Source organism: Meles meles, chromosome 8 (genome assembly GCF_922984935.1).
Source record: "Meles meles chromosome 8, mMelMel3.1 paternal haplotype, whole genome shotgun sequence".
Lineage (NCBI taxonomy): Eukaryota > Metazoa > Chordata > Mammalia > Carnivora > Mustelidae > Meles > Meles meles.
Window position 1 is genome coordinate 57,319,311 of NC_060073.1, and position 70,761 is coordinate 57,390,071.

At 40.0% G+C, this 70,761-nt stretch overlaps 6 protein-coding genes across 6 annotated transcripts; all 6 read left to right on the forward strand.

The window, feature by feature from the left end:
* The first annotated feature begins 14,427 nt into the window (after positions 1–14,427).
* HBE1 (hemoglobin subunit epsilon 1) lies at positions 14,428–15,846 on the forward strand. Its single transcript, XM_046015651.1, has 3 exons — positions 14,428–14,519; positions 14,628–14,850; positions 15,718–15,846. Exons 1-3 carry the CDS (start codon positions 14,428–14,430, stop codon positions 15,844–15,846), a joined length of 444 nt encoding a protein of 147 aa, XP_045871607.1.
* Positions 15,847–31,597: 15,751 nt separating this feature from the next.
* On the forward strand, positions 31,598–33,010 carry LOC123948482 (hemoglobin subunit epsilon-2). Its single transcript, XM_046015658.1, has 3 exons — positions 31,598–31,689; positions 31,801–32,023; positions 32,882–33,010. Exons 1-3 carry the CDS (start codon positions 31,598–31,600, stop codon positions 33,008–33,010), a joined length of 444 nt encoding a protein of 147 aa, XP_045871614.1.
* A 4,051-nt stretch (positions 33,011–37,061) lies between these two features.
* LOC123949975 (hemoglobin subunit beta) lies at positions 37,062–38,677 on the forward strand. Its single transcript, XM_046017762.1, has 3 exons — positions 37,062–37,209; positions 37,339–37,561; positions 38,423–38,677. Exons 1-3 carry the CDS (start codon positions 37,118–37,120, stop codon positions 38,549–38,551), a joined length of 444 nt encoding a protein of 147 aa, XP_045873718.1. The 5' UTR covers positions 37,062–37,117; the 3' UTR covers positions 38,552–38,677.
* Positions 38,678–43,628: 4,951 nt separating this feature from the next.
* LOC123949263 (hemoglobin subunit beta) lies at positions 43,629–45,243 on the forward strand. The gene is made up of 3 exons (XM_046016642.1): positions 43,629–43,775; positions 43,905–44,127; positions 44,989–45,243. The coding sequence occupies exons 1-3, from the start codon at positions 43,684–43,686 to the stop codon at positions 45,115–45,117; spliced, it is 444 nt and encodes a 147-aa protein (XP_045872598.1). The 5' UTR covers positions 43,629–43,683; the 3' UTR covers positions 45,118–45,243.
* Positions 45,244–46,674: 1,431 nt separating this feature from the next.
* On the forward strand, positions 46,675–47,863 carry LOC123949264 (hemoglobin subunit beta-like). Its single transcript, XM_046016643.1, has 3 exons — positions 46,675–46,774; positions 46,904–47,126; positions 47,735–47,863. The coding sequence occupies exons 1-3, from the start codon at positions 46,683–46,685 to the stop codon at positions 47,861–47,863; spliced, it is 444 nt and encodes a 147-aa protein (XP_045872599.1). The 5' UTR covers positions 46,675–46,682.
* An 11,564-nt stretch (positions 47,864–59,427) lies between these two features.
* LOC123949847 (olfactory receptor 51V1) lies at positions 59,428–60,375 on the forward strand. Its single transcript, XM_046017518.1, has one exon. The coding sequence runs from the start codon at positions 59,431–59,433 to the stop codon at positions 60,373–60,375; it is 945 nt and encodes a 314-aa protein (XP_045873474.1). The 5' UTR covers positions 59,428–59,430.
* The last annotated feature ends 10,386 nt before the right edge of the window (positions 60,376–70,761 follow it).

The window sequence follows — 70,761 nt, forward strand, 5'->3', positions numbered from 1 at the left end:
CATAAAAAGTCCACTAAGACTCTGACCAGAAGTTGAGCAGGAAATAGGTTAATTAAGGGACCAAAAACCAGAGGAGAGACACATAAAAAATATAGAGGACATGTAGACTATAGCAAAATGAAAAGAGAATGGGAATTAATACTTCCCTGAAATCTTTCTCTATGACAGATGCCTTTCTAGGACATTTAAATAGTCTCACTTAGTATGATAGTTATGCAAAATATAGAAAACATATTACAATTCATGTTAATGATAGGTAATATTTCTTGAGCATTTAGTGTATATTAAGATATAATTGAAGTGCCTGATATAGATTAATTTAGTTTATCTTTACACCAATACTCAGAATTGAATTAATGTCTCAGTTAAAAGGCACAGAAAATGTAAGAAAATGTCTTGAAGGTGCTTAGTTAATAAATAAGTAGCCAGTTTGTGATTTGAACCCAGGTGGTTGGCCCTTTTCTACTGTCTACATTACACTGCCTCTCTCTGGTGTGGGGGATTGACAGACAAAGAGATAAAATAATTGTCCCAACTCACAGAGCCAGTAAGAGATGAGGCTAGCTGTAGGCCCAGTTCTGCTGCTGTGGAAGACAGTGCCCCTTCCACAGCAGAATACTTACACAGACATCCACTATGGACTCAAGAAATACAAAAGAGTACTCCTGACCCCTGCTTCCCACTTCCACACCTCGGAGGTTAGAGAAGAGGGTTTAAGCCACGGCTGCATACCATACGTCCTCAACATGGTTGCATCTCCTTTGGAAAGTTTGAAAGAGAAAAGTAAAGAAAAATTTAGAAACAAGTTGAGAATAAAAAGAGGACCTTCAACGGATGAATGGATAAGGAAGATGTGGTCCATATACACAATGGAGTATTATGCCTCCATCAGAAAGGATGAATACCCAACTTTTGTAACAACATGGACGGGACTGGAAGAAATTATGCTGAGCGAAATAAGTCAAGCAGAGAGAGTCAAGTATCATATGGTCTCACTTATTTGTGGAGCATAACAAATAACATGGAGGACATGGGGAGATGGAGAGGAGAGGGAGTTGAGGGAAACTGGAAGGGGAGATGAACCATGAGAGACTATGGACTCTGAAAAACAACCAGAGGGTTTTGAAGGGGCAGGGGGGTGGGAGGTTGAGGAACCAGGTGGTGGGTAATAGGGAGGGCACGTACTGCATGGAGCACTGGGTGTGATGCCAAAACAATGAACACTGTTATGCTGTAAATAAACAAATAAAAAAAAAGAGGACCTAGTTTGGATTGGAGATTGTCAGATTATAGGTTATAGGTAGATCCCGAGAAAGCTGGACCGTATCTGCCCAAATGACTCCTTGACCCCTTGGCTGAGCTGCAAGTTTGTTAAGAAAGACAGCGTTCATGTATTATATTCTTCCATTTCTTCTCAGGCCTAACCCACCGCTTCTCTCTGTGCCCTGCAGTAACCTGGAACCTTACTGCTCCAAACAATTCTGTGACATACTAACTAGAGCCGAGCATTGAGGACACTAAACCATGCTAGGGGCAGTGCTATGGTGATGAGTTAGGAATACAATGAGACCTTCTGCAGAGTCTGATAAGCATCTTCCCAAATGTTACCAGAGCAAGACCCTGTTCTCTATGTTAACTTCTCCAAAATCAGTTTGGACTTCACATTTTTTTTCTCATCTGCAAGCAGGAGAGGAGAGCTTTAGTTCTTTAGTCAGCATTAGTTCTTTAGAAGTCCCTATAGCATCTGTGTTGGAATAAGCCATTCTGCTTTTTCTCTCTCTCTCAAAAATCAGCCATCAGTGTTTTGTCACTTAAGGTCTTCCATTATCTGGGGAGACACTCACTGATCCAAGAAGGAGTGTGATGGGGACAGAAAGTAAAGGGAATGGGTGAATGGGAGGGTCAGAGAGGGAGAAGGTAGACCAGAAGTTACAACATGATGACCTATTGTCTAAATATCCCAACAGAATTGTTTGGGGGAGGTCGAAGAGTGTTTCAAAATAAACCAAATCTGTTGCCAACATCGAAAATCAAGAAATGCCAGAGATAAAGGAAAAAATTACATGATCTCACTTATATGTAGAATCTAAAAACAGTTGAATATATAGAGGTAGAGGGTAGAATAGTGGTTACTGGGCTGGAGGAGGGAAGGGAGACGGTGAAATGTTGGACAAAGGGTACAAAGTTGCAGTTACATAAGATGAAGACGGCTGGAGATCTAATGTTAAGCATGCTGTATACAGTTAGTGATATAATATTGTATACATTTAGCTATACAGTATTGAATACTGGCAGTTTGCTCAGAGTAGATTTCAGGTGTTCTCATCACCCCCCCCAAAAAAGGTAACTCTGAGGAAAAGATGTTAATTAGCTTCACTGTAGTAATCATTCATTTTAATAAGTACATGTGTATCAAATCATCTTATATTTACACAATTTTATAATAAATATACACAATTTTTTAAATATGCACAATTTTATTTAAAAAAATAAAAAGTAAAAGAAAAGAAGAAGGGAAGAAAGAAAAAAGAAAGAAAGAAAATAGCTTCATAATATCTGTATTTCCAATCATCCTTTGAAAGTAAGATGTGACCTTAATGGTTTAATGTGTATGTTTTTTTATAACATTATAACAATAGAAAATACTAACTGAGCATCTAGTATGTTCCTATCTCTACACCATGAACTCAATTAATTCTCATAACAGCCTTATGAGCTAAGTCGTATTATCATCTTATAGTTCAGAGACATGGAGACATTAAGCAAATTGCCCAAGGTTATCTAAGAAGCAGGAGGTATTGATGTCACTGAGTTCTTCTCAATTCTTCATGGCAACACCTAGCTAAAACATTAACAGTCCTGTTTCTATTAGGTATGTAGACACCACCTGACACCTGGTTCCTTTATGTGATTTCCTGACCCAAGTAAACTTAAGCCTATGATACAGAACAGAGGAGGAAGGGAGAGCCATTACGGTGAGTGATGAAGTCTTTTTTCCTGACCATGCATCACTGGGACTCCTCTCTAAGATGAAATTACTCTGTCTCATTATATTTTAGTTAGTTCCAGGCACTTTGCCTAAAGGGAGATGGGGCAGGTATTCACCATCAAAAAAAAAAAAAAAAAAATCCATGTTCATCTCTCAAGGCCCATTTTACATTTCCTTAGTTTTATAAAATCTTTTAATCCATTACTTATTCCCTGAAAGGAACCACACCAAGAGGGTCATAACCCCCACATATATAACTCCATTAAGCATAGAAAATAGTGTAGTATTATATTATGTTTAACTATTGTGTCCAACTAGGACTCTTAAAAGGCAAGATGCATGTCTTATTTATAATTAAAGGACTGAAATCAATATCTAGCACATAGCAGGTACTCCAAAAACATTTACTGGATGGTTGTACTTTCTATAAACCCAGCCTCCTCCAACCCCTCCTTCCTCCTTGTCTTTCATTAAATAAACTTCAATTTTTCATTAATTCATATTCCATTTTTGTCTTAGCCTCCACTGCTGCCTTTCCATAGTGCAAACATATACATTTCTGCCAGGGCCCCAGTCTGAGTCAATGCCTTGGTCCCTATCTTCTTGGTCTGCATAGCCTTCTAGAGTAGGATCTGGCCCCAGGTCAGCCATGCTGAGTCATGCTGAGTCAAATCGATTCTTAGGGTGTGTAGACAGATGTTTTCAGCCTTGAGTGATGACTGCTATCTGGACCCCCAGCAGGAGGCTTACAGGACAGATGGTAAGAAAAGGAGAAGTTGCTGAGTGACTGCAACTCCACCCCAACCAGCATCATGAAGAAGAAGGGATCCCTGAGGAAGAGTGTGACACCTCCTAAAATATTTTCCCTTCTGATTTAAAATATTATTTCTGGTTGTCGCAATAGATACCATAGAATAAGCAGTCATTGGCCAGCAAATATTAATCTTGCATATTGTCCTTCAAACCTAGAAGTAGGAAAAAATCCCTTATTAGTACATGCATATGGATTTTTAGTTCATAAAATAAATAGCCATTAATCTAATTCCATCAGAGTGATTTGAAGCACTGGACCTTTGTTAACAGTATGGTCAAGTAGACGGATGTTGAAGAATGGTGTTTCAGAAATGCGGAATGAATGTGTCAGACTTAAGGGATTACACAATTGGGAAAAAAATTTAAAATGAGAGACAGATCAGTTAATTCCACTGACCCATCAAGAATTTTCAGATGAACATTTGATTCATTTATGACACTGAACTTCTTGAGGTCCCAAGCTGTGTTGGTTCTAGACATCCAGGGTGCATTACCAGCCCTGGTACATACTTGGCATAGTTTTTGGTCTTTGTTGGTAAATGAGTGACCCCTTGTCAGTCTACTTGGCTCTGATAGGAGCACCCAGAAAGATTCAGTGATGCTTTGTTAAAATTTTCTTCTTGATTCAAGTACAGAAGTAGAGACAGGCAACATGACACATATCTAATGTAAGTGCAGTCATTAAGAAAGGAAATCTACCTAAAGAATGTGTATGGAGGCAGTAGAACACAGGGATTTATGTGTGCAGTAACTGAGAGAGGGGCTGAAATATGAACCACTTGAGTCAAAACTCATTAAAAAAGTGACAGAACTATGGTGAGTGCTGTGAAGTGTGTAAACCTGGTGATTCACAGACCTGTACCCCTGGGGATAAAAATACATTATATGTTTATAAAAAAAAATTGGAAGGGGAGGCGAACCATAAGAGACTATGGACTCTGAAAAACAACCTGAGGGGTTTGAAGGGTCGGGGGTGGGAGGTTGGGGGAACAGGTGGTGGGTAATAGGGAGGGCACGTATTGCATGGAGTACTGGGTGTTGTGCAAAAACAATGAATACTGTTACGCTGAAAAAAAATAAATTAAAAAAAAGAGAGTAAAAAAAACTACTATAAAAAAAGTGACAGAAAAAATTGGGGCATGGGATTGGAGAGAATAGTATAGTTTGGATTGAGAGACATGCTTAAAAAAGTGGTATTGGACTGAAATTGAAAGTTAGCTAAAGAATCAGAGATTCATTCATTCTTCACAGTATGAATAAGAAGATGCTGCTTGGTGGTTGGGGACAAAGAGTTTAGGAGTCAGGCATTCTTGATTTATGTTCTTGGGAAAATTAAAGCATCACTTAACATCTTTTATCATACATAACATGGGAGTAGTAATTATACTTAGGTCATCTGTTTCTTTTGATGGCTATGGAATAATACATATAATAAACTACTTAAAAATGTCTGAAACAGGGGCACCTGGGTGGCTCAGTTGGTTAAGCCTTAAACTCTTGGTTTTGACACAGGTCATGATCTCAGAGTTGTGAGATTGAGCCCCACTTTGAGCTCTGTGCTCAGCCAGAATCAGAATCTGCTTGAGATTCTCTCTCTCCCTCTCCTTCTGCCCCTCCCTCCTGCTCATGTATGTGCCCTCTCTCCCTCTAAAATAAATAGGTAAATCTCTTTAAAAAATGCCAGAAGCAGATCACATACTGAAGAAATGAACACTATTATTGCTATCATTATTGCTCTCATTGCTGCTCTGTGCCAGACAATACAGTAGGATATAGTGATGCAGAAAGAAATAGCACAGGACCAGAAACTGTGCATATCCCCTTATGGTAATCAGGTGAGTTATGTGAGTAGACTCAGTAGGAAAGAGTCTGCAGATGGATCAGAGCTAATATGAGAAGATATTTTCATTCCACACCAAGGTATTTCAGTATTACCCTACAGGTGAAGAGTGAGGACATGAGGATTAGAGATTTGAGCCAAAGAATCGGATCACGTCTGTGGAAATGGAAGATAATTTGGGTCACAAAATGAGAGTTGGACAAGAGTCATTCATTTATTCATTCAGCAGACATTTCCAGAGTGTTTCTCTACAACAGGCTCTGAGTTAGACTCTAGTTTACAAATGTGATTAAATGTAGATAAAGCAATGTCCCTGGGCTCAAGGAATTCATCTTTTCTGGTGTGGACCGATAATCATTCAGATAAACACATAATTTTTACTGCAAAATAGCAGATGCTGTGATGGAAAAGGAGGCACAGAAGCAAGTCATTCTTCCAATATTTATTGAGGTTAAGAGAGGAGGTTAGTAGGTGATTATAATTACAGCTGTTAGAAATGATGGGGTTCTGATACAGAACCAGGAGAAAGAATGAGGCCCTATTTCATCAAGGCCCAAGGAGGGTCTAGTATAGTCTAGTGGAAAATTGGATGAGAATATAGGAACTGGGGGAACCAGCTAGAATTCAGTCTTAGGCAGAAAGTTCAGAGCTCTTGGAAATTCAAGACTTAGAGAAAGAAGGAAGTCCTCAAGACTGAGGATTCTGAGTCAGGCAAAGCTAGTCTTTCTCACAGAAATTATTCAACCTGTGTGGACTTCAGGCTCTAAAATTTATAAAGAAGTTACTCAACCTGTATGTAACTTAGATCCTAAAATTTATTCACCTTAGAATAAATTAATTTCATATTTCCCAAGGAACCAGTGGTACCCCACCCCCACTCCCCACCCCCCCAACCACACATGTTTTTGGGTTCCTTTCGGTAAAGAAGAACTCACAGCATTTTTGTATTTGTTTGTTTATGTTTTATCTGTTTATCTGCCTGTGGATCCCCACACCCCTGAAGAGTGGTTCAATGTAGGTGGTGAGATGATTGGTACAGAGGACTTACTATCAGAGAAGGACTCTGAAGGATATGGCTTTGGCCAGTCGTGGCAGAAACTACACCACAGTCTGAGGAAATACAGTCCTCATTTATTCTCTTAGTAAAAGATAAAGATGGAAGGACTTTCTGAGAACTCAACCCCACCACCTTTGTTCTGTGCTCACCACAGGTTTTGACTTGCCCTCTTCTTTTGGTATAGATCACTGTCTGTAGCTGAACCACCAGGTCAAAGTTCTGATCAGTCTTGACCCTTCTACCATCTTGACCATCTTTCTCAGGGCAGCCCCAGAACAGCTGGATTTTTAACGAAAGGCTCAGATCAAAGTTCTATACAATTCCCTAGGAGACCTTATTATAGTTCTTTAGAATCATCAGAGGAATGTGGTTTACAGCAGTGTCTGCAGAGTTGACATTTATTTAGGATATAAACATGAAAGTATAGTAAACCAGAAGAAGAGATCACATGCTTTTTAGGGGCCTGAAAAAGGGAAGATTCCCAAAGATAAAGCGATGGGGAAATAAATGTAATTGTTCCTGATTCTTCCCTGTCTTAGGGAATGTTTTTGGATCTGGACCCAGCCCATCAGAGGAACCATTTGCCCAAACTTCCAATAGAGATCTCCCTTTGTGCCTCTGAAAAGTGTTCCTCCTTCCCCAGGCCACCTGTCCAACCCCAGGCCTCTGAGCTCCTTCATACTCTACAATTTCCTCACTGAACAGCAGCAACTGTCTCCCGACTATTATTCCTACCTACATTGGTCTGTCCCTACCAACACCAGAATTAACTTTCTGACATGGTCCTGCAATATCTTTCTGGGGCACCAAGGGGAATCAAAATTTCCCTACTGCCTTCAAGGAAATGTCTAAGTTTATCAATCTGAACTATCAGTGTGAAACCTTGTAAGTATATCAGCTTTACTAAGATATAATTCACATACTGATTCATTTGAAATATACAGTTTTGTGATTTTAGTATACTCACAGTTGTATTGCCATCAATACAATCAGTTTTAGAACATTTATTCATTCCCCAAAGAAACTTCATATCCCTCTGAGGTCACATAACTTTTATTATGTGTATTGTTATAATTGTCCTATTTTATTATTAAATAGAGTTATTGTTGTTAAACTCTTAAAATGACTAATTTATAAACTTTATCATTAAGTATCTACATATAGGGAAAAACAGAGTACACATAGGGGTCAGGACTACCTGCAGTTTTAGACATCCACTGAGGGCCTTGGAACACATCCCCTGTAAATAAGGGGGGGGCGCACACATACACACACATATGTATACATATGTAGATATATATATGTATCATATATGCATATGTAGATATATATGTAGATATAATTATAACGAGTGCATTAATCATATGCATATGTGTGTGTGTGTGTGTGTGTGTGTGTGTGTGTGTGTGTGTGTATTTATACAGTTGCCCGTCCCCCTTATTGACAGGGGATATACATTCCCTGTCAATAAGAAAAAGAATAAATGAAGTGTATATATATACATATATATATATGTATATACATATATATATATATACACATATATATACACTTCATTTATTCTTTTTCTTACAACTCTGATACAGGAATTATTATTGTTGCAAATTCTATAGACTAGCCTATGACCTCTCCCTTACTTCATCTGTGCCTACATTGGACTTATTTTCATTCCCTGAAAATCCTAAGCATCCTCCCACTTTAGAATCTTTCTATTTGCAATTACCAATGCCTTAAACATTTCACGATGGTTCTGTATGAATTGCTCCCTCATCATCTGTTGTTATCTTCTCACGTGTCCTTTTATATAAGAACATTCCTGACATACTAGTTAAAATAGCAATCGCATTCCACCCCTGTTCCCATCACACTCTGCCCTTCAATCCAGTCTTCTCTTCCTCTGTTCGCTGAGCATCACTGGCATATTCCCTGTGTTCTACTTGTTCAATTACTTTTGTCTAATTCCTCCCACTATGCCCTCCATGAAAACCAGGGATTCTGCTTTTCTCACCTCTGTGTTCTTAGCACTTTTGCAGTGTTGAATGAATGGTCACACACACACACACACACACACAACTAGAAGCACAAAGCGTATAGACACATACCCACTGCTGTATGTACAAAGCAACTGGCGGAGCAGTGCTGGAAGTAGGAAGGACAGCCAAAGCTAGTCAGACCCCAGCAGCCAAGACCTTGATCTGATTCTTGGGTTCCAAGATGTGGCCCAGTTGTAGGTCGAGATAGACTCTGGGAGGCTTATTCTGGCCAAAATAAAAGGCACACAGACCAATATAGAAACCAAGGCGCTTGTTTATTATTCTGCATTGAGATTTACAACTAGAATACTCATATCTATTGAATAATAAGTCCTTTCCTTACAATAATCAGATAAAAGGAGAGGGAACAAATTGTGCAAAGGCAGGTAGCTGGATGCAATTGTGCCAAGTAGCTCTCTTGCCAATGGATCAGATGTGGCTTATTCATCCATTGCCATAGCCAGTCTAGCCATGGTGTGGACATAAATGTTATGTGAGGTTCAGAACATCTCTAGACTCTAAGCCAACAAAAGAGATCTTCCTTTTCCTACTCTTTCCTTATTGGTCAACTCTGTAATGATTGGCATCTTTTCTTTATACATCAGGATATTTCATAAGATTATAAATAAGAGCTTCTGGCCTGAAAGCCATTCTCTCTCTTTCAAATGATGTTGAATCTCTCTTTTTGTCACTAAATTTATCTTTCTAATCTCAGTTGAATTTAGAGAATGTGATTTATTCTCCTGGCTTCCTAGGTCTTGCACATTATCTAGTTACTGCGGCCTTTATGTTCTGACAATACTCACATGTTTGTGACAACATACACACACACACACACACACACACATTTTACCCAGAACATATTTATCAGGCATTTCTGAGCAGTTAACCTTGCAGGACCTTCAAACACTAGTTTACAATCTCTTGCATTTATGACTTGTGTAGGAAGCAAGGATGGGGTCTTTGAAGACAATACTCTGACAAATTCTGGCTTCTACAGTCTTTAGTGTCTTAGGTCCCTCCCTTGCCACAGCTCTCTGTAGTCTTAAGCTCTTATCTATGCCCACAGGTTCTGACCCCACCCAGGTATCACCAGCTCAAGTCACTAGAAGAGAAAAGCAGGGGATCTGCCTGCCTCTGTTGATTAAAAAAGAAAACAAAATGAAATAAAAGCCCCTCAAATTCCAGAAGACAAATGAATTAATAAACTTGAAGAAGAAGAAGAAGAAGAAGAAGAAGAAGAAGAAGAAGAAGAAAAGGAGGAGCAGGAAGAAGAGGAGCAGGAAGAAGGAGAAAGAGGAGGGGGAGGAGGGAACGGGGGATGAAGAAAAACAAAAATAAAAACAAAACAAAACACAAAAAAAATCAATCAATCAGTCAAACAGGGACAGGAAAAGATTGGTGACTTTAGGGCCTGAATCGGCTAGAGTACAGAGAAGTGCTACATTAGCTCATTGGTCTTAGGAATCTAGGAGAAATTCCTTACCTTCACAGATGCCTCAAACTCAGTAAAATAGGGGTCCTGGGAACTTGGTTTCAGAAAGAACCCCCCTGGGTCTAGAATTAGCAAAGGCTACAAAGTCTTTAGGGGAGGAGCAATTATGAGCTACCCCAACTCGGACTACAAAACAAAGGGTGCTAGTTGCTCATAATTCCTATTGGTGGATGATCTTGTTAATGGATAGGGTCCAACCATAACCATTACTGCTTCCAGTTAAGCCCTGCTTATTTACCAAACCTCAAATTTATCCTTTTCCAGAGAGACGTAAATTTTCTATTCCAGAAACATGCTATACCATAGCTTCAATACTGAATACCCAAAGTGCTGAAGATAGCATGCCTACGTTAAAAAAAAAATCATTAAATGTTTTGTAGAAGAAGTCACCAAGTCGAAGACTTCCCAGTCTTTGAAAGGCAGACATGGAAGCTTAGCCTTAAACTGGATATTTTCCCATTACTTCTGTATACAAGATTCTAAGCCCTGTATATACCTAGAAGAGTCCCATTTGAATCAACCCTAGGAAGAAACCTAAATATTGGGTTTATGAATGCCTCAGAGGTACCCTACTTGAACATAGTTTATTAAAACTCAGGTCAAAGCCATGGGATATGGACCAATAACCCATGGTAGTGCAGTAAACTAAAGGGAAGGAAGATTAGAAAACACTGGCTCTAATAATAGAGTCACTCCTTCACAGTATTTTTTCTTTGTCTTTCTTAGTTCATAGAGTATATTGGCCAATATTACTTGCAATAAACAGGGAAAAAGAACCCAGGAATTCCCTGTTTTTGAAAACAAATCACAAAAATAGATGAAGACAACTTAAGGTGATAAAGCATCAAGGAAAGCAAGAAAATAGAGCTACATTTCAGAGGGAATGAGAAATTTACTACTGTCTAAGCTGCCAGATTCAAGTTGTAACCTTCCAGGTCCATCACATAGAAGAGTGTCCAGTAACTAGCTGGTTCTGGCTCTCCAATTCCTCTCCCTCTTGCTTAATTAGCATTCACACACATTTCTGGCTATACTTTAGCCACAGTGATCCCAGAGTCCAGTCAAACACTGATGTCCATGTCATGAGCTGTCAACTGGGAGAAATCACTCTGAGAACAAAACCCAGCTCTGGTTGACTAACCTACAGTCTTTGTGAGAGATGGTGCCGAGGAGGGGGCATAAAACTTTGAAAGCAGCCATATTGCCTGACACCAGTATGGTCTGTTCTCTCATTCCTTCCGTGAACAGATGTTCATCTGGCTTCCTGCATGGCAGCCACAAGAATCTCCTTCTCCTCATGGTAACCAATTTATTCTAGGTGGATACAACACCTCGTGGAACATTGATAGATACCATCTTTTTCTGTAATGAGACTTTAAATTCAGATGCGTAATGGAAACAGACAGCCTCCCTAATAATTCAGTCGTTTATAAACCCTGTCTATGGTTTTCCACTTTTAAAATTAAAAAATTAAAAGAAAAAACTCATTCGTGGTAAAGAATAATTTTTGGAGCAATTTTTCTTAGATAATGCTATGAAAACCATGTAGTGGGGCCAAAGACCTAGTTTACCTACCAACAGTGTAACTTATATAATTCATAAGAAAAGCACCTAAAGATATAATATTTGATTCACAGGATTTATACATGTTGTAAGTTAACTAGCAAGATTTAACATTTTATTTTTCCCTGCTGAAAAGAAGCATCTTAAATTTCATAAAATCCTTCAGAGAGCTTACAAAGGTGCAAAGACGACAGAACACCTGAAAGGCAGGTATTAATGTTTATCAAAATTTAGAATTTCTTTGTAAAAATCCTTTTAATTTAAATACCTTAAGACATAACATGTTTTTTAACTTGTTAATTTTTAATTTTATTATTATTATTTTTTATGCTTACGGTTAATTGTAAAGGATGCAACTCAGAAACAGCCGAAGGGAAGGGATGCATAGGACAAGATATAGGGATAGGAATGGCACAGAGCTTCTATGCACCGTCCGGGTGCACCACCTTCCTAGCAGATTGATCCATGCACCAACTTGGAAGTGCTCCCAACCTGTCTTTTAGTGTTTTTTTTAATTTTTAAATTTTTTTAATTGTGTTATGTTAGTCACCATACAATACATCATTAGTTTTAGTTCCAAAATTCATTGTTTATGTATCACACCCAGTGCTCCATGCAATCCATGCCATTCTTAATACCCACCACCATGCTTACCCATCCCCCCACCTCCCTCCCCTCTAAAATCCTCAATTTGTTTCTCACAGTCCACAGTCTCTCATGGTTCATCTCCCCCTCCGATTTCCACCCCCTTCGCTTTTCCTTTCTTTCTCCTAATGTCCTCCACATTATTTCTTACATTCCACGAGTAAGTGAAACCATATGATAATTGACTTTCTCTGCTTGACTTACTTCACGCAGCATAATCTCCTTAAGTCCCTTCTATGTTGATCCAAAAGTTGAGTATTCATCCTTTTTTTTTTAATTTCTTTTCAGTGTTCCAGAATTCATTGTTTATGCACCACACCCAGTATTCATCCTTTCTGATGGGTGAGTAATATTCCATTGTGTATATGAACTACATCTTTATCCATTCGTCTGTTGAAGGGCATCCTGGCTCTTTCCACAGTTTGGCTATATGTAATAAATACTCATACTGTTTGTTTTTTCTGATGATTTAATCTTTCTGATCTATCTGGATAACCATTTCACTTATCCCTAAACTTTGGGTTTTTCATCCAGGAAAGGGAGATAATAATGATATTTCATAGGAGAAATAAGTAAAATACTTCAAAATGAGCAGCTAAGATAATTTAGCTTGACTCAACAAGCACCTAAGCAGTTAGAGACTACATTAAACCAACCTGACTGACCTCAGAATCAGAATTCATAAGCCTCACACTGAGCCACAGATGTTCTGTCTTTCAATCTGTAATATATACAGTCTAGCCCAGGGAGGTTTTCCTGACTTTCTTAAGAGGAGAAAAGCTAACAAACGCTGTGAAAGTCACAGCGCATTAAAGACTGGAACTTAATTATACAATTACAGAATTACAGAATGCTTCTCCTCCTTCGACATTCCTTACCACCATACCAACAGGACTCCAGACTAACAACAGGGGATTACAATTGAAAAAGTTGAAAGATGCAGACTCTAATTCATGCTGAGTTTTTTAGGGAAGCCCAAAGACAAGAGTGGCATCAACAAACAAACGACAAAAGGACACTAGAGGCATTTGAAGCCTCTGGCACCTATGGCTGCAACAAACATTAAAAATACTCCAACCTCTAGCCTAGTTAACCTGCCAGTTCATTTATTTTTCAGCTTGATCACAAGTCCTGGTTTTAAATAACTGCAGAGTCCTGAGCTGTCTCGCTGATTAAAGAAGTATTAGTGGGGCAGAAAATCAACAAGAGCTCAGGGAAATCTCCCCAAAGTAGCCAGTTTCCCTTGAAGTAAGAGAGAAATGGACAGAGAGAAGGTTCTGGGGAAGCACAGGACGTAAGTTTATTCTTTCTGTTCTTTCTGTGAAATTGCCCTCAGGAATTGTGCTTTGGGATTGAGGTCTTAGTCCTATTGTAAATCCTTTGTTACCCTGTTCAGCTTTCTGAAATAACAACACATGTGTTTTGTCTCCTTTGGAAAACTAAAAACCAGAGGCTTGGTTGTAATCCACTCAAGTGAGTTAAAGCTGGCTGAGATGCTGTGTCAACAACTGTATTTTTTTCTTCTTGACTCTGTTCTTGTCCCTGACACCATCTTTAACTCAAATATTAAAACTGTTTTGACTGAAACTCTTTCCCTGTCTTGGGCTTAGCTCCTCTCTACGGGTCTTCCTTGGACAAGAAGAAAGGGAGAGATGGATGTTACCTTGGAGGATCAAATCAGGGGGAAAGAGGGTGAAAAGGAAAATGGAAGCAAAATTGTGTTGAGGGCAGAGGAGGAGCCAACAATGGAAGGCTGTCTCAGGAACCAAGACACGTTATCACAAGTTCAGTGTACATTCCTCATTGATGACCCTTTCCTAACCTGACTCCACCCCTGAGGGACACAGCTCAGCCTTGACCAATGACTTCAAAGAACTAGGAGGGACAAGGGGCCAGAAGGTCAGCCGTAAAGAATAAAACGTGACAGCTTCCAGTAGCAGCACATACCTGCTTCTCTCTCTGACCACCTGTTCGCTCCAGAGACCTGCCATCATGGTGCATTTTAGTGCTGAGGAGAAGGCTGCTATCACTGGCCTGTGGGGCAAAGTGCATGTGGAAGAGGCTGGAGGCGAGGCCCTGGGCAGGTAGGCACTGGGTTTCAAGGCATGGGAAAGGGTGGTGAATATGAGCCTGGCCAATTGACTGGGAAATTCTTCAAGATTTTTGAAAGTCTCTAATTTCCCATCACATAGGCTCCTGGTTGTTTACCCCTGGACCCAGAGGTTCTTTGACAACTTCGGCAACCTGTCCTCCGCCTCTGCCATCATGGGTAACCCCAAGGTCAAGGCCCATGGCAAGAAGGTGCTGACTTCTTTTGGAGATGCTATTAAGAACATGGACAATCTCAAGGGCACCTTTGCTAAGCTGAGTGAGCTGCACTGTGACAAGCTACACGTGGATCCTGAGAACTTTAGGGTGAGTCAGGAAGTGTTCATGTGCTCTTGTATTACTTTTCACTTTGATATAGTAAAGCAAGTCAAGTCTTTGATTGGAATGACTAATAAAAATTTCAGAAATTATGAGTCCAACTTGGTGGTAGAAGGACTAACCTCCAATGGGAATAACCAGGACCATCTTGATTCAAGACTAGTGACAATAAAGGGCTATTAGCAGCCAGAGTTAGCTTAAAACTTTTCAAGAACTTTTGTCTGAACTGGAAGTGTTCATCCTAGAGAATAACATCAGAGAATAGCAGACTTGTTCAAGGAGGAATGGAATTTGGTGTTTGGTAGATAAAGGCCCCATCTCAATAAAGGAGAAATGTCTTATTTTATGTCGGTTCTGATGATGAAAGTTTAGGGAAAGATTTCGGGGGGGGAATTTTTAGACAGACTGTCTCAAAGAAATATACAACAACTTCTCTAAAATATACTAAATTACCTGTCAATATTGTTACCAAATGGAGGCTTGTTCCTGCAATGATTGGAGACTTTAAATAAACTCGGTCTGGGAACCCATGCAGCCCTAAAGTCCCATTATTATAGGAATTAGCCAATTGGTAGATAAGAGAGGGAGGGAGAGAGAGATATAAATAAAAATGGTGGTGTGGGAGAGAGGATGGGAATCTAGGTAGGCAAGGAGTTGAATGGAAAGCTCACAATTGTTACATTGAATTTAGGGACTAGCTTATCTGGGCTTTTTATGCACTAAAATGCACACCCCTTGGAGCAGTTTAAGGTGTGGGGTTGGCAGGGAGTGTAGATATTGAGCCACTTTTTATGCAATTGTTTTTGAGAACTTCTACTCAACATGCCTATTTGTCATTTGTCTTTCACTTAACAGCTCCTGGGCAACGTACTGGTGATCATTCTGGCTTCTCATTTTGGCAAGGAGTTCACCCCTGAGGTGCAGGCCGCTTGGCAGAAGCTCGTGGCTGGTGTTGCCACTGCTCTGGCCCACAAGTACCATTGAGTCCGCTTTCCAGTTCAACAGTACCCTTCTGTGCCCCCCGTGTTCTCCTTCTGCATATGGGGATTCGGGTTTGCCCTTGAAAGCACAGCTTCTGTTTAATAAAGTTCATTCTATTCCATAATCAGAAATTAATGTTATGTCTTCTCTGTGTTTCACTCTTATGTTAAAGGAGAGAAATGTCATTGGCTGAGGGGTGGGAGAAGACAGAAGAAATAAGAGCTTCTTTGGGAAGACAGATATTATGGGAGGATTCTAGAGGATCTGGGTGAATGCTAGAATGCAGAAGTTTTCTGGGTTGGGGAGATGGTTAGTCAAATGTCAGGGACTTACAGGGAAGTGTGGCAAAAAGTTACTGCAGATGGGGAAGGAAGGAGGTGTTAAGCATTGCCTCAGATTTGTGGTACATGTCTCAGTTTTAAAACCATTTCAGGGACCTAAGGTCTAGGCTAGAGATACTTTTCAATTTGCTTTAATGTACATATTGCATGAGCTAACTTATCATATATCTTGTGAGGCTGAATTGGGCATAGCAGGATGAGTTGAGGGATGGCTAGGAGCTTTCCGGAAAATTTCCATGAACCAACAACAACCTCTTATTTCCCAAAGGATTCCATGGTCTCAATGGGGATCCAAGGCTAAGACACATGAAATCATTGCATGTTATTTTATAATCAAATGTTGGAGTTAGAATATTGTATGAATTTGAGGTAGGGGAGAATGACCAAGACTTCACATAGCAGATGAGATTCTAATAAAACCTCCTAATTTAAAACCAGTAAGTTAGGTCTTGGTGACTTACAGGAAAATGGCTTTCTGGAAATAAAGGCAACAGTGAGATATAGATAGAGCATTAGGAAAGACAAGATAATGTTAGGCCATGAATATAAAAATAAAAACTATTATTATGCTTTTGGCAAGAGTAAACAATAAATATCCTTAGAACTATAACGACTCAAGGAATGGTAGGTGGTGGTGGGGGGAAATAATCAACTTAATTCACACAAAATGAATTTAAAATTGCAGAGACTAAATCAGAGCAACAGACATAATGGCCTAAACACAAGAAAAGCAGTGACAGCTGCAAAAAATGTGAAGGGCGACCAGAAGTAGAGTGAGAAAAAGATGACATCCGACTGTGGATGACAAGGAAGGAAGGAGCTGGTAGTCGATGACAGAAATCTCTCAGCCTGGGGGCGGAAGGGGAGGGGCAAAATCTAACAAGAGCCACTGCACTGACTTGGGGACACTTGTGAGGAAATGCATGAACTGAATTACTTTTGAGGGAGTCATTGTTAGGTTGCTTAGGGAATCCTGACCTCGAGGCCTTGAGTCAAATTTTCACATCAAGGCTCGAGACCTTCATATTTTACAAGTTAGTGTGACATATCTTGGCAAATTAAGTTCTCTGGCATTTCATTGCCCCCATGCATTGATCAGAATTTGTCCTGTGAACTACCTTCTGATTTGGGCTCTTGTCTCCACAACAGTGATGATAGGCAAATGATTACTTAGTTGCAGGTTGTCAACAGCACTGGTCCCTGAGCCCTGTAGCCTCTCTTTATGCCCCTCAGCAAAGGAAACAGAAGCTGTTCCTGGTGCTACACCTTTTACCCAGTCTGTGAGTCAGTCAGTGTCTCAGTCAATAACAAACATGCATTTTTTAATTGATCAGTCTCATTTCCTCTTTCTTGCTTTTAACTCTTACTCTATCTGTCACACCCGTCAAGGATGGTGATGATGGAGTGGTGGTGGATAAAGATATGTTCTTTATCCCTTAAGGGTCTAGATTTCAATTTCAATGTTAACAGTTTAAGACCATTTAAATGCTAACAACTTCATAATTAACACACACACCTGCATATGCACACCCAGATACAGGTCTGGATGACTCAGATTAATTTTTTTTTTTAAGATTTATATGTTTATTTTAGAGACAGAGTGAGCACAGGAGGGAGGGGTAGAAGGAGAGGGAAAGAGAGTTCTAAGCAGACTCCCCACTGAGTGCAGAGCTCTACACAGGGCTCAGTCTCAAGATCCTGAGATCATGACCTGAGTTGAAACCAAGAGTCAGATGTTTAACTAGCTGAGCCATCTAGGAGCTCCTCAGACTTTAAATAGATGAAAAAAAGACTTATCTATTATTGATAGACAATAAGAACCATGTAAGCAAAATAATATCATGATGACCAGGACATTCTTGGAGATTTAGAGTTGATGTCGTTACCAGGGTGAAAACCTTACAGTGTTTTTTCACTCTCTACCATTGAAGACAAATCCCAAGTTTATTAGGTTTCTGCTTCCTGCAGCAACATTTCCTGCCTATCCATTTCCCATGTGGAATTCTCAAAGAAGATGGCTTCAGCCTGATTAGAAATGAAGAGAAGTGAAACAGCAGGGGAGGATAGATCTAACTTATGCCAGAGACAACTCCCTGAATCTGAAGCCCATGCCATGGAATCTTCTGCTACTCTGTGCACAGAACACATGATAGCAACACCCCCCACAACCTCCCAAACACCTGTATTTCTTGAGACAAATTGGTAGATATATGAAATCTGCCAGACAGTTGTCTGTTGACTCGGAGAGAATACCTTTTGCTTCAATAAGTGTGCTGACTATTAAATGGATTAAAAAACAGTGGAGGAACATCCAACCCTGCCCTAATTTACTTATTTTCCTTCCTTGTGATGTTGGATAGAGGCATTATTACTATTTTAAGAAATCTTAAATTGTTTGTCCAATGTAATCCTTTTTTTAATTTTAAAATTTATTTTTTAATTTAAATTCAATTAGTCAATATACAGTACAATCTTAAATGAATTGAGAACAAAGAAGGGCTGTGGCTTCCTCCCTATAAAACTGGTTGAACAACAGAATGATACATTGTCACAAACTCCTCACTCAAAGACTATGACATTTACAATTCATCCTTTTTTAGTTGCTTTTTAAATTATTATTTTGTTATGTTAGTCACCGTACAGTACATCATTAGTTTTTTTTTAAGATTTTATTTATTTATTTGACAGACAGATCACAAGTAGGCAGAGAGGCAGGTAGAGAGAGAGAGAGGAGGAAGCAGGCTCCCTGCTGAGCAGAGAGCCAGACATGGGGCTCGATCGCAGAACCCTGAGATCATGACCTGAGCTGAAGGCAGAGGTTTAACCCACTGAGCCACCCAGGTGCCCCACATCATTAGTTTTTGATGTAGTGTTCCAGGATTCATTGTGTATAACACCCAGTGCTTCATGCAATACATACTCTCCTTAATACACATCACTGGGCTAACCTATCCCCCCACCCCCTCCCATCTAAAACCCTCAGTTTATTTCTTGGAGTCCATAGTCTCTCATGATTTGTATCCCGATCTGATTTCTCCCAATTCACTTTTCCTTTCCTTCTCCTAATGTCTTGCATGTTATCCCTTATGTTCCACAAGTAAGTGAAACATTATGATAGTTGACTTTCTCTGCTTGAATTATTTCACTCAGCATAATCTCCAGTCCCTTCCATGTTGATGCAAAAACTGGGTATTCATCCTTTCTGATGGCTGAGTAATATTCCACTGTGTATACGGACCACATCTTCTTTACCCATTTGCCTGCTGAAGGGCTCTCGGCTCTTTCCACACTTTGGTTATTGTGGGCATTGCTGCTATGAACATTGGAGTGCACATGGCCCTTCTTTTCACTACATCTGTATCTTTGATGTAAATACTTAGTAGTGCAATTGCTGGATCATAAGATAGCTCTAATTTTAATTTTTTGAGGAACCTCCACACTGTTTTCTAAAGTGGCCGCACCAACTTGCATTCCCTTTTCTCCACAGTCTCTCCAACATTTGTTGTTTCCTACCTTGTCAATTTTTGGCATTCTAACTGGTGTAACGTGGTAACTCAATGTGGTTTTGATTTGAATCTCCCTGATGGCTAGTGATGAACATTTTTTCATGTGTCTGTTAGCCGTTTGTATGTCTTCTTTGAAGACGTGTCTGTTCATGTCTTCTACCCATTTTTTTGATTTGAATATTTGTTTTTTGGGTGTTGAATTTGAGAGGTTCTTTATACATCTTGGATATCAACCCTTTGTCTGTAGTGTCATTTGTGAATATCTTCTCCCATTCCGTGGGTTGCCTCTTTGTTTTGTTGACTGTTTCCTTTGCTGTGCAGAAGCTTTTTAACTTGATGAAGTCCCAAAAGTTCATTTTTGTTTTTGTTTCCCTTGCCTTTGGAGACATATCTTGAAAGAAGTTGTTGTGGCCCATGTCGAAGAGGTTACTGACTATGTTCTCCTTTAGGATTTTGATGGATTTCTGTCTCACATTGAGGTTTTTCATCCATTTTAGTTTATCTTTGTGTATGGTGTAAGCAAATGGTTGAGTTTCATTCTTTTGTATATAGCTGTCCAAATTTCCCGGTATCATTTTTTAAAGAGACTGTATTTTTTCCATTGCATATTTTTTCCTGCTTTGTCAAAGATTATTTGACCATAGAGTTGGGAGTCCATATCTGGGCTCTCTATTCTGTTTCACTGATCTGTCTGTTTTTGCCAGTACTATGCTGTCTTGATGATCACAGCTTTGTGATATAGCTTGAAATCAGGCAATGTGATGCCCCCAGCTTTGTTTTCTTTTTCAACATTTCCTTGGTGATTCAGGGTCTTTTATGGTTCCATACAAATTTTAGGATGGTTTGTTCCAGCTCTTGAAAAATGTCATTGGTATTTTGATTGGGATGTCATTGAAAGTATAGATTGCCTGGCCTGCACAGCCATTTTAACAATGTTTATTCTTCTGATCCATGAGCATGAAATATTTTTTCCATCTTTTTGTGTCTTCTTCAATCTCTTTCATAAGTGTTCTGTAGTTTCTAGAGTATAGATCCTTTACCTCTTTGGTTAGGTTTATTCCAAGGTAACTTATGGCTTTTTGTGCTATTGTAAGTGGAATTGATTCCCTAATTTCTCCTTCTACAGTTTCATTGTTAGTGTATATAAAAACAACTGATTTCTGTGCATCGATTTTGCTTCCTGCCACATTACTGAATTGCTGTATGAGTTCTAGTGTTTTGGGGGTGGAGTCTTTTGGATTTTCCACATAAAGTATCATGTCATCTGCTAAGAGAGAGAGTTTGACTCTTCTTTGTCAATTTGAATACCTTATATTTCTTTTTGTTGTCTGAATGCTGATGCTGGGACTTCTAGTAGTATGTTGAATAATAGTGGCAAAAGTAATATTTCTCACTAGTCTATACAAGCCACTTGAGCAAAATGTTTTGGTAATGAACAAGATATTCTTGCAATATTAACCTAGACAAGAGTACAAATGGATTAGAAATGATATCCTTATCACGATTAAAATTCTTTAATGGCTTCTCACTCAAGATAATGAAGATAATCCTGAAGAGATTAAAGCAGGTGCTACTTCTGACATCCTCTCTGACCATTCTCACCTTACTATTTCCATATCAACCCCACTGACCCAGTGTTTGTCTATATTCTAACTAGGTATATGTGTAGGTTGTGCATGTGTGTGAGTGTGTGTGTTTCCCTTGGAACTTTAAATTTGCTATGCCAACTGCCAGAACTTTTCTTTCTTAGTGTCTTTCCATGGCAACATCTTCATGTCATTATGGCCACAGATCAAATAGTGCCCCCCTTAAGAGATCATTGCTAACATAATTGTATCCTACTCACACCAATATGAATTTTCCTCATAGCAAATAATAATATATGAAATGATTTTGCTGATTGATTAATTTACTCATTCTATCTATGTTTCCCTTTATAGAATATAGTTCCAAGAAAGCAGTTTTTCTCTCTGAACTATTTATCTTAAATCACCAGTACGTAGAACAATCAATGATGCATAGAAGTTCAATGTATTTGTCAAAAGATTATTTGAAAAACACCCATGGGGGCTTTTGTGAAGAACCAGTTTCATAGGTGAGAATTTAGGCAATGTCAGAAGGAGTGACACAGGGGGCACCTGGGTGGCTCAGTCAGGGCAGCATGTGCCTCTTGATATCAGAGTTGTGAGTTCAAGTCTTATGTAGGGTGTAGAGATTACTTAAAAAATAGAATCTCTAAAAACAACAACAACAAAAGAAAGAAATGGAAGGATGGAAGTGTGGAATGGCTGTGGGCATGAAGGAGAGTCAGCATACCTTGGAAAGAGGTTTTCCTGAAAGCAAAGAAGGAAGCGGTGGTTACAGATGACTGTGTTTCTGGGAGCACAGGGAGGCTGTTCCCAGAAATGAGGGATCACAGAAGTGCAATAGCCTGAAGAAGAGTGATTAATAATCACATCTTAATCTTGTTAAGGCTTTCAGAGGCTTGCACACCAGCCTTTGTTTTTTTTTTTTTTTTTTTTTTTTTTTTTTTCCCTTTTTATTAATTTTTTCAGCGTAACAGTATTCATTCTTTTTGCACAACACCCAGTGCTCCATGCAAAACGTGCCCTCCCCATCACCCACCACCTGTTCCCCCAACCTCCCACCCCTGACCCTTCAAAACCCTCAGGTTGTTTTTCAGAGTCCATAGTCTCTTATGGTTCGCCTCCCCTCCCCAATGTCCATAGCCCGCTCCCCCTCTCCCAATCCCACCTCCCCCCAGCAACCCCCAGTTTGTTTTGTGAGATTAAGAGTCATTTATGGTTTGTCTCCCTCCCAATCCCATCTTGTTTCATTTATTCTTCTCCTATCCCCCTACCCCCCCATGTTGCTTCTCCATGTCCTCATATCAGGGAGATCATATGATAGTTGTCTTTCTCCGATTGACTTATTTCACTAAGCATGATACGCTCTCGTTCCATCCACGTCGTCGCAAATGGCAAGATTTCATTTCTTTTGATGGCTGCATAGTATTCCATTGTGTATATATACCACATCTTCTTGATCCATTCATCTGTTGATGGACATCTAGGTTCTTTCCATAGTCTGGCTATTGTAGACATTGCTGCTATAAACATTCGGGTACACGTGCCCCTTCGGATCACTATGTTTGTATCTTTAGGGTAAATACCCAGTAGTGCAATTGCTGGGTCATAGGGTAGTTCTATTTTCAACATTTTGAGGAACCTCCATGCTGTTTTCCAGAGTGGTTGGACCAGCTTGCATTCCCACCAACAGTGGAGGAGGGTTCCCCTTTCTCCACATCCTCTCCAGCATCTGTCATTTCCTGACTTGTTAATTTTAGCCATTCTGACTGGTGTGAGGTGATATCTCATTGTGGTTTTGATTTGTATTTCCCTGATGCCGAGTGACGTGGAGCACTTTTTCATGTGTCTGTTGGCCATCTGGATGTCTTCTTTGCAGAAATGTCTGTTCATGTCCTCTGCCCATTTCTTGATTGGATTGTTTGTTCTTTGGGTGTTGAGTTTGCTAAGTTCCTTATAGATTTTGGATACTAGCCCTTTATCTGATATGTCATTTGCAAATATCTTCTCCCATTCTGTCAGCTGTCTTTTGGTTTTGTTAACTGTTTCCTTTGCTGTGCAAAAGCTTTTGATCTTGATGAAATCCCAATAGTTCATTTTCGCCCTTGCTTCCCTTGCCTTTGCCGTTGTTCCTAGGAAGATGTTGCTGCGGCTGAGGTCGAAGAGGTTGCTGCCTGCGTTCTCCTCAAGGATTTTGATGGATTCCTTTCTCACATTGAGGTCCTTCATCCATTTGGAGTCTATTTTCGTGTGTGGTGTAAGGAAGTGGTCCAATTTCATTTTTCTGCATGTGGCTGCCCAATTTTCCCAGCACCATTTATTGAAGAGGCTGTCTTTTTTCCATTGGACATTCTTTCCTGCTTTGTCAAAGATTAGTTGACCATAGAGTTGAGGGTCGATTTCTGGGCTCTCTATTCTGTTCCACTGGTCTATGTGTCTGTTTTTGTGCCAGTACCATGCTGTCTTGATGATGACAGCTTTGTAATAGAGCTTGAAGTCCGGAATTGTGATGCCACCAACTTTGGCTTTGTTCTTCAATATTCCTTTGGCTATTCGAGGTCTTTTCTGGTTCCATATAAATTTTAGGATTATTTGTTCCATTTCTTTGAAAAAAATGGATGGTATTTTGATAGGGATTGCATTCAATGTGTAGATTGCTTTAGGTAGCATAGACATTTTCACAATATTTATTCTTCCAATCCAGGAGCATGGAACATTTTTCCATTTTTTTGTGTCTTCCTCAATTTGCAAACACCAAACCAGCTCTCCAGGAAATATTGAAAGGGGTCCTCTAAGCAAAGAGAGAGCCTAAAAGTAGTAGATCAGAAAGGTACAGAGACAATATACAGTAACAGTCACCTTACAGGCTACTAATGGCACTAAATTCATATCTCTCAATAGTTACCCTGAATGTTAATGGGCTAAATGCCCCAATCAAAAGACACAGGGTATCAGAATGGATAAAAAAACAAAACCCATCAGTATGTTGCCTACAAGAAACTCATTTTAGACGCGAAGACACCTCCAGATTTAAAGTGAGGGGGTGGAAAACAATTTACCATGCTAATGGGCATCAGAAGAAAGCTGGGGTGGCAATCCTTATATCAGATCAATTAGATTTTAAGCCAAAGACTATAATAAGAGATGAGGAAGGACACTATATCCTACTCAAAGGGTCTGTCCAACAAGAAGATCTAACAATTTTAAATATCTATGCCCCTAACGTGGGAGCAGCCAACTATATCAACCAATTAATAACAAAATCAAAGAAACACATCAATAATAATACAATAATAGTAGGGGACTTTAACACTCCCCTCACTGAAATGGACAGATCATCCAAGCAAAAGATCAACAAGGAAATAAAGGCCTTAAATGACACACTGGACCAGATGGACATCACAGATATATTCAGAACATTTCATCCCAAAGCAACAGAATACACATTCTTCTCTAGTGCACATGGAACCTTCTCCAGAATAGATCACATCCTGGGTCACAAATCAGGTCTCAACCGGTATCAAAAGATTAGGATTATTCCCTGCATATTTTCAGACCACAATGCTCTGAAGCTAGAACTCAATCACAAGACGAAAGCTGGAAAGAACCCAAATACATGGAGACTAAACAGCATCCTTCTAAAGAATGAATGGGTCAACCAGGAAATTAAAGAAGAATTGAAAAAATTCATGGAAACAAATGATAATGAAAACACAACAGTTCAAAATCTGTGGCACACCAGCCTTTGAACGGTGCTTCTAAGAGAGGCTCTGCACTGAATACATCAGATGTGATCAAAGGTCTACACTCAACCCACAAAGCTCCACACTTGAAGAGACTCTAATCTGAGTTTCCCTTAGACTCTGTGCCCTATGCATTAATTCCAATAAAAATGTTCCCATCTCATCATTAGGGTGTGAGAATTCACAAATTTTTGTTAACAACCCTAAAATAGCTATTGAATTGTTGACACATTTCATTTTTCTGGCCTTTAAACTTTTCCTGAGTCCCCATCAGTCAACAGACATAGGCTTCACATGAGAACATCAGGACTGAAAAGATTTCACAATTTTATAATAATACAATTTCATATAATCTGTTATGTTAGGAGAAAAATCATTTGAAGATAGAGATTCCCTTGAATCAAATTCACAGGTAACTTCTTGATCTGCATTTTTATTCGACCAGCAGTTCTCTAGTCTCAGGGGCAAATAATCAAACCAGATTTATGAAGTTTCAAGACTTCTGATCAGATAGCATCTGAGATCATGCGTCACTTTCAAAGGAAAGCAATTAGTATGAACACTGATTCTGTCATACTGGAAGTGTGTCCTGTCAAAAACTGTAGTGAATTGAAGATAAAATGATCTAAAGTGCAGTGATGGCACCGCTACGACTATAGAGACTATTGGTCATTGAAAAAAGAATCTTTTCCCCTTGAGAGTTTGTTTGTTTGACACAGAGAGAGAGCAAGAGAGCATGAGCAGGGGACCTGCAGAGGGAGATGCAGACTCCTTGCTGAGCAGGGAGCCCGATGGAGGGTTTGATCCCAGGACCCTTGGATCATGACCCAAGCCAAAGACAGATGCTTAGCTGACTGAGCCACCCAGGTGCCCCTAGAGCTGTTTTACAACACATGAGTGAAAGCAAAGGAAGTGCTTCCTGATGTAATTCTCCGCCTAAGACCAGCAGAAAAGTGGACCCAGCATTTATGAGAATTGGCTCTTTTAAAATCAACATGACTTGCCAGTGAATCTTCTACCATCATTTTCACTGAGATGGAAGAGCTACACCAAACCAAAACCCTGCGCCCCCAGCCAGAACACACTCTTGTGCTGTGGAAAATATACATAGTCAGTTGTAGACACAAATACAGAGGTAAACCATTTTTCCTAGACAAACAGACATGTTTTACTTTAAATGGGCACTTACATAATAAGATGTATATCTCTATATTTTATTACCTAACCCTACTCTATTCTTGCAACCAAACTGGTGCTTTATGGGAACCATTTCTCTCTGACGATGTGGACAATATGGGCCAGATCTGACCCACAGATCTACTCAAGTTCAATAGATCACTGCCTGTGGCAGTCACTGCTAACTGAGGGAGACTTACACTGAAACCATCACAGCTCCTGTTCTGGTAACCAAAGAAATCCTAAATCTCTGAACTTTGCAGATTCTTACGCATGCTTCAGCTTTCATCGAAGGACATGTCTGGGAGAGTGACAAGAATTTCAGGGAAGACTGGTGAAGAGCACTGAAATTTTCCTTTGTGGGGTGGACAAAGAGTAGCTAAAAGAAAAAGTGACTAGAGAAATTTGGCATAACTGAGTTGAACAGGGAAAGAACAGGGAAACATACAAGGCCAAGGAGAAATATCTATGCAGGCGTATGTTGGCTCTATATAAAGAAGGAACCTAGGGTTCATGAATATATTGCTAAGGTTTTCATATACTGGCTGGATATTTGTACAAAATTGTTCCCAGAGACCCATTTCAACCTTACATCCTATAAATCCTGAAGTGGCACAGAGTGTTCCTGAGAGAGGGAAATGGCAAGAATATGGGGCTTAGAGTGTACATGGAAAGAAAGCTGTGAATTTTTGTTTTTTTAGCCCACAAAATATGTGAAAAGTTGTTGGTGGTGAGAAGAAAGAAAAAGTGAAATCATGGCTACATATTAGTCTTGCAAAAACACACTTGTGTTTAGTGACCAAGCAAGATGTCAGGCATGAGGGAAACTGACATTGGCCATGGTTCTGAATGGGAGTTGGGTAGCCAGGAACCTAGAGACCCACCTGGAACTCTATTCATTGTATGTATCTATTACCTCTTGCCGCCTCCACAGCTCCTGGGAAATATGCTCTTGAATACTTTGCCAGACCATTTTGGAGAGGAATTCATCCCCTCGGGTATAGGCTGCCTGGCAGGAGATGGTGGCTGAAGCAGCTAAGGCCCTGGCCCACTGAGATCTGGTAGCGTAAAGTCACCAGGAACAGCTTTTATTTTCAAACAATAGCAATGGCAGCGGTGGTATTAATAATAGTAGCAACAAGAATAAGGGTAATAATAGTATTCTGCTAAAGAATTCTTCAGTAATTGCCTTCAGTTCTACTTTTCTATTGCTTCTATACTTGTGAGAGTCCCAGGAATTATATGTTGAACTGTTCATGTACGTGTGTGTGTACACAATTTCCCCATTCAATTTTTGTATGAAGTAAAGATTTTGGCAAGAAAATAAAAAAACAGCAGGACAATGAAAGGCGTGTGTACCTGGGACATATGTCTGGAGAGAACATACACTGTGGGCTTTTCAGGTTAAAGCTGAAGACATCGGGGGTGATGTCAAGAGAGAGGATGGTGTCATGGGACAAGAAGTCCTCCAAACCAGATGATTTTATGGGCCTTGGTGAAGAATCCAGTGAAGGACTAGGATCTGGATGGAAGTCGAGTACGAGTGTGGGGATTCTTCAGAAGAAAATTAACCCAAGTCTTAAAAAGGCAAGGTCTAGGCAAGGACTGTAATTCTATTCTTCTGATAAGAGGGAAGAATTTTCTAAAAGCTGCTTATTTGTCACAAGCCCTTGTGAGGATAGATTAGGGGTGGGAGGGGTTGGAGGTCCAAGCGAGGGATGACTCTTTTTGAAATCAACTCCAAAGAACTAGCCTTGGGCTTTATGGAAGAATTTTATGGTTTAAGTGGTCAGAGCTGCTGAGGAATGCTTACATGCCATCAGGAGAGACCATGTCCCAGAGGGCAGATTTGCTGCAGTATTTAGAGAAGGAGCATCCCTATAAAGTGCTCAGAGAGGAGGGGATTTAGGTGGGGAAGATGAACAAGAGGAGGCTGAGAAGGCAGCTCAGAGCAGCAGATGAACGCTACAAGATCAAGAGGAAAATGAAAGAAATTGCATAGAGCAGTTGCGAGGATAGATCACAGGAATATTGGTCAGGCTGGAAGTTAACTCGGGAATCTAAGCAAGGCTGTAATGTGTTGAACAGGGCAGTTAGGAGATTAGCCTGGCTGTGGGTGTTGAGTAGATTAGTGATCATGCTGATGCCACATTTACAAATCTCTACTGGTTGCCTATGCCTTAGTGTAAAATACCCACTCTACCCTCATGTGCCCAAACAGTGAGGCCCCAGGCCAATCTCTCCAACTCTGTTCCCTCCTGCTCTTCTCCTTAGCACCTCTCTTGGACCATGTCACGGCTTTCTCTAAAGGAAATGTCAGATTCGTTTTTACTTTCTTTCTTTTTCCTTTTCTCTCCAGCCTCTGGTTTTGCACCTGCCCATCCCTGCTTCTGGGAACTTGTTTCATCAAATGACTTATGCCTGGCTCCATCTTGTTATTAAGGTCTCTCTTCATATATAACTTCCTTTAGGAGCTCTATCCTTATTTTTTTTTCCTCTAGTCACTTGCTACCATGTCATCAGATGCATTTTTTTCTTGTCATGTAACACCCATCTGAGATTCTCTTCCTCATTGATTTAATTGTTAGTGTTGTTCACCCCAGCCCCTAGAATGTGAGCATGACAACAATATATATGCTGTTTTGTTTTTCTAAGATTCCCAGTTTTTAGAACAATGCATGGCATGATTAACCTCAGTAAATATTCATTTTCTTATTTTTTTACCCTTTTTTGTTTTTTGTTTTTGAGAGGGAGAGAGAGTGCATGAGCCTGGGAGGAGAGGCAGCGGAAGAGGGAGAAGCAGGCTCCCAGCTGAGCAGGAAGCCTGACACAAGGCTCAGTCCCAGGACCCTGGGATCATGACCTGAGCCGAAGGCAGACACTTAGCCAACGGAGCCACCCAGGTGCCCCGATAGGTGTTTTTTAAATATGTGATGAATGACTGGTAAACTGTTAGATGACCATGATGATGAGCTAGCACTGATGTGATAAGTCTCCAGACAACTGGGAACTGGGAACAGTGAGCACGGCGGTCAAGTGAAAGTGTGGAACAGCCATGAAGGAGAGCAATCAAAAGTCTTGGAAAGTAATTGTCTAGAGAAGATGAGAGAAAGGCAGGGTGGAGGTAATTGTCACAATCACTATCTGGTTTTCTGGGAAGATGGAAGGCTGTTTGCCAACATTCAAGTTGCAAATGTCCCTGACTCTGAGGGGTTGCAGTGTGAACACACCAGGGAGACAAGCACCAGGGCCGTCAGAGAGTATGGACCCTGAGCCGTTCCCTCAGACCATGCCCACAGCTGAAAGGAAGTGGGATTGCTGGCTGTGGTCAAAGTTTCCTCGCTTTTCTTTTCCTTTCATTGACTTATTCTCTTGAAGAAATCTTTTGGGGATTGATTCACACTTTTTTTTTTTTAGATTTTATTTATTTATTGGACAGACAGAGATCACAAGTAGGCAGAGAAGCAGGCAGAGAGAGAGGAGGAAGCAGGCTCCCTACTGAGCAAAGAGCCTGATGTGGGGCTCCATCCCAGGACCCTGAGACCATGACCTGACCCGAAGGCAGAGGCTTTAACCCACTGAGCTACCCAGGCACCCCCCCCTTTTCTTTTTCTTTTTTTATATTAATATACCAAGTGTTCACATCATCACAGCTTGGGTCTGAGAGCTCACTGATCATCAAGTCTGTCATGGTAAACTAGATTCTGGCACCTTAGCAATTCTTGTCCATATTTTATTTTTTTGTTTTGTTTTGTTTTTTCTCCATTTTATTCTTTTGATCATTCTGCTACTTTTAAAAGATATTTTTCTTTTTTTTTAAGATTTTATTTATTTATTTGACAGACAGAGATCACAAGTAGGCAGAGAGGCAGGCAGAGAGAGAGGAGGAAGCAGGCTCCCTGCATAGCAGAGAGCCTGATGTGGGGCTCGATCCCAGGACCCTGAGATCATGACCTGAGCCGAAGGCAGAGGCTTTAACCCACGGAGCCACCCAGGCGTCCCTAAAAGATATTTTTCAAAGACATTTCTCCAAATGCTGTAATTCAATTAGCTTTTTATGAATGACAGAGGTTGTGATAATAAAAATTCTTCATCTTAGGGGCACCGCAGTAAACTACCAAGCATAGTAATGACAGAACAATCCACATTTTAAATGTAAATTTTTTCCAAGATGAATTGATAAAAACTTTCACTATCTCAAAGGATTTCTTTTCTAATAGCAGAAATTCAACATTAATTTATTGAGTTGAACTCTTTAAATTTTAATGTACCTTTGTAAATATGCAGGGAGATTATTTCTTAAACTGTTTTTTTTTCTTTTTCTTTTCTTTTTTTTTTTTTTTGTGAGATTGGTGAGAAACAAATCAACCAGTTTCCTAGAGCTCAAAATATGAGAGTAATAAACTCTGAAAGAAAAAAATAAGATAAAGTAAGTCATTCCCTCTCTCCCCAGAAGTGTGCCTTGTTTAGACCAATGAATGCTTGTTTGAGCTGCACAAGAGCAAAGTACCTTAAGTGACAGGGACAGTCGTGTGTGGAATTCTATCAGTGAATATTGCCTCTGCCTCATTACATATGAGGAATAGTTAAGCACAACAAGGCAGTGGATCCAGCAAATGCCAAAGACAGCTGCCTTAATCAATCGCTATTGCCACAGAGCCTAATATTCACTCCATTGAACACACAATTTTTCCCAATACTCAATTGTGCATTTTCTGCCACAAGGAGGGGATATGTGGTATTGGCCAGTGCTATATAGTCAGAGTGGAAAAAAAGGTCCTCAAACAAGTACATGTATTTTAATAGAACTTAGCCATAATTATATAATACTAGTTCTCTAAATTACCCAGTTTTTACTTGCCCTGTTTCTGAACTGATGCCAGATTAGAGTCTTTTCTTCTTACAAGGACTATAAAAGCATGAGCCCCATCTAAGTTTTAGAAAAAAAAATGGTGACCAGGAAAAGCTGTGGCTTCTTTTATATCCAAGATGAATGACTGAATGATATCTCGTAAACATCTGACACAATGCCCAACAGATTTATAATTCTTACCCCTCTTAATTCTAGTCATGCCTCATGGTCAGCCCACAAGGTCACCTCAGAGATAATGGGGTAGGGAGCTTGAGATAGGAGATGCCTAGTAGATGGTGGGGAAAGGACAGCAGAATCCCCCTGATAGAGCCTTCTAATGCTATCAGAGACCCAGATGTCCATCCTGCTGACCCTCCCTTGTCCAAACCACACCCCTGGTGGTGACAACCCACTGTTGACCAATGGTTTCATTTCATTGGGAGAAGTAAGGGCTTGGAAACTAGAAATGAGGAATAAAAGGCACACAGAGAAGTAGCAACACAGACTCACTTCTGGCACATTACTTGTCACCAGCAAGCTCCCAGACACCATGGTGCACTTTACTGCTGAGGAGAAGGCTGCAGTTATTAGCCTGTGGGCCAGGGTGAATGTGGAGTTGGTTGGAGGCGAGGTGCTGGGAAGGTAGGCCCTGGAGGGGGAAAGAAAGGAAGAAAGTATTCCTGGAGGGGTACTGGTCAGTTTTCTTACCTACTCTGACTTCCCATCTCGTTTGTGACTGTGAACATCCCATAGGCTCCTGGTTGTTTATCCATGGACCCAGAGGTTCTTCGACAGTTTTGGCAACTTGTCCTCTGAGTCTGCAATAATGGGCAACCCCAAGGTCAAGGCCCATGGCAAGAAGGTGCTGACCTCCTTTGGAAATGCTGTTAAACATATGGATGACCTCAAGGACACCTTTGCTGAGCTGAGTGAGCTGCACTGTGACAAGCTACATGTGGATCCTGAGAACTTCAAGGTGAGGTCTGGGCATGCCTGTGCTTTGTTCTTTCATTCTCGATATTTACAGTGTAGGTATGTTAGAAAACACACGTAGTTAAGTCTGATCCCATAAAAGCATTTCTTTGGGACATTATATTTCAAGGAAAGGCTTGATTTTGGTAGTTAGATTGTTCCAAAGGTCATAGGTAAGGCCAAGCAGGGTAATTACTGTGACCAGTGGAGTCCACCGGTCATCTTACATTTCTAAAAAAATACATGTGTGAAGAACACTGGCTGAAATTGAGTTAAATGTTTTTGGCTGGGAGAATACAATTACAGCAAGAATATCTTACTTTTGGTAACTGAAATTTTCTCTAAAAATGATGAATACATTTCTGAATGATTCTTGAGTTTAGAACCAGGACTAAGCAAGACAAAATAAGATTAATCTTTTCAATGAACAATTCTGTCCCCTGCCCCTTTTAGCAGTGACGAAATGCTCTTGTATACATGGTTCAAGATTCTTTGTCATGGGAGGGTCCAAACAATTTGAATGAATACATTATCTGGGGACTAAGACTATCTATAGTAAGGCCCCTTGAAGTCCTCTAATCCTACTTTTAAAAAAGACAGAGTTTCTAGAAAACAGAAGCCATCCATGGCAATGTTTTGGGCTCAGAAGTTGATAGGGCAAATAAGAGAAAGATAGAGCATGATGGGTGGTACAGGGCTGGGAGTCATATTGATGCCAATGTCCGGCATATCATGGTATACATTTGTGGGATCAAGGTCCTGAAAGTTGCTGAGTCTCTTATCAGGAAGGAAATCAATGTGGCCAGCTTGAAGCTTTCTGTTCTCTAGGCACTATTTTCTTTTTATCCTACTCTTTCCCCAGCTTCTAGGCAACATGATATTGATTGTCTTGGCAACCCACTTCAGCAAGGAGTTTACCCCCCAGATGCAGGCTGCTTGGCAGAAACTGACAACAGCTGTGGCTAACGCTCTTGCCCACAAGTACCACTGAAGCGCCGATCCAACTACTTAAGTGCCTACTGGAGGGCCTGAGTTCCAAGAGTCCTTCTCCCAAAGACAGGCACAGTGCCCTGCCTCCAGACTTACCTGCTATATGATAAAAATAAAATAAAAATTGTGCTCTGTAATGAATTTCTTTGTCTTCTCTCTCTGTCTTTACCTTTTATGTTGATTCAACTAAAAGCACTTCTTTAGGGAAGGGGGTTATTTGGGGAAATAGAAGATTCTGCAGTATTTGAGTGGCTTCAAGGGGCAGTTACTTCTAGGAAGGGAAAGTAGACTTGAGCTGAATAGTGTCTTCAGAACAAGGGAGTGCGTGGAGGTACTCTCGGGAAACGCAAGAAGATGGTTGACATAGTGAGTAGGGGAACATTAGAACTTCAAGTAGGGGACCTGTCTATGCTTCTATTTTTATAATCTCAGAGTTTTTGATGCTGTATTTCACTTATATTAAGTAATATATGAAACACATTTTTATTAGCTGTAAGAGAGTGGTGAGGGAGCTTGTCCCAGGCAAGGACCATGCTCTATACTTTCCCTAGTGTCTTCAGTGGTATTAATGGAGGAACTATCCCTAAAGCATAGGAACTAATTGCCTTGGTTTGAATCTGTACCTTATCTACTAGCTCTGTGACCTGGAACATATTTCCAATTCCATTAAGCCTTTGGTGGAGATAAAAGGTCATTTATGTGGAAAATGACAAATTTAGGAATTAGCATGCTGGGTCAAAGTGACAGAAGAGAAATTAGGCCCTTAAAAGCCATGCAGTGGGGATGCCTGGGTGGCTCAGTCTGTCAAGCATCTGCCTTCAGCTCAGGTCAGGATACCAGGGTCCTGACATCGAGTCCTGCATTGGCTCCTTGCTCATCAGGAAGCCTGCCCCCCACCCCCCCGATTGTGCTCTCTCTCTCTCTGACAAATAAATAAAGCTTTAAAAAAATAAAAGCAATGCAGTGGTATAGAATTAGGGACACCACTGCCTGGAAAAGCAGGAAAAGAAGCTATTATAAGCAAAGTACCAAAGTGAAATTTCTTGCACACAAGAGTAATATAGGGAATAGCGAATTTTAGGGGAACTGATCCACATGTGGATATAGAACTGACAAGGCAGGATCTAGCTTGGATCTAGCCACAGGAATGTACTGAGATTCTAATGAGGTCAAAGGACTAAACTTCGCAGAAGCACTGATACTAAGAATAACTCAAATAAGGGGCCATTGTGACCAAGATACCACTGGACTTGGAACCGAGTGCAGTAGAGAGTGGAGAGGTCACTGATGAGAGCCGGGCTTCCTGTCTCATGAATGAGAAGAGGAAAGTCTATTCTCAGGACAGAAAACACCTAGAGGTCTCTTGTGTGGAGCTGGCAACTATGCACGTCCACTTTTGTGGCCATCACTTCAAAGTCTGCGCCCTAGTCCCTGGCATAGAAGTGAAAAGTCAGGGCTTTGGGATTAGCAGTAAAAGATGAAACCAGCCCCAATCACCTTGAAAAGTTTGGTTAACATTTTCCAGAATGAATTTCTTGTTTGTAAAATGGAATAAAAATCCCTACCTCACAAGTATATTCCAAGGTTTTAAGGAGATCACTGTAAAGTGCTTTGTCTGTCATTATCGAGAAGTAATGGTAGCAGTTTATATAATACATTCTGATCTGTTCCTCTGTGCTCTGTTCCACTGCGTATTCTAGACCTGACTATATTCCTTATGAGCTCAAGACCCATATTTCTAACTATGTGATGTCCATATCTGATTGCTCAAGAGTGCATCAAATACAGTATGTCCAAAAAACCTTCAGCTCTTTCCTAATCTATCCCTGCTAATCTGTTTCCCGGCTAGGGAATAACACATCCTCCATTGCTTGAGCCTGAAAATAGAAATGGTTTTTAACCATCCCACCCTGATTATAATATCATCTTATTTGTCTCCCATTTATTTTACCCCTTAAATCTATTAATATATGGAGGCCATAATAATTTTTTTAAATACAAATCAAATCATGTCACCCACATCCTTGCAGTTTTCTATAGTTTTTCTTGGCTTTCAGGTTAAAGACAGATAATCTATAACAGTTTTTTTTTTTTTAAAGATTTTTTTTATTTGACAGATAGAGATCACAAGTAGGGAGAGAGGCAGGCAGAGAGAGAGGAGGAGGAAGCAGGCTCCCTGCCAAGCAGAGAGCCCGATGCGGGGCTCGATCCCAGGACCCTGGGATCATGACCTGAGCTGAAGGCAGAGGCTTTAACCCACTGAGCCACCCAGGCGCCCCAATCTATAACAGTTTTAAGTTGATTCATGGCTCCTCTGCACCTTTCTATCATATAACACTCCTCCTTGTGAGCTGAATTACAGTTACATTTCCTGATTTTTGCATATAAATCATATACACTGAATCATTGTCTCTGGTTACCTTTTTTGTTGTTGTTGTTTAAAGAGAGAGTGAGACAGTGTGCCTGTGCCTGCAGCAGGAGGGGGGCTGAGGGGAGGTAGAGAGAGAATCCCAAGGAGGCTCCATGCTCAGCACGGAGCCCACCATGGGGCTTGATCTTACAACCATCATGAGCTGAGCCAAAACCAAGAGTTGAACACTTAACTGACTGAGCAATCCAGGAACCCCTGTGATTACTTTTAACTGATGTTATGTTGCACAATTCATCTGTATTTCTGCAAGTGAAGCAGTAGTTGATTCTTTTTATTGTGTAATATTTCATTCTTTTTCTATATCATAATTTATCTGTTCCACTGAATGAAGACCATTTAAGTTGCTGGAAGCTTGGGATCCTCATGCATACTGTTGTTACAGTTTTTGGACTCACACAAGCATGCATTTCTGAATTTCTAGAAGAATAATCACTAGCTTTTTGGTTTTGCATATATTCTGCTTTACTAGCTACTACCAAATATTTTCTAAAGCAGTTATACCATTTTACACTGTCGCCAGCAAAGCCTGAGAGTTTTCTTGGTCTATATCCTCATAAATTTTGAAATTGCTTATCTTTCCCCTCCTGTTCTTTATATTTTTTGCCTTCTGACTTTCATTCCATTTCATTCTCTTCCATTCTGTTGGTGAGTCCCTCCCATCCTTCCTCACTTCCTTTTTTCCTCTCTCCCTCCCTCTCTACCTCCCTCCTTTTATCTAGCTGTGCTAGAGAGCATGTATCTGTAGATCAATTAATATTATTTTGAATTCAAAAAAGACAAAAAATTCCCTCTGAATCTTCACTTCTAGATCTAACTCTACTTTTTTCCTGACGACACAGTTGGAAATTTCTGCACGTGCATTTTCCCAGAAACCCTGTCTGGCTTAATCTGGTTGTTAATGATAAAGCTTCATTGCAAATCCTCTGCATTCTTTCTTTAGTCATATCACGGTTTTAAATAATCATGTTATAGGTTTCTGATATTTTTTTTCTTTCTCTCTCATTAAATTGTTTCAGCTAAATCCATGCTTCCCCGATTTATTTCAGTAGATGGTAGAGAAAAACATTCATTAATTTTTCATTCTTTCAATGGACATTTATTTCAGTGAAGGAATGAAAAGGAAAAATTTTGTTACTAGAAGTATTTATCCAAAGAAGGAAAAAGAAACCAAGTTAAAAGTATGGCAAAACATTTATTCATTCCAACCACTTATAAATATCCCTAGAGACAAAGTGAAGACCCACACAGAGTATACTTGAGAACATTTCTGTTCTCTAGGCCTTAGTTTTCTTATCTATGAAGTGGAAGAACTAGATGAGTTAAATGCTGAGACACATCCCACTATATCAGACTATAGCATTTGCACATGAATGAGAGTGGTAGTATATTTATGGAAGCCACTGCTGAAGGGGGATGAACTGGGGAGAGAAAGCAGGGATTCTGAGTCAAGACAGGACACCTAGAACGCCACCCTCAGGGCAACTGAAGGGAACTGAGGAATGAGGATGTAACCTACGTTCTCACAAACCAATAAGCTTCTGCTCTGTCATGGGCCAATCTGCTCATAGCAGCAGGGAGGGCAGATCAGGGCTGGATATAAAAGGAAGAACAGGGCCAGCTGCTCCTTATACTTGCTTCTGACACAACCGTGTTCACTAGCAACCGCAAGGAGACACCATGGTGCACCTGACTGCTGAGGAGAAGTCTGCCGTCACCTCCCTGTGGGGCAAGGTGAACGTGGATGAAGTTGGTGGTGAGGCCCTGGGCAGGTTGGTATCCAAGTGGCAAAGCAGGCTGACAGAGAGTGAATGGAAGCTGGGCTGGCAGAAATGGCTCGGTCCCCTGGGTTTCTGACAGGCTCTGACTCCTCTGCCCCCTGTGCTGTTGTCACCCCCCAGGCTGCTGGTCGTCTACCCCTGGACTCAGAGGTTTTTTGACTCCTTTGGGGACCTGTCCACTCCTGATGCTGTTATGGGCAACCCCAAGGTCAAGGCCCATGGCAAGAAGGTGCTGAACTCCTTTAGCGAGGGCCTGAAGAATCTGGACAACCTCAAGGGCACCTTTGCTAAGCTCAGTGAGCTGCACTGCGACAAGCTGCACGTGGATCCCGAGAACTTCAAGGTGAGTCCAGGATATGCTCCGTTTTCTTCCTTTGCGCTTTCTAGTCTTTCACTCTGCTTCTTTTGCCTACCTTTTGCCTACCTCTTCTCCCCCCACCTTCCTTTAGTAGGTATCATCATGGAATGCTTGTCAAAATTTACATACTGTCATGTTTCTTTCAGTATTCCATAGTGTTTCCTTTCTCCCAAACTTTTATTTCATCAAGCTCTTCACTTAATTACTAAACTGTTGCCCCTCTCTTTCCCCCCTAACTTGCTTCCCCTACTCAATACCCAAATTATGCACACTAGCTCTCATCTTCTCCTTCCATGCTTGGAAAGTTCTTTCTGTCTCTCCATGTGGGGATTGGAAGGGCTCCTCCAAGTAGAGGCTACAAGTCGTCTCAAAATTAAAGGGTAATTGGGCATGTGATGTGATGAGCATAGGATGTTATATGCAACTAATGCGTCACTGAAAATTACATAAAAATGAATGATGTATTATATGTTAGCTAATTGAATTTAAAGAAGAAAAAAGAAAAAGTGCATTTTTAGAGAGTCAAGATTCAATGGAAAGGGAAGGAAAGGAAATGTCTGAGGATGATGGACCAGAAGTAGAGAAGTAGTGCAGTGAGTAGTTTCTAAAAGACATCCCAGCACCATACTAATTAATCAATTAATTATTAAGTATATGTATAATAAAAATATTATATATATATATTTATATACTCATTTATTCTGATGGCGATAACCTGAAGATCGGTTTGGGTTGGAGTGTGGAGTGTGGGCAGAAAATAAAATGACGGTTGGCTCAGTTTCTCAGAAGCCCAGCTTGATTTCTCTCTTAATCATGCATCAATATCTATGTCTGTCTTCCCCACAGCTCCTGGGCAACGTGCTGGTGTGTGTGCTGGCTCACCACTTCGGCAAGGAATTCACCCCTCAGGTGCAGGCTGCCTATCAGAAGGTGGTGGCCGGCGTGGCCAATGCCCTGGCTCACAAGTACCATTGAGACCCTGGCCTGCTTCCTGGTGACCACTGGAAGACCCTGTTTCCCTAAATTCTGTCTTCTGAACTGGGGGAAATAAAGTCCACCATCAAGGGTAGGGTTTCTGCCTAATAAAGAACCTTCAGCTCATCTTCCTGATGCATTTCACTTATTTTATTTTATTTTATTTTATTTTATTTTATTTTATTTTATTTGTCTGGGTGTGTGGCACATCCCGGAGGGTTTGCGGATAGGATGTTTTCCTGTCTTGTTCTGAGAGGTCCAGGGAAATTAGAATGGAAGGGCACCATACACCATACACATCACCAGTGGTTGACACTTCTCCCTCCAGAGCATAGACATGGTCAAGAAGGTTGTAAATATATAGAGAATACTGGCATTACAGGGGCTCTATGGAAGACTTGCCATCTCAGACACAGCCCTCAGGCTAATGCTTTGACCTGTTTCTTGCAATTAGTGAAAAAGATGGTGCTCAAATAGAGACATAATGAATCATCAAGGCATTGCTGTGTTTCCTTTTCCCCTGTTTCCCTTGCCTGCAGTGTCGCCAGCAATAGCCTGCTGCATCAAGTGTGCCAGCTGTGAGGAATATCCTCCCTCTTTTACTTGCCCCAGACTTGTTCATAAATAATGCCTGCTCCCACCGTCCCATTTCAGAAAAACTGCATGCTTACCTGTCACTTGTGATCCCTGTACCCTGGCCTGAAAGCACTTTCCAACATTGTCTAAGAAAATCTTTCCAAACTCTTCCCCTCTTCCTATTTTTCACATTCTTTCTTATCTCTCACACTCATACCCTCTGCTGTAAAAACACTGCTGCCTATTTCAAAATGTCCAACGTGACTACCATGCCTTGGGACTTTCCTTCCTAAGCAGAAGATGAATATTTATTAATTGAAGTGGTTGATTAGTGAATGAATGAATGAATGAATGAATGAATGAGTGAGTGAGTGATTATTCTGTTCTGGAACTGCTGTAACTAAAGGACAGTCTGAACCAGGGACCATCGGAGAGAGGTCCTTTGATGTCAATGCTCCAGTATACAAGGAGCAAAGGGAAACACTGATTAGATATGTGTTTTGTGTTTAGAGCCTGTTGGACATTTGGTCTTATGAACTAATGTCTTGTATATTTGTGAAGGCTCCCAGACTGAAGCCAAGACTCTGCTTCTAGGATGCACAGTTTCAAATTTAATTTGAGTAAAATTGCCCCTTTGCTCACCATAAATCAACTCCTTGACCCACAGAGTGGTATCATCAAAATCTAATTCTGAATGGTGATCTGATCCCAATAGATGAAATATTTGTGTGGTGATTATAGACTGAGACAATAATCATTCTCTAATTATTAGGACATATTTTATCAATCTCCTGGCTAGATTGGCTTTATTTTTTTCATACATAAATATGACTTTTAAAAAATGTACATCCATCATTTCTGTGAGGTCTATTCTTCATGGAATATTTTTATTTTATTTAATTTTATTAATGTAATTTTTAAAGGATGCTAAACTGAGGTAACCAAGAGGTTGTGTGTCGGGGAGAGAAGAGTGAAAACTAACTGTGTCTGACCTAGGAAAATAACCATTATGTTGTTGAAATGCCAAAATGACTGAATGGAATGCAAAACTAAACACTACCGTATGTACAGTTGTGTTCTAGTTGGGTGTCATTTTTGAACCAAACAAGATCACAAACCTCTGGATGATGGTCATGAATCTTTTGATCCTTATCTTCTTAATTATACTCACCAGGTCTGTCCTGGTTCAAAACATCAAAGTATAAAAATTTGGCAAACTGGAGAAAAGGGGGAAAAAGGGTCCTTATGTATGTTTCTTGGGAACTTAGAGTGTGTGTGTATGTGTGTGCAGGGGCATCTGTGTGTGTGTGTGTGTTCACACGTGGGGGCACGTTCACATTCGTTTAGTGTTCACTGGGGCTGGGACCAACCTAAAGCACACATCCTGTGAGCCCCTTCACTGGGTAGAAGTAAGGTTAAAGTGTTGTAAGATGGCAGTGGGTCAAGAAGCTTTCTAGAATATTTGAATGTTGATCTGGATGTGAGACTGAGGCCCAGAACACAATGACATTTATCAGTTTATTCTTATTTTCATCTGATATGTCTGACCTTTGATGTGTTATTACAACTTGCAGACTGTCCCTGCAGGGTAATGGGTAAGAAAAGGAGAAGTCTGTCTCCCTCTACAGTCATGCTAAGTAGCAACGGTGATGGGAGAGAGAACAGCAACTCCTGTCCTCAAGCCAGGAGCAAGGTGGACGCAGCAGTTGCCAGTGCAAAAGCTTGGTCCCCAGGTCATTCATGGCAAAGAAGGCTGAGAGAGGAAGAGACAAGAAAACATAGGGATCTCTTTCTGAGTACAGGGAATAATAGGGGAAGTCCAAGTAGATGCCGGTTTCTTTCAGTCAAAATGGAAAACCTGGGGCCTTGACAGGAAAGTATAAGCCTATATAACACTGTTGTTTAGAAAGCTCTGTGAATTTCTCATGACAGAGTTTCCTGCAAAACACAAGTCCAAACTTCCCTAGAAGACCTCCCTTAGCACACTTACACCTGAACTCTGACATCAGGTTTGTGAAATAGAGTCCTGAGAACCACAGTCTGGATGTAAAACAATGGTAAAGCTAATGAAGTTTTTAATTTAGTAAAATGAAACTCAAAGTCTAAAGCTCAACGTGTGTGTGTGTGTGTGTGTCCATCTGTATTTTTAAACATTTAACACACTGGAAGGTCCCCTTTTCCTGGAAGTCAGCATGTGGAATCTTGCCCCAGGAATAGACCAGTAGTAAGAACATCTTTGCTTAAGGGTTTTAGAGAAGAATGAATACAAAGAGAAAACACTAGAACTGGGCATGTAATTCTGACCTAACCTCCAGATTGCCAGACAAGAACCAAGCCTTTCCTACAAGTCTGAGAATGATCAAGGAGAGGTTGTTCACAAATACTGGCTGCGGTTTGGGACAAGTGAAAAGGGAGAGGAATCCTTACATACTTAGCAATGATGGAAAAAGTAGTTTAGGGAATGGAGCAATGGAAATGGGAATTCAGGGAGTTCATTTCAAACAACTAGAAATAGAGAAGTCCTTCTCTTCTGGTTCACCTAGAAATGTTTTTGTAGTTGGGGTTTCTGGGTGTTAGAGGTGAAAGGATGAAAGATTTCTGTTAAATATTTGTCGCCAACAAAGACAAGCAAGGTGATTTTAGATATCGAGGTGCCTGGATCAAAATAAGATTTTAAGGTGGGAGAAACACTGTAAGTTAAAAAATGTATGGCCCTTTCCTTGCTGAAAGAAAATGGGAATTCAGGAGCAGGCTAAGCTGCAAGAGGTATAGGTGATGGGAAGTTGGAAGAAGAACCAACAGGGCCCTCCAGGAACTCCGAGATCCTATGCTGAACTCAGAAAGCCTTGCTGTTTTGGCTTTTCTTTCCTTCTTTCTTTCTTTTTTTTAAATTAAGTTAAATTAAAAATTTTCAGTGTTCCAAAATTCATTGTTTGTACACCACACCCCAGTGCTCCATGCAATACGTGCCCTCCATAATACCCACCACCAGATTCACCCAACCCCCCACCTCCCTCCCCTCCAAAACCCTCAGGTTGTTTCTCAGCGTCCACAGTCTCTCATGGTTTGTCTCCCCCTCCAGTTTCCCCGAACTCACTTCTCCTCTCCATCTCCCAATGACTTCCGTGTTATTCCTTATGCTCCACAAGTAAGTAAAGCCATATGATAATTGACTCTCTCTGCTTGACTTATTTTGCTTTTCTTATGGTATCTTTTACTGGTAAGGAGCAGAACTCTCTGGTTTTTCTTTGCCTAAGAAGTTAGTCTTCAGAACACATGACATGCAGGAGAGAAATGTAGGCGAGGGATATTAGAAAAGCTGTAGGGATAGGAGGATACAAGCTAGTAAAAAAAGATTGAGGCAAACAAAAATATGTAGAGAAAATAATATTATAGGTGATGAGTTTGAATAAAAGAAATTCTTACATACATAGCATTCTTAGTGGTCTAAGGGGAAAAAATTCTGAGCCAAAGCCAGAATGCCTTTCTACTTTCTTTCCCCTCATTTCAAGTTACAGAGAAGCTTCTCTATCACTCCAGGAAAAAAACATTTTTTAATGTCTCGGGTTAATTAAAAGCATTGCTTCCCTCAGTGTTACCAATAATTTTGGTTTATAATTGATTTTTGTGTTATTTTATTTCTTAGTATGTCAAGAAATTTCTATGTTTTCATCTGTGGTTCCACAAAAACTGATAGAATTTTTATTTCACAGGACATTCTTGATTCATATGTAATTCAATTTTCAAATCATCATTTGTTTGACTATATGACTAAATAAAGAAATGAATGAATGTTTTTTTTTTCTTCCTAGGATGCTTTAATCCAAACTAAGAGAAGGAAGATATACTTAGAACTGTGGGGGTGCCTGGGTGGCTCAGTGGGTTATGTCTCTGCCTTCAGCTCATCATGATCTCAGGGTCCTGGGATTGAGCCCCACATTGGGCTCTCTGCTCGGTGGAGAGCCTGCTTCCCCCTCTCTCTGCCTACTTGTGATTTCTCTCTCTGTCAACTAAGTAAATAAAATCTTAAAAAAAAAAAAGAGCTGCATCTGAATTTCCATCCATGGTATACTTGTAATTATTGTGCTCATTCTGAAGACACAGGAGGAGATCCATCCATATGCTTTTAAGTAGAACCACTGTGCATGGGTGTCTTGTACTTTCTGGACGTGGGATTCTTCAGTTGTGTAATAATAAAACTGAAGAGCACTCTCTAAGAGATTACCAGGGTGTGATTCTCAAAATTGTTAAGATTATGTTTGCCAAACAGAATGATTTTAGCAACAACTTTATTGTTAAGATGGGAACTAGAGATCCTGAGAAAGAAGACAAAGGGTCTGAATTCAGACTCATAAGCAGGTGTCAGAACTGCCAAGGAGAGGGATGGCACTCACCATTCATGCCTCACCCTGCAGAACCACACCCAGGCCTGGACCAATCTCACTGCTGCAGGGAGGGCAAGATCAGGGCTGGATATAAAAGGAAGAACAGGGCCAGCTGCTCCTTATACTTGCTTCTGACACAACCGTGTTCACTAGCAACCGCAAGGAGACACCATGGTGCACCTGACTGCTGAGGAGAAGTCTGCCGTCACCTCCCTGTGGGGCAAGGTGAACGTGGATGAAGTTGGTGGTGAGGCCCTGGGCAGGTTGGTATCCAAGTGGCAAAGCAGGCTGACAGAGAGTGAATGGAAGCTGGGCTGGCAGAAATGGCTCAGTCCCCTGGGTTTCTGACAGGCTCTGACTCCTCTGCCCCCTGTGCTGTTGTCACCCCTCAGGCTGCTGGTCGTCTACCCCTGGACTCAGAGGTTTTTTGACTCCTTTGGGGACCTGTCCACTCCTGATGCTGTTATGGGCAACCCCAAGGTCAAGGCCCATGGCAAGAAGGTGCTGAACTCCTTTAGCGAGGGCCTGAAGAATCTGGACAACCTCAAGGGCACCTTTGCTAAGCTCAGTGAGCTGCACTGCGACAAGCTGCACGTGGATCCCGAGAACTTCAAGGTGAGTCCAGGATATGCTCCGTTTTCTTCCTTTGCGCTTTCTAGTCTTTCACTCTGCTTCTTTTGCCTACCTTTTGCCTACCTCTTCTCCCCCCACCTTCCTTTAGTAGGTATCATCATGGAATGCTTGTCAAAATTTACATACTGTCATGTTTCTTTCAGTATTCCATAGTGTTTCCTTTCTCCCAAACTTTTATTTCATCAAGCTCTTCACTTAATTACTAAACTGTTGCCCCTCTCTTTCCCCCCTAACTTGCTTCCCCTACTCAATACCCAAATTATGCACACTAGCTCTCATCTTCTCCTTCCATGCTTGGAAAGTTCTTTCTGTCTCTCCATGTGGGGATTGGAAGGGCTCCTCCAAGTAGAGGCTACAAGTCGTCTCAAAATTAAAGGGTAATTGGGCATGTGATGTGATGAGCATAGGATGTTATATGCAACTAATGCGTCACTGAAAATTACATAAAAATGAATGATGTATTATATGTTAGCTAATTGAATTTAAAGAAGAAAAAAGAAAAAGTGCATTTTTAGAGAGTCAAGATTCAATGGAAAGGGAAGGAAAGGAAATGTCTGAGGATGATGGACCAGAAGTAGAGAAGTAGTGCAGTGAGTAGTTTCTAAAAGACATCCCAGCACCATACTAATTAATCAATTAATTATTAAGTATATGTATAATAAAAATATTATATATATATATTTATATACTCATTTATTCTGATGGCGATAACCTGAAGATCGGTTTGGGTTGGAGTGTGGAGTGTGGGCAGAAAATAAAATGACGGTTGGCTCAGTTTCTCAGAAGCCCAGCTTGATTTCTCTCTTAATCATGCATCAATATCTATGTCTGTCTTCCCCACAGCTCCTGGGCAACGTGCTGGTGTGTGTGCTGGCTCACCACTTCGGCAAGGAATTCACCCCTCAGGTGCAGGCTGCCTATCAGAAGGTGGTGGCCGGCGTGGCCAATGCCCTGGCTCACAAGTACCATTGAGACCCTGGCCTGCTTCCTGGTGACCACTGGAAGACCCTGTTTCCCTAAATTCTGTCTTCTGAACTGGGGGAAATAAAGTCCACCATCAAGGGTAGGGTTTCTGCCTAATAAAGAACCTTCAGCTCATCTTCCTGATGCATTTCACTTATTTTATTTTATTTTATTTTATTTTATTTTATTTTATTTTATTTGTCTGGGTGTGTGGCACATCCCGGAGGGTTTGCGGATAGGATGTTTTCCTGTCTTGTTCTGAGAGGTCCAGGGAAATTAGAATGGAAGGGCACCATACACCATACACATCACCAGTGGTTGACACTTCTCCCTCCAGAGCATAGACATGGTCAAGAAGGTTGTAAATATATAGAGAATACTGGCATTACAGGGGCTCTATGGAAGACTTGCCATCTCAGACACAGCCCTCAGGCTAATGCTTTGACCTGTTTCTTGCAATTAGTGAAAAAGATGGTGCTCAAATAGAGACATAATGAATCATCAAGGCATTGCTGTGTTTCCTTTTCCCCTGTTTCCCTTGCCTGCAGTGTCGCCAGCAATAGCCTGCTGCATCAAGTGTGCCAGCTGTGAGGAATATCCTCCCTCTTTTACTTGCCCCAGACTTGTTCATAAATAATGCCTGCTCCCACCGTCCCATTTCAGAAAAACTGCATGCTTACCTGTCACTTGTGATCCCTTGTACCCTGGCCTGAAAGCACTTTCCAACATTGTCTAAGAAAATCTTTCCAAACCCTTCCCCTCTTCCTATTTTTCACATTTTTTCTTTTCTCTCACACTCATACCCTCTGCTGTAAAAACACTGTTGCCTATTTCAAAATGTCCAACGTGACTACCATGCCTTGGGACTTTCCTTCCTAAGCAGAAGATGAATATTTATTAATTGAAGTGGTTGGTGAGTGAATGAATGAATAAATGAGTGAGTGAGTGAGTGACTATTCTGTTCTGGAACTGCTGTAACTAAAGGACAGTCTGAACCAGGGACCATCGGAGAGAGGTCCTTTGATGTCGATGCTCCAGTATGCAAGGAGTAAAGGGAAACACTGATTATATATGTGCTTTCTGTTTAGAGTCTGTTGGACATTTGGTCTTATCAACTATTATCTTGTATATTTGTAAAGGCTCCCAGACTGAAGCCAAGACTCTGATCCTAGGATGTACAGTTTCAAATTTAACTTGAGAAAAATGTCCTTTGCCTTTCATGAGAAAGTTGACGAGATACTCTCTGTTAGATTACTAGGTTGTGATATTCAAAATTGTAAGAATATTGTTGCCAAGGAGAATGATTTTTTTTTTTTTTTTAGCAATTTGTATTGCTGAAGGGACTTAGGGATTTCTAGAGAGACGACAGCAGGTCTGAATTCAGACTCATAAGCCAATGTCAGAATTGCCAAGAAGAGGAATGGCAGTCTCAGAACCACACCCAGTCCTGGGCCAATCTCACAGCCACAGGGAGGGCAAGGTTAGGGCTGGGCACAAAAGGAAGAGCAGGGCCAGCAGCTGCTTCCACTTGTTTTTGACACAGCCATGTTCCCTAGTAACCACCAACAGACACCATGGTGCATCTGACCGCTAAAGAGAAGGCTGCTGTCATCCCCCTGTGGGGGAAGGTGAACATGGACGAAGTTGGTGGTGAGGCCCTGGGCAGGTTGGTCTCCAAATGGCAAAGCAGACTGATGGTAAATGAATTGATGCTGGGCTGGTGGAAATAGCTCAGTTCTCTGGGTTTCTGACAGGCTCTGACTCTTCTGCCCTCTGTGCTGTTGTCACCCCTCAGGCTGCTGGTCGTCTACCCCTGGACTCAGAGGTTCTTTGACTCCTTTGGGGACCTGTCCTCTCCTGATTCTATTATGAGCAACCGCAAGGTGAAGGCCCATGGCAAGAAAGTAGTGAACTCCCTTATTAATGGCCTGAGGAATCTGGACAACCTCAAGGGTGCCTTTGCTAAGCTCAGTGAGCTGCACTGTGACAAGCTTCATGTGGATCCTGAGAACTTCAAGGTGAATCTGCGGATCCTTGATGTTCTCCTTCTTCCTTTTTAAGGTCAAGCTGATGGTATTCAGAAACAGTATGGGCATTAGGTGTTGTTTACAGTGGGAAGGAGGTATTTTAATAGCATTAGTATGGACTCTTCAGGACTATGGTGTTGTTGTTTTTTTCCTTTTACCCTGTTGCTCACAATTGTTTCCTCTTGTTCTCTTTTTTTGTTCACTGCAATGTGTTTTCTTTATTGTTCTGATTAAACTTTCGAGTGTTTCTTTACAAAGTGCTTTTTAATCCATTCCAAATCATTTTTTTCTAATACCTTTTCCATTGTCTCTTCCTTTGAAAATAAGGAGGATAAAATCTGATTGCTTCTTTGCCTAGGTAGGAAGAATAACCATAATAATTTAAGCTTGGGATTAAGGCAGAAGGAGAGAAACATTTCTAAATGTAAAATCAGGCTGATATGGTTGGAGTCACATAGAGAATAACATCCGAGATCCAGCTCTCTTTCTACTTATATTCTAGGGGCACAGCTTGGGGTTGTGGATGGGGCTGGAAAATGCTAAGTCTCAGCTGAGTCTGTTGGCTAACCAGGCTCATGTCTCTTGTCTCCTCCCCACAGCTCCTGGGCAATGTGCTGGTGTGTGTGCTGGCCCGCCACTTTGGCAAGGAATTTACTCCACAGGTGCAGGCTATCTTTCAGAAGGTGCTGACTGGTGTGGCCAATGCCATGGCCCACAAATACCACTAAGCTCCCTTTCCTGTTTTCCAGGAATAGTCCCTTGGTCCCCAGAACCCAACACCTGAACTGGGGAAATTGTGAAGTGCTTTGAGTATCTGGCTTTTGCCTAATAAAGAACATTTCTTTTCATTGCACTGGTGTGTTTAAATTATCCCTGTGTCTTTCACTGGAATTGTTCAGGACATGGGAGGGCAAGGAGTTTAAGACATAAAGAAATGAGGGGTTAGTTCAGATCTTGGGAAAATATATCTATATTTTGGACTCCATGAAAGGAGAGGTTGTAAATAGTCAAATATGTGGGAAACAGACCCTGCAGACAATTTTGACTTTCTCTTAGAAAAAGATTCAGGTTGTGGCTTGATTTGGGATCTAGACTTTTCCTATCATTTATTTAAATCAAATATTTATTTAGCTTTCCTTTTATAAGTCCTCCCTCTCTCCAGTTGTCCAGAACCTCATAACCATCAATCCACTAAGCTCTTCTGCCTGAAGACACCAACCACTGTTGCTTTCTGATTTTCCTTCAAGTTTTGCTGTCCCCTTACTCATCCTCCCCATCACTCTTATCTTGGTTCCCTCCATCCTCTTACAGCGGAGACCAGCATGAAGTTCCCACATAGCAGGAGAGGGAGTTTCACTGGCTCTTCCTTAGTGCCTTTCATGGTCTGCATTGAAGTAACTGGTAATATTTTGTTCAATATTTGACTAAGGCAAATTTGAAAAGGAACTTTTGGCAGCTTGATATTCACTGCTATCTTGCAATCTCATCATGAGTTTACACCAAATGGCATCCTCTTCTGAAAATGCTTTAGCATGTATAGCCAGGAAGTGATTGGAGGCCTGCTCCCACCTCCACCTCTTTTTGATGCCTCTGATGTCTACTCTGTCTTCTTGTTATTAGTACAGTGTTGTCAACAGCAACATACCCTGATTTCATTCCTTCAGTCAAAGGCCACTTATGTGGATGCTAGATGCTGGAGATAAAATGACCTTAAAGTGATCTTTGTCCCCTCAAACATTCTGGTTCTGAATATAATTAGAAAGACCATGAAAATACTGCCACTAGTAAAGAAATTAATTGATTAATTAAATTAATATAGATCTTCATCCAAACTCAGAACGGAGATGCACACAAGGTATCTTTATAAATACATAAATGAGAATTTTCTAAGCCTTCAGGATCAGAGGGGAGCCAGAAGTGTGCCTTGGTGACAGCTTTGGTTATCCGCTGAAAGGGCCTTCACATTTGATATTGACCTGAGTGTTAGGACTTTATATGCAGAGAAACCATAGGAGAGCAAAGGCCTTGCAGATCTGGATACAATGAGGATTGGTATTGAAAAATGAAGACATAAAAGTAAAATGGAAAGAAGGGTCATGTAAGCATCTAAGAGAAAACAGGCTACACATGGCTTCTGGGAATCAGAATGATGTGGGGTAGTGGGCAGGCAGGGATAAGGATGGTCCAGCAGGTCAATGAAGGGCCTGAAGATGGATGGGAAACACTAATAATATTAAATGGCCCAGATTCTATAATTTGGTGAGGATTCTATTAGAAGAGAACTCTTTTTAAGCAGAATTGTGCAAAATTATTTAAGCTAAAGATGGATTTATTATAGAAACAAACTCCATCAGATATGTAACTCCAGTTTTCACTTGTATTGCTAGATTTTGTCTCTTACCATCCAAATTCTCAAGTGTTCCCTTCCTGCTTTTGCTTCTTTTAATTATCCATAATATAAAATATGTAACATCAATATTGGGAAAGGGTCAGTAGACATTATTAATTAACAAATCAATAAGCATCACTTTAGAGCTATTTGGTCAGAGGAATAGTGTCTCCAAGAGGTAAATGCCCACCTCTGGCAAAATTCAGTACTATCTGGCTGTTGTTCTATTTCACCACTAACATTAGCATGAGGTAGAGAAGGATGAAAGAGAGGGACAGACTACACAGCCTGTGTATGTCATTCTTAGAGATTACCATTCTTGTTTGAAAGTCATGTAGCATCATGGAAAGCAGTGTCTCACTTTAATAGCCTTCAAACAGTACAGAACAATCTCAGGTATTCACATTCATAAAATGGGTAAGAGGCAGAGTCTCTCCCAAATTATTCTTCTTTCTGCAACTTGCTTTACAAAGTTACTGATTTCTTTTCTAGGACTGATTTTTATTTTCTGGTTGTTTGTCTCTGGGTGCTATTAAAATGAATACATTTACTATGTTCAAGTAAACTAATTTTACTTACAACTTAAAGAGAAAGGGGTTACTCAGATACCTGTGAGGGGTTGACATTAGAAATGAACAAGAACTGAGATTTTTGTCACAACTAATCCAGCTGGTGGGGAATTAACTGGTTGAGAACACACAAGATTTCTATCTATTTCAGACAGAACACTTTGATAGTGGTTCAGTGGATCCAGTCAGTCTTGATGCCATTAATGATGGGGTTCATCAGTGGTAAGAAGAAGATGGACATCTTCCTGTGATGATATGGATGAAGGAAAAGGAATGCCTTGCAAACTTGTGAATAATGGAAGGGCCTCGCACAGGGACATAAAGTAACAGGGCTGTCAGAATGTGAGACGCACACTGGTGGGAGAGCTTTGAGTGGCTCTCTATAGGAGGCAATGGCTATTGCAGATCTGAGAATCAGAATATAAGAAAGCACTATTAAAAGGAATTCTGGACCCATGTAAAGGAAGATGACCAACAAAGCCTAGAGGCTGTTGATCCATGAGACAGAGCAGGGAAATTGGTTCATATCCTGGTTAGACAGTAAGAGTGAGAAAGGATATTGTCATGGCAGTGGGAAAAACCAAAGAGATGCAAGCCATGAGGAATGTGAAGAATGCCCTAGGAATCCACCAAACACTACAATCTTCACTACCTGGTTGTTGAGGAGCACTGAGAGATATCTCAGAAGGTTAGGGATGGCCACAAAGCAATCAGATGCCATAGCAAAAGGCATGACTGACTCCATGAAAGCAGGATATGGACAACATGGAGGTGGAAAACACAGGGACATAAATTATACTTACAAAATTTAGCCATAGCTGTCTCAGTTGTTGGGTAATACTGTGATCAACAAAGACCCCAGTCAGTTCCTGCCAGCTTAACCAGAAAGTAGCACATGGGCTGGCTCAAAGACGAGTCTGTGTGGACAATGCAAATGACAGTGGCTTTGCCCAGGACTGATGCTAGGTACACCTAGCAAACAGGGATGGAGACCCAGCAGTGGGCCATTTCAATTCTGTAAATCTTGTCAGTGGGAACTTGGGAGGTCTACCATGGAATATGAAAGACCAGACATGATGTCAGGCACCACCTGACACAGAAGAGTTATAAAATATGACTTCCCTATTTTTATTTTTCACAAAATTTCATGCCAGGTGATGATTCACAAAGAGTGAGTTAACTCATTTAATGTCTCTTCCTAAATCCTAAAGGTCTTAAGCTGAGAGAGAAATATTGAGCACTAGGGATTTTTTGAGCCTTATTTTTAGGGACCTGAATAGTATCAAGGCAGCAATATTAACAGGAATCCGGTCCAGATGAAAGTTGGATTGTTACATGTATCTGGAATCAACAAGTTAGGGAAACATTTGTCATTTGTATGTCAAAGTTTTGAGAACTGGTAAGTCAAATAAGAAGTGAAAAATAATTGAATATGAAGGGGTTTGAAAAAAATCCCATTGAAATAAACAGAAACAAATAGAGACATCATTAATCAATATAAAAATGCAAGTCAATTGGCAGATAGATAGTTCATCTGATGGTCTCCTTTATATTTTACTGTTGTTGAGTATTGCCATAGTAATAGAAGTAAGAACATAGAAGCAATGCTACTGAAATACTCGAAAAGATGTCTACACCCCCCTGAGTGCCCAGAAACATTTTCCAGTGGCTTCTTGGGCCTCTCATAACTTCTCAGATTTTGAAATGACACACACCTAAAGATCTTGTTTATCTTCTTCAGACTTTGGACTTTGGATGAACTACCTATTCTCTTGAAGACTCTACCAACCATGTATCCAGCTATAACTCAGTGTGTAAGGAGGCAAAGGAGACATCCACCAAAGGGGCTTTGGAAGCCAAGGAGTATTCTGGAAACAACAAAGAAACAAACAATCAGTCAACTGAGGTTGGTGAAAAAGCAGGGTTTGATAGGATTCTTTCCTAAGTGTTCTCAGCTAAAGAATGACTACTTCTTTCTTTGCTAAATATAATTAAAAGAATTGCTAGAAGTTTCATCTGGCCTGCTAGTAAGTTGGTATGATATTGCCCCATCTCTTCTCTATCTTCTCTTTCTTCTGTTTTTCTCATATCAGATCACCCATGGAAAACACACAATTACACACCTAACTGTGAGTCTTTAAGTGTTCCTGTATGTGCATCGCTGAAGTAATTTGGTGACTCACAATTCTTTTTTTGATTTAGTTTTTATTATTATTATTATGTTCAATTACCCAACATAAGTACATCATTAGTTTTGGGATGTAGTGTTCAAAGACTCATTAGCTGCGTATAACACCCAGTGTTCATCACAACACATGCCCTCCTTAACACTCATCACTCAGTTACCCCATTCCCGCACCCTCCCTCCCTTCTCCAATCGGTTTATTTCCCTGAGTCCAGAGGCACTCAAGATTTGTCTCCTTCTCTGATTTCTTCCCATTCAGTTTTCCCTTCGTTCCCCTATGGTTCTCTGCATTATTCCTTATATTCCATATATGAGTGAAACCATATGATAATTGTCTTTCTCTGTTTGGCTTATTTTTTTATTTGGTTTTATTCAGCAAGCAGTTATAGACTTCCTCTCTGTTAAATATAAACTTCTGTCTTAGGTCTTAAAGGTAAAAAATAATATCTTTGCCCTCAAAAAAAAAAAGTAGAAGTTAGAAGAGATCACAAATGGAAAGACATTTCATGCTCATGGATTCAAAGAACAAATATTGTTAAAATTGCCAAACTACCCAAAGCAATCTACACATTTACTGAAATCCCTATAAAAAAGAAAACCCGCATTTTTCACAGAACTAGAACAAATAATCATAAAATTTGTATGGAACCACAGAAGATCCCAAATAGCTAAACAATCTTGAAAAAGAAGAACAACAATGTTCTTCTTTTTTTGTTAGATGTCTAACAATCTCAGGTTTCAAGATATACTACAAAGCCATAGTAATCGAATCAGTATGTTACTGGCACAAAAATAAGCACATAGATCAATGGAACAGAATAGAAAGCCCAGACATAAACCCATGATTATATGGTCAATTAATTGTCAACAAAGGAGATCAGAATATGCAATGGGAAAAAGACAGTCTCTCCAATAAAAAGCGTTGGAGAAACTGGACATCCATATGCAAAAGGATGAAAAAGGACCACTTTCTTACACCATATACAAAAATAAACCCAAAGTGGATTAAGGACTTAAATGTGAGACCTGAAACCATAAAAAAGAAGATCATAGGCAGTAATTTCTCTAATATCAACCACAACAAATTTTTCTAGACATGGCTCCTCAAGCAAGAGAAACAAAAAGAAACTATTGACTACATCAAAATAAAAAGCTTCTGCACAGTAAAGGAAACAATCAACAAAACTAAAAACAACCTATGGAATGAGAGAAGATATTTGCAAATGACATATCTGATAAAGGAATTGTATCGAAAATACAGAAAAAACTAACAAAACTCAACACCAAAAACCCCAAATAATAATAATAATAATAATAATAAAAAAATGGACAGAAGGCTAAACAGGCATTTCTCCAAGGAAGACATACAAATGGCCAACAGACACATGAAAAGATGTTCATCATCACTTACCATCAGGGAAATACACATCAAATCCAGAGTAATTCACCAGTCAGAAAAAGAAAAGCACAAGAAACAAATATTAAAGAGGCTGTGGAGAAATAGGAACTATCATGCACTGTTGGTGGGAATGCAGACTGGCACAGCCACTGTGGAAAACAGTTGGAGATTCCTCAAAAAATTAAAAATAGGAATGCCATATGATCCAATAATTCCACAACTTGTTATTTACCCAATGACTTTGAAAACACTAATTCAAAAAGATACAGGTACCTCTATGTTTAACACAGCATTATTTACAACAGTCAAGCTATAGAAGCAATCCAAGTATCCATAAATAGATTAATGGATTAAGAATATGTGAGAGATATCTCACATATTCTTATACATATATATCATATGTATATGATATATATCTCACATATTCTTTTATATATATTTCATATACATATATATATAGTGGAATATTACTAAGCATAAAGAAGAATGAAATCTTGGGGCACCTGGGTCACTCAGTTGGATATGCATCTGCTTTTAGCTCAGATCATGATCCTTAGGTCCTGGGATCAAACTCCACATTGTGTTCCCTGCTCAGCATGGAGCCTGCTTCTCTCTCTCCCTCTGTCCCCCCAATAGTGATTACTCACTCTCTCCAGTTCTTTCTCTCAAATAAATAAATAAAATAAAATCTTAAAAAAAAAAAGAATGAAATCTTACTATTTGCAAAAACTATGATGGATCTAGAGGGTATAATGTTAAAAGAAATAAGTCAGTCAGTGAAAGAAAAATACTATATGGTTTCACTCACATGTGAAATTTAAGATACAAAACAAACAAAGAAGAAAATATAAACAAAAATGAAAAAGAAACCAGATTGTTAATTATAGAGAACAAACTGGTGGTTACATGAAAGTAAGTTAACAGGCAAGGTATGATGATCATGGTAACATACATTACCATTAATAAACCTTAATTTTAGATCTAACTATAAATCTGTATAATACCCACTGGTTTTGTAGGTCTCTTTTGAAGGTCTTGCTGATTTAATATGGCAGTATATATATATATATAAATATATATATATATATATTTATAAATATATATATATATATATATATATATATATATATATATATATTATTGCTGACCAAGCTGTTCTTCTTCACAAGTGAAGATGAGAGAACAAGAGCAGTAAGGAAGAGGGTGATTCTGGTGGCCACACTGAAGACATCCAAATGCTCTGTAGAACAGCAGGAGCCTAGCAGTGTATATTCCAGCCCTGCATTTCCTATAAGGACCCTGCAAGTTTCTTCATCTTGAAAAGGAAGGGGCTGAGTGAGATACTCTTGGTCTATCCTGTAATTTCTAGGGCACAGTTTAAAATATGTGTAACACTTCAAGTATTTATCCTCGAAACTTTAGCTCCTTACTCTTGTATCATTAAAGTTAGATTTACTTCCCATTTGCACTTTCCTGCTTAGTTTAAATCTTTTACTCAGGGTTTAACATCTTATTCTGTCTGGATTTTATCAGTTGTCTGACTTTGTCTGAAATGTAGAAAATGTATTAAAATAGATACATTTCCTTGATGGAGATCCTCTAGGCCATAGAACAATACAACAATATAAATCCTAATGGAACCTTCTCAGATACCCACATGACTACAGTTAAACAGATGTACCATATAATAGAACTTTTTATCATGGTTCTAAATTATGCACAATCATTTTTCAGTGTTTGAGTCATGGTGGAAGTATTATTTATAGTCATCTTATGTAAACTAATAAGCAAAATACATAGTAAGAATAGATGCACAAGTAATACTTAATAATGAGAACATTTACAAAATTAATAATAGTCACCATTCCTATAATCTGGGGTTTTAAGCCCATACTGGGTTTGTGGTGGAAAAGTTGATACCAATGCTAACATGCTGAGAACGTCTGAACACCAAATTTTTGTACTAGTGTTATAGAAGGTTCTAATCTCTTCAGCTGAACCAGGACTCTGAACTGCGTGGCCTCACTTAAACTTACCAGCTGTAAAGCAAAGCAGCTTATGCCCCCTTAAGGAGGTGAAAATTCAATGGGCTTCTTCTGCCCCCTGCTGGTGTCCAGATGGGACCGTTAGCCGAACTACGTGGTCAAGAGAGAGATCCTCCAATTTATTGACCAAAGCAGGTTGCGTGTAGATGTCATTAAATAATGATACCAGTAGACAAGCAAAAACCTGGACTATTCTGGCTAACAGAAATATTTTTTATTCAATATAATGATAAAGAATGTAACTTTTGAAGGGTCAGGGGTGGGAGGTTGGGGCAACCTGAGGGTTTTGAAGGGTCAGGGGTGGGAGGTTGGGGAAACAGGTGGTGGGTAATGGGGAGGGCACGTTTTGCATGGAGCACTGGGTGTTGTGCAAAAAGAATGAATACTGTTACGCTGAAAAAATAAATAAAATGGGGAAAAAAAAAAAGAATGTAACTTTTGCATCCAACACTCCTCCTCTAGGCCTTTAGGGTAAATAAGGACTCTTGGTCATTACCCTACCTAATCTGAAGGAGGCAGGAAGTAATCAGAGGATCGTGTCCAAAGAATAGAAAAAAAAGACAGAGATGCCTGAACATGGATGCCAGTTTGAACTGGAGGATGTAAGGAAAGATTCCTCTGAAAGAATGATCTGTTTAATCTGATCACAAATATGCTTTCCAAATCCACATTCCAGACAAAGCGCAGAGAGAGAATGCCAGACTCTAGCTGACTGCTGTGTGTCCTCACTACTTATCTATGTCATGCCAGGCATTCCTCTGGTTGCTAGAAATTCAGAAAGAAATACTATGCACACTGACAGGGAGGGTGCATCACATAGCATGATGTTTTGGGAAATGATGTTCTATGTTTTTTCCCTTTCAGCACAAATGGACCATATTGTGCATCCGACATATGTGACTACTACCCTCCTGAAATGGTCACTTGTTCTTCTCATCAACACGATCCTGTCCTGATTCCCATCCTATCTCAAAACAGAATTTAGAAACAATCTCCAATATTTGTTGCTCTTTTATTGCTAAAAGGCTGTTATTCTCTGAGGCAGCACCTGTAACCTTTGTGGCTAGGCTGAAAAAGCTTCTATGAGACAAAGCTTGTAAGAGAGCATGCCTATATTCACAAAATATTTGAATCTTTTGTCCTCATTCCAGGGCCAAAACTCCATGTCTGGGTCAGACTGTGAGGATAGGAATCATATCTGGAGTCCGGGTGTTGTGTCCAAGGTCAGCAGGAATGCCTAAGGCAGCATCTGTTCTATGTGTCATGTGAACTTTGTATAGGAGGACAATGTTTGGTATCATGTGGCCAACAAAGATCAGATGTGTTACTTTAAGATACAAGGGTTGATATTTCATGGTATTTTTTTTTTTTAAGATTTTATTTATTTGACACAGAGAGAGAGAGAGATCACAAGTAGGCAGAGAGGCAGGCAGAGAGAGAGAGGGGAAGCGGGCTCCTGACTGAGCAGAGAGTCCCATACGGTTTGATCCCAGGACCCTGAGATCATGACCTGAGCAGAAGGCAGAGGCTTAACCCACTGAGTCACCCAGGCGCCCCTTCAGGGTATTTTTTTTTTAACAATGCATTTGCTTTAACTTGTTTTATACCATTGTAATTGTACAGCTTGAATTCATAGAGTATTCCAGTAATTCAATAATTATTTGAAAAATGCCCACTCCATGCTAAACCTCACTTTGCATTTCTGTGAGCAAAAACCAGACATGGCACCTGGTTTTCTAGAGCTTCCAGTAGATCTCATGCGAAACCAGCATATGAGAAGTGGTATAAACACAAAGCAGGGTATTTTCAGGAGAGTAATTTATTGGAGAGAATGGGGGCACTCATGGTGGGGTTACAAGAATTCCTCTGACGAAGCTACATTGAACTTCTTCACCTGGTAAAACCCTGAATGATGAAAGGAGGCTTTGTGCAAAGTACTTGGAGTAGATAATTCTAGGCAGAGAGGATAAAGAACAAAGACTCTGAGACAGGAAAACTCAATTGAGATAGAAAAGAAGTGATCAAGGCATATGTATTTTTCTTCAAAAGGTAAAGACTCCAATCATTCAAGGAAGGAGACAAATAAAAATAGTGGGCTAAATTATTTCACATGGAGAGGGGCTCAGGGCAAGAAACCATGGAGGAGGGGATTCCAAAAGGGGTCTGATAGTGTCTGATAGAGGGTGAATTCAGAAGGCGGGTGGCCTGAGGGCTGCCTGGTGCGCTAAGATAACAAAGATGAGGAATAGGTCACAAGAGGAAGCCAGAATCTGAAGCTAACTGAACATGTTGGAAGGATGAAATGAAACATAAAAGCAGTGTAGACTTTAAAACACCTGCCTACAGGGCACCTGGGTGGCTCAGTGGGTTGAAGCCTCTGCCTTCGGCTCAGGTCCTGATCCCAGGGTCCTGGGATGGAGGCCGGCGTTGCGTTGGGCTCTCTGCTTAGCGGGGAACCTGCTTCCTTCTGTCTCTGCCTGCCTCTCTGCCTACTTGAGCCTTTAACCCTTTTATGATGACTCCCAGGGCCAGAACCCCAAGCAGGAAAACAATGTGTGGAAGAAGACAATTAATGCTATTGCAAGGAGGCTATTTAAAATTCTGGACTTAACTATGTCATATTGGCCTTCCTTTAAAAAAAAATTATTATTATTATTTTTTAAATTGAATTAAATTAAATTAAATTTATTCTTAGTGTACCAGAATTCATTGTTTATGTACCACATGGCCTTCCTTTTGATCTTTAGAATGATAGATTCTAAGGAAGAGAAAAAAATCGCTCACCCCTTCAATAAATGTATATTAGATAAATATTGAATGTACTGATTCAATGAGTGAATAAGTGGGGGGAGAACACTAGGCTGATGTCAGAACCCGAGAGTCTTCAGCCCAAGGGTCCCTGTTACAAGGGCGCAGGTAAGCTGAACATCTCAGCGTGAGAGCTCTCATGGGAGATCACTCACTAAAGATCTCATGCATAAATATTCCTCTCTGCTTTTCACTGCAGAGAAAAAAAGCACTTGTTGGCTGTGTCGTCTGGGGTGGAACAACACAGGAATGTCTAAGGACTGTTTGGAGGAAAAATTCACTTGGAGACAGCAGAAAATGGAAAATTATGGGTACACGGTGACTGTTTATAAATAGATTTGGGATACTTAAATGCTAAATCTCACTCTTCGTTTAATGAATTGGAGGGGAGGAAACTAATAATTACTTTGAGAACCTCATCTCTCAATTTTACAGCTGTGCTTTTGAACAGAATCTCCGAGAAAGTATCCCAGGCAGCATATCCTCTCTCGAAAATAGCTTCCTCTTTTATTCTATTCATTTTCACTTGTGTCTTCTAAGAACATCCGTGCACCTGCCAGAGGATGAATAACAGCTCTGAAATGATATCGGGAGGACACTATTCTCTTCCAGACAGCAGATAATACATCTCTAAAGAACAGAGTTGCTTGGCTAATATTTCCTACACTTAGTTAACTTTAAGCATAATTTTATTTGCTTAGAAACTTGACCTAACTCATCTGAAATTGGAGCATTTCCTTTCCTTTTTTTTTTTTTTGCTTTTTTTTAATTTAATTTTTTCAGTATTCCAAGATTCATTGTTTATGCACCACACCCAGTGCTCCATGCAATATATGCCATCCTTAATATCCACCACTACAATACTTTCTTGCTGCCTGGAAGAAGTGTCCCAGTGCCAGAATGATCACTTTGAGAAGCCCTAGCGTGAATTCTTCCACCTTCGTTCTCACTGCATTTTTGGGCCTGGAGCAACAATATCCCTGGATCTCCATTCCTTTCTTCACCATCTACACCTTGGTGTTTTGGGGCAATTGCATGGTGTTGCATGTGATCCGGACTGAGCCCAGCCTGCACCAGCCCATGTTCTACTTTCTGGCCATGCTGGCGCTCACTGACCTATCTATAGGGCTGTCAACAGTGCACACGGTACTGGGCATTCTGTGGGGGTTCATTCAAGAAATCAGCCTGGATTCCTGCATTGCCCAGTCCTACTTCATCCATGGTCTATCCTTCATGGAGTCCTCTGTCCTCCTTACTATGGCCTTTGATAGGTATATCGCTATTTGCTATCCACTGCGTTATTCCTCCATTCTGACTAATTCCAGGATTTTCAAAATTGGGCTCACCACAGTAGCTAGGAGTTTCTTCTTTATTACACCCCCCATCATCAATCTGAAATTTTTCCATTATTGCCGTTCCCACATCCTGTCTCACTCATTCTGCCTGCACCAGGACCTTCTCCGCCTAGCTTGCTCAGACATCAGGTTTAATAGCTACTATGCCCTGATGCTGGTCATTTTCACACTGTTGTTTGATGTTGTTCTGATCCTCTACTCCTATGTGCTGATTCTTAGGGCAGTCCTGGCAATTGCCTCTCAGGAGGAGCGGCATAAATCATTGCAGACCTGCATCTCCCACATTTGTGCTGTTCTGGTGTTCTACATCCCTATCATTAGCCTAACAATGGTGCACCGTTTTGGCAAGCATCTCTCCCCTGTGATCCATGTCCTTATGGGCAACATCTACATCCTTTTCCCACCTTTGATGAACCCCATCATCTACAGTGTCAAGACCCAGCAGATTCGAAGCAGAATGCTCAGACTCTTTTCTCTGAAAATATATTGAGATGCTCAGGTCTTTTAAAGAACAAAACAGCAACAACAATTAACACACATTATATAATACCAAAAAATGAATTTTATTGGGATTAGAGCTCTAGCTCAGAGTCTATAATTCTTGATTTTGAAACACATTTAAACATAATTCCAGAGAATCACCTACAAACAAGTTCCATTTTAACTTGTGTTTGGCAAGTGAATTGTTCATAGGGCTGGAGGTGGGAGACTTCATCTGAAATATTTCATAAATTTTCTACCAACTGTGGATTTGTGTCAAACAAGACATAATATGTTCCTACTATAAGTATATTCAAGAAAGGATAAAACATACAATGTGTCCAATGTGAAAATCAGGCACTTTCTTTGCACTGAACCAAAGTTGGATTCAAATCCGAGGTTTCAGTTACAAAGGTGGATAACTTGGAATTTCTTTAATTCTGAGATTCAGTTAATTAATCTTCAAAATGGGGAAAGTACCCACCTCGCAGACATGTTGTGATAACTATATGGACCAGAATTGTCCAGTTGAATTTTTCTAACATGATGAGAATGTTCTCTAATACAGAATAATAAAGACCAAGATATAAGAATAGCTACATATGGCTATTGAGCACATGAAATGTAGATAATATAACTGGGAAAGTGCATTTTCAGTTCTTGTTAACTATAGTTAATTTATATTTAAATGTTAAAAGGACATTGTCTTGGACAAAGCAGTAGCTACAATATTGAATAGTGCAGGTATAGAATATAAAGAGACATATAATGGAATTTGACTTTGGATTCAATTTTCACCCTGTTTCCTTAAAATCAGAATCCTCCCTTATTACAATTTATATGTAGACTCCATTGCCATTGAGCTGGAAGAAGAATTTGCTCCAAACTCTTAGCCTTTAAATCTAAAGAGTTGAATATTCTGAGTGATAAAACTTTATTCTTATGATTGATTCTGAGTTAAAAAAATAAAGTTTTCCTTCTTAGTAATTTAGAAAATTTAGTTCAATTTTCAAAAGAAGGAAAGCAAGAAAGAAATCAGTTATCTGCGCAGAGATACAGGGGAATGTTGGTTTAATATTCCTACAATCTCTTTTGTACTGAAGGAGGAAATGCTAAATAGCATTCAACAAATGAATGCATCAGAGCAATTTTCCATCAAAGAAGTAAGTATTGCTTAATATTTTTTTCAATACAGACCTCAACTTATGTATTTTAGATTTGCATTTAAAAACCTGTGTTTCTCTCTTTCCCTCCTTTTTAGTGCTCCACTCAATTAAGCCGTCAGTATAGAAAGGAAAAGACTAGGCTTTAGTTGCCAACAGCTAAAAAGTGGGCAGATTGTTCCTGCAGAAAACAAAGCATCTAGGAACATACCAGTTTGACAAGAGTCATATGGTCCCGTTATAGCAGGAAAACAGTAGCTAGCTGCTGAAACTTTGGAGGTCATGTTGTGCCTCATAGACCATGTCAGGGCACATGTCTGTCTCTCAGTGGCTAGACAAGTTTCCCTTCAAGGTCTTGAATGTGCATCATCACCTCTCCTCAACACTAACTCAATCTTGGAGAAGCAATGGAGACTCTGTGGCAGCAAGATCCATCCTGCGCCAGCCAGCCATGCCAGGAGTACCGACATGAACTTACATTGAGTTAAGGGAGTAGTGACATATGTAACACATTGAGTCATTGGCTGGAGAATCATGTTTCCTTTGGCGAATGGGAAGGTTCACTTTAGGATTTAGTACTCATACAGATGTTCTGAATATCTGTACCTCAGATTATAGCAACTTGTAGAATATGGGCCAAAATATTTGGAAAGAACAGCTGTGAACAGTGGATGTGAAAATACCTGGTACACACTCAGAAATCACTAGCTTCAGAACTGTTTGTACAATAAGGATGAGACATGTGAAAACCTTCAAAGTGTTTAAAATCCACGACCCAGTGGAAGAGGGAAAAAGGAAGGAAAATGAGTGAAGGAAGCTGAAGAAAATGCATCTGCTGATTACTGGCTCTTACACAGAAAGGAACAGGTTAGGAACATTTGATTTACATAGGACTCTATCTTGGAGCAGTAACATAAAGTCAAGTAAAGCCCTTCTTAGGAGGAAAGGCAATTTTAGAGTTACCAGCCCAGGTTCTGACATTGAGAATTGATGGACCTACCACAGATGTTAAAAACACCTTCTGACACTTTGTAGCCTTTTTAGAAACAAGAGAGAGGTTCTCCCATAGTTTCCAGAAAGCCAACCTGTAAGGAGTAAGAAACTTGTTATCTAAGAATTAGACAGTCTCAGGGGGTCTTTGTCAATGTGGTGGCCTAAAGAGCCAGTGAGAAATAGCAAGCTTGTAGGAGCTGACCAGATGTCATGCTAAACCACCCAGCATGGATGGGAAACACTATTGAAACAGCCACAGTGAGTTTAGGGAAGCACATGTTTTCTTCATGTTGATTTTCTTACAGGAAGTCTGTCATGTCATGGTCCACTGCTCCCTTAACTAAAGGGATATTTAGAGCTAAAGGTCGGGTGAGGCGACAAAGCAAGATGTGGGAAATAAGAAAGTCGAGCCTCTGTTGGTATTCATTTTGTTCTCACATCAAAAAGCTAAGATCCAGAAAGGGAGAGATTAGTGATTCATAGAAGTGAGGAAACATGTTTTTAGTGAAAATAATCTCCTGGTAATAAATCCACGGGCTGATGTTTACTATATACTGTACCTGCTAACTTTAATAGGTGTCTCAGAACTTTACTGTTGAATAGACTTAGACAATTTTCTACTTGATTCTGTGTCTCTGTTTCCTAGGATATTTGCAATTATGACTTCAAAAAGGGGGAATCTGCTAGAGGAATGAAGAGATCTCCTGATGAGTAATGGAAATTGTCCCATGTTCTAAGAATACTCTCTTAGAAATTTAAATATAATACCAACCCAGTTGAGAATCCCTTTGCAGTGGAAAGTGATGTCCTAAAGCTTTTCTACTGAAAGTGTATATTCTGGTTCTGTAGCCTCAGCACCATCTGGGAGCTTGTAGACAACACATATTCTAGGGCTCCAGTCCAGTCCTGTAGAATCAGAATCTATATTGGCTCTGGGGATGCTGGAGTGCTCTCTTTTCTGGTCGGAATGATGGTTATAGACTTTTGTCAAGATTGTGGTAAGTAGCCAAGCTGTATCTACATATGTACCTTTCTGTGTTTCATTTAATGATACAATACAAATTTAAGGAATATAGTTAAGGAACATGAAAGTGTCAATTTATAAGCAAGCCCAGCAGATTGAATGTATATTTTCATTTCTGTAACTTTCTAAAGTTCACTAAAATCATGGTGCAACACAGAAATATTGTGAAATAATGGCAGTGTATGTATAAACAAATTGTATAAATATGGATCATTAAGATATACCTAAAGGCAACTGGGATAGATAACTCTGAGACCTAGGTGCCCACAACAGATGATACCCATGAGGAGAAAATGGTCTGTTCGTGACAATCCCGGACAAAACACAGGAATTTTTTATCAGGTATTATAGACAGGGTAGCACTGAAAACGGTGGAAAAGGTGAAGGTGTGAGTAAGGTTTGTGAACTGGAGTATCCAGACAATACCCATTTGAGTTCCAGCAAAATGATTGGTCTCCGTAGTGACAGAGTCAACAATGATCCAGAGACAGCGGCACTGGGTACAAAGGATGCTAGGAATGAGGGGTCATATAACAGAGAGGGATTGGTAGAATAATACCTATTGAATATTGAAGCCCATAGAAAAATTGTCAATGCTCATCTTCTAAAACACCAGCCAGACTGATATTCCATTGTCAGGTGATTTTAGGATGAGTCTTCATAAATCTGTCTCCAAAGAGAGAGGTACTGACACTGACATTTGAGTATTTGCTCACCGACATGGGTAACCTCCTTCCTCAGGAGTGTACAATGTCACTGACCAGGTTTCACATCTCACTATGTGCATGGAAATCCCTCCTAGATACGTGGTCCCTCACCATGACATTAGAATGGATAACCAAATATATACCAGGGGTGAAATTAAATCCATCGATGCAAAAATCACACATCCAAAATTAATTTTTAAAAAGAAAATCAGTGAGGTGGAGTAGAGCTTATTCAGTGTAGTGAATAAAAGCTAAAAAGAAAACAATCCCCTAATTAATACTCCTAATGATGTATTCCATCATACTAGATCTTTGAGAGAAGAACAGAACACTATTATTAAGAAATACATAGACACACCAAAGATTACATGTAAGTAAACAGCAATATGAGAGATTAAAAAAAAAAAAAAAACAACAGGACTCTTAAAAGAGGAAGATAAAAGTATAGGTGGGGGGGGCACCTAGATGGCGCAGTTGGTTAAGCATCTGCCTTCAGCTTGGGTCATGATCCCTGGGTCCTTGGATCAAACCCTGCATTGGGGTCCCTCTCACTCTGCATGGCTCTTGCCCTCCTTGAGCTCTCTTTCTCTTTCAAATAAAAATAAAATAAAATATTTAAAAAGATATAGTGGGATGTATTAGGATTAGGAATTTATTAGAAAATTATACAGGATATTCCCAGAACAAAAGGACAGGAGTCCAAATTGAAAGTAACAATAAAGTACCTAAAAGAGAAAAAATATATATAATTTCATAATAAGTTAAGAAAATGAAAAGTAAGCCATAGACAGGCAGAAAATATTTGCAATGTAACATTTGACCAAATACACAAAGAACTTTCAAAATTCAACAGAAAGGAAAGAAAGAAGTCAGATAAAACTTGGGCAAAAGATCTGAAAAGATATTTCTCACCAAAAAGACATGAAAATAGAAATAAGCACATGAAAAAATGCTCAATATCCTTTGTCATGAAGAAATTACTAAATAAAACAAAGATATACCACTGACACCTATTAGAATGGCTAAAACCTAAAAACACTGACAACACCAAATACTGGTAAGGATGAAGAGTCACAGGGACTCGCATTCATTGCTGGTGAAAATGCAAATTACAGCCTTTCTGGAAGAGTCTTGGAGTTTCTCATAGGACTAAACATACTCTCGGGGCACCTGGGTGGCTCGGTGGGTTAAAACCTCTGCCTTCCCAAGGAAAGCAAGGGCAAAATGAACTATTGGGATTTCATCAAGATCAAAAGTTTTTGCACAGCAAAGGAAACAGTTAACAAAACCAAAAGACAGTTGACAGAATGGGAGAAGATATTTGCAAACAACATATCAAATAAAGGGCTAGTGTCCAAAATCTATAAGGAACTTAGCAAACTCAACACCCAAAGAACAAACAATCCAATCAAGAAATGGGCAGAGGACATGAACAGACATTTCTGCAAAGAAGACATCCAGATGGCCAACAGACACATGAAAAAGTGCTCTGCATCACTCGGCATCAGGGAAATACAAATCAAAACCACAATGAGATATCACCTCACACCAGTCAGAACGGCTAAAATTAACAAGTCAGGAAATGAGAGATGCTGGCGAGGATGCGGAGAAAGGGGAACCCTCCTACACTGTTGGTGGGAATGCAAGCTGGTGCAACCACTCTGGAAAACAGCATGGAAGTTCCTCAAAAAGTTGAAAATAGAGCTACCCTATGAACCAGCAATTGCACTACTGGGTATTTGTCCTAAAGATACAAACGTAGTGATCGGAAGGGGCACATGCACCTGAATGTTTATAGCAGCAATGTCTACAATAGGCAAACTATGGAAAGAACCTAGATGTCCATCAACAGATGAATGGATAAAGAAGAAGTGGTATATATACACAATGGAATACTATGCAGCCATCAAAAGAAATGAAATCTTGCCATTTGTGACAACATGGATGGAACTAGAGGGTATCATACTTAGTGAAATAAGTCAGTCGGAGAAAGACAACTATCATATGATCTCCCTGATATGAGGATGTGGAGATGCAACATGGGGGGTTAGGGTGATAGGAGAAGAATAAATGAAACAAGATGGGATTGGGAGGGAGACAAACCATAAGTGACTCTTAATTGCTCAAAACAAACTGGGGGTTGCTGGGGGGAGGTGGGGTTGGGAGATGGGGAGGGGGGTTATGGACACTGGGGAGGGTTTGGCTATGGTGAGTGCTGTGAAGTGTGTAAACCTGGCGATTCACAGACCTGTACCCCTGGGGATAAAAATACATTATATGTTTATAAAAAAAAAATTGGAAGGGGAGGCAAACCATAAGAGACTATGGACTCTGAAAAACAACCTGAGGGTTTTGAAGGGGCGGGGGTGGGAGATTGGGGGAACCAGGTGGTGGGTAATAGGGAGGGCACGTATTGTATGGAGCACTGGGTGTCGTGCAAAAACAATGAATACTGTTACGCTGAAAAAAATAAATAAATAAATTTAAATAATAAAAAAAAGGAGAGGATGAAACATACTTTTACCACTCCCAGATATTTGACCCAAAGAGTTGAAGACATATGCCCAAACCAAGACATAAACATGAATCTTTATATCAGGTTTCTTTCTAATTGCCTGGAATAGGAAGCACATGAGATAAACGGATGAGCAAACTCTGGTATCCCCATAAAATGCAGTGTTATTCCTTGATTTGAAAAAAGAAGAGAGAGCTTTCAAGATATGAAAAGACAAGAAAGAAACTTCAATGCATATTTTTACATGAAAGAAGCCATCCTGAAAAGGTTAAATAGTTATATGACTACAAGGACATGACATTCCAGAAAAGACAAACTACAGAAATAGTATAAAGATCAGAGTAACCAGGAGTTCAGAAAAAGGGAGGGAGACATGAATGGGGGGAGCACAGTGAATTTTTAGGCTAACAAAAGTGTTTTGTGTAATACTGTAATGGTGGGTACATGACATTATGTACTGATAACCCATAGTTTTCGAAAGTTCATGTTATTCCATTTAGCTCTTATGAAAGATTTACATTAGTACCTGTTTTCAGCACCTGAAAGAAACCTGAAGAGTATTTCCACTTTTATAAAAGAGGTGAAAATCAAAACTAGCTTTCAGTGTGTGTTTTGCATTGAGCCATTAACAGAGGCAGCGAGAGCAGCCCCACCAAGCTCCTCTCCCAGGAAGAACACTCCACATCACTGTATCAAAACCCTGTAGTTTTGAAAAGTGTCTGTGAGCACCTGCGCTTTATCCTGATTGATTTTGAGCATCTGTTAGCAAGTTATGTCCTAAGGTACCAGAAAACTCTAAGAGCAGTTATTTTGGGGTCTAGGAATGCTCAACAAATTTTCCATGTGAATTCATGGTGCTTCTTGCTTGGTGCCATTATGGCTCAGGAAAGGTTCTAGAAGAATGCTCTACTTTTGGATAGTGGGGAGAAAACGTACTTTTCAGAAGCATAGAACTGAAAACAGAAAGAGTGATCCCTAATATAAACTGTGGACTTTGGTTAATAATAATGCACCAATACTGGTTCAGTTGGTTAACAAAATCCAACACTCACTCATTGAATTTTAATATAAAATGGGAGGAAGAGAACACACTAGTAGCTTTGAAAGGAAAATGAATAATGCAGTAAAGAACAGGGGCACCTGGGTGACTCAGTCAGTTAAAAGCTGGTCTTTGGCTCAAGTTGTGATCTTGGGGGTCCTGGGATCAAGCTCTGCTTCTGGCTCTCTGTTCAGCGGGGAGTCTGCTTCTCCCTCTCCTTCTCCTTCATTTTGCATTCTCCCCATCACTCTGTCTCAAATAAATAAATAAATAATCTTAAAAAAAAAAAAAGGCAGTGATAAACAGCCAATACCTGAAGTCCTGGAAATAGAATGGCACTGCTAATTACCACAGCAATGCAGGATTCTGGAAGATAGTATAAAATATCTTCAGAATGTTGAGGGAAGTTACTGAGCTCCTGATGCTCATGGTAGTGACTTCCTTGTAAATATGGCCACAGACTTCTCTCCTTCCCTCAACATATAAGGAGCAACAAGCAAAGCAAACATAACTACCCATATTTTCATGTGTAGGGAAATAAACAAAATCAAAGAGCTCCAGAAGTCCTACGAGAAAAGGACTGTCTAGGGAAAGAAGGTTGGGGAGCAGTAGCTTACTGTTAGTGAAGCACTGAAAACACCAGCCCCCAACACACATGCCAAAAAAAAGAGTCCACCCCATGTAAAATAGTGAGAACATACATTTTGAGTCAGATATTCTTCAAGAGGGGAAATTAAAGGAAGAGTTGAAAGTCCAGGGAAACAGTCTTGAAAAGAGTCTTAAGAAATTTTTGAATTTGTGGCAGGACAAACAATGACAGAAGTGGGTGTCAGGGGGCCTGTGTGGTATGGTCCTTTAAGCAACTGAATCTTGATTTTGGCTGAGGTCCTGATCTCAGAGTTGAGATGGAGCCCTGAGCTAGGCTCTGTACTTAACAGCGAGAATGCTTGAAGATTCTCCCTCCTTCTCCATTAGCCCCTCTCCTTCTCATATTCTCCTTCTCTCTCAAATAAACAAACAAATAAAAAAATTCTTTTTTTTTAAAGAAATGGATGTCAGCTAAAGTAAATGATTAACTTATAAACCACCTTACCCTACTAGAATCCCCTGACCCTTTTATAAAGAACTGTGTTTGACATTCCAGGAAATCATGAGATATTTCAATGAAGAGTTTCTATAGAAGATATATAATTAAAATTAAAATGTTTCTGCTGATAAACTTTCCATCTCACCTACATGAAAACACATACATACGATCACACACACATGTGTCACAGAGAAAGTAGATTATCTCTCTCCAATCTAGCTTCGGGAATAATTTGTAGATATGGGCATAAAATAAGAAAATAAAGACAGAACAGAAATAGACAAGAAATAAATCCTGTGATTTAAGAACTGTTTGAAGTCAGGTTAGGAAGAAAAATACAAAATCATTTCAGAAATATTTACTACATTTTCATTCTTTTCTGCTATGTAACAAATCACCCCCAAACTCATTGCCTCAAATAACAACGATTTATCCTTTCTCACAATTCTGTGGGTCAACAATCCAGTTTGAGTTTGACTGTATGACTGTTTCCTCAAGGATAAGGCTGTGGTCACTCAGGGGGCAGCATTTGGCTTGAAACTCCACTGAGTTGCAAGGTCCACAGATTTCTTTCCCATGCCTGGTGACTTTGTGCTTATGCACATAATCATACTCTCCCCATGGGGATAGCTTCTTCATGTTGTTGGTTTAACCCCAGTGTGGTCCTATTCCTAACACAGGTGACAGGCTTTGAACAAGAAACAAGGTTGAAGTTGCCAGACTTAACTACTTTTGGCTCAGTAAATTGTAAACACCGCCATCATTCCAGCCATTTTATTTGGTCAAAACAACTATCATCCCAGGTTCAAGGGGAGGAGACATAGGATCCCCTTTGAATTACAGCAGAGATATCCACCCATAGAAAAGGGTGTGATTACAGTTAGCTTTTCAGATTACCTTTCATAGTGCCCAAAAGATAATGATGAAAATATTGTAAGAAGAATTGAAAAAGAAAACCAAGAGATAAAAAAAAAATAAGGATCAGTGATAGATAAAAGAAAAACAAATGTTTTATACATGCAGAAAAGTAAAAAAAGCAAAACCAACAATAAAAGAAAACTGAAACTAAAATTGTAATTATAACCTTTGACAAAAATCCAGGTAATCCCAATGCATTTAGAGAAGAGTTATAAAGACTAAGAAAGTTTAAAAAGAAAAAGAAATAGAAAAATAAAAGGTCAATCAGAGAGCATAAAATCCAAATAAAAAGCCAAATAAACTGGGTGATGGACATTAAGGAACACTAACTATGAAACTACTGATGTACTATATTTGCGTAAATTGAATTTAAATTAAAAATCCAAATAAAAATCTCTATAGTAGCTAATGACATTTCTTGACCTTTCTGATGCTAATTCTACCAGGTGTCCCATGGAAAAGAGAGACAGCCAAGGAGCCTTAAAATGTCAAGTAAATAAGAGGCAGTATTAGCATCTTCTAAAAAGCAAACAATGCTTCCATATGTGGCCTTGACCATCTCCATTTGCAGATGGCTCCATGGGAACAGGCTGTGATGGCACTAGCAGGAGTCTCTGCCACACAAAGAAGTGCACATTTAATGTGCTAACCTGCATTTAATGTGCTAACCAGGTGCTAACCTGGGTGTGCGAGAGTGCTGTGCAGAGGACAACCTGCACACGGGGTACATGGGAAGGATGGGTTGGGGAGGTTCTCCCTGAGGCCAGCCTGGGCCCTCTCCTTCCAGGAGTGAGTGGAGTTCAGTCCTCTGGTGGCTGACACTCTTGAGCCCGAGAGATGCCCAGAGGAGGTATAAATACCCAGTTCCCCATTTCCTCACCATGTTGTGAACATCATATGTCCTTTTTTTTTTTTTTTTTCCACTCTACTAGTTAAATATCCTCAGGATC

What these genes read in the sequence shown, in the direction of transcription:
- HBE1 (XM_046015651.1), top strand. Translation starts at nt 14,428, where the DNA reads ATGGTGCATTTTAGTGCTGAGGAGAAGGCTGCTATCACTGGCCTGTGG. An exon ending in GGAGGCGAGGCCCTGGGCAG is followed by an intron (nt 14,520 to 14,627) that starts GTAGGCACTGGG and finishes CCCATCACATAG; the next exon opens with GCTCCTGGTTGTTTACCCCT. An exon ending in TGGATCCTGAGAACTTTAGG is followed by an intron (nt 14,851 to 15,717) that starts GTGAGTCAGGAA and finishes TTCACTTAACAG; the next exon opens with CTCCTGGGCAACGTACTGGT.
- LOC123948482 (XM_046015658.1), top strand. Translation starts at nt 31,598, where the DNA reads ATGGTGCACTTTACTGCTGAGGAGAAGGCTGCAGTTATTAGCCTGTGG. An exon ending in GGAGGCGAGGTGCTGGGAAG is followed by an intron (nt 31,690 to 31,800) that starts GTAGGCCCTGGA and finishes AACATCCCATAG; the next exon opens with GCTCCTGGTTGTTTATCCAT. An exon ending in TGGATCCTGAGAACTTCAAG is followed by an intron (nt 32,024 to 32,881) that starts GTGAGGTCTGGG and finishes CTCTTTCCCCAG; the next exon opens with CTTCTAGGCAACATGATATT.
- LOC123949975 (XM_046017762.1), top strand. Translation starts at nt 37,118, where the DNA reads ATGGTGCACCTGACTGCTGAGGAGAAGTCTGCCGTCACCTCCCTGTGG. An exon ending in GGTGGTGAGGCCCTGGGCAG is followed by an intron (nt 37,210 to 37,338) that starts GTTGGTATCCAA and finishes GTCACCCCCCAG; the next exon opens with GCTGCTGGTCGTCTACCCCT. An exon ending in TGGATCCCGAGAACTTCAAG is followed by an intron (nt 37,562 to 38,422) that starts GTGAGTCCAGGA and finishes TCTTCCCCACAG; the next exon opens with CTCCTGGGCAACGTGCTGGT.
- LOC123949263 (XM_046016642.1), top strand. Translation starts at nt 43,684, where the DNA reads ATGGTGCACCTGACTGCTGAGGAGAAGTCTGCCGTCACCTCCCTGTGG. An exon ending in GGTGGTGAGGCCCTGGGCAG is followed by an intron (nt 43,776 to 43,904) that starts GTTGGTATCCAA and finishes GTCACCCCTCAG; the next exon opens with GCTGCTGGTCGTCTACCCCT. An exon ending in TGGATCCCGAGAACTTCAAG is followed by an intron (nt 44,128 to 44,988) that starts GTGAGTCCAGGA and finishes TCTTCCCCACAG; the next exon opens with CTCCTGGGCAACGTGCTGGT.
- LOC123949264 (XM_046016643.1), top strand. Translation starts at nt 46,683, where the DNA reads ATGGTGCATCTGACCGCTAAAGAGAAGGCTGCTGTCATCCCCCTGTGG. An exon ending in GGTGGTGAGGCCCTGGGCAG is followed by an intron (nt 46,775 to 46,903) that starts GTTGGTCTCCAA and finishes GTCACCCCTCAG; the next exon opens with GCTGCTGGTCGTCTACCCCT. An exon ending in TGGATCCTGAGAACTTCAAG is followed by an intron (nt 47,127 to 47,734) that starts GTGAATCTGCGG and finishes TCCTCCCCACAG; the next exon opens with CTCCTGGGCAATGTGCTGGT.
- LOC123949847 (XM_046017518.1), top strand. Translation starts at nt 59,431, where the DNA reads ATGATCACTTTGAGAAGCCCTAGCGTGAATTCTTCCACCTTCGTTCTC.